Raw genomic sequence first — 71939 nt, 5'->3', positions numbered from 1 at the left:
AATTAACTTTCATGTTGGATGTGATTTCAACAATAACAAGTAAAAGCAGCAAAGGAAGCTGACATCTAACCTACATATAACATGCATTTTGAAGGTAAAACATAAATAGGTGATTCAGCACTGTTTTAAAAAAGTAAGTTATGTGTAAAAGTTTTGTTATTGTCTTTTTATATTTTGAACTTGTTGATCGTATTAAATTACATCTTAACTGTTCCTATTTCCAAGGAGTTAACGGCTTGGCTCTAAATCTGGATTAAATTATAGAGGCTGCTGATTTATCAGGAAGAGTGTAGCACACATGCTGTGCTGGCCTTAAATAATCCTTTTCTTTTACTCTGAAAGTGTCTTGGAGAAGATTTAAGATGAAAAGTTCAAGCAAAGTCCAAATCCTGTTGCTGTATAAACACCTTTTGTAACTTGTTATGTGTGCTCTCTCCTATTTCCTGTTTTGCTTTATTTCTGGCACTCTCTTTTTAACTTACTTGATCTCTCCCAATTCCAAATTTGTAAATACCAGCTTCCTTTTGCATTTTCTACCTTCAGTTCATCTTTCCCCTCTTTCTTCTCTCTGTTTCATAAATGTGTATTTTTTGGCCATTACCCTCCATATATTGCTGTCTGTCTCACACTCTCTCCCTTCCCTCTGTCCATCTCTGCAGGTGAACTTTACTTTTTAGCCACTGGAAAGGCGAGTTCCACAGCCAGAGCGGGAATCATTTATAAGATAGTGGACCCTTCAAGGTAGCACGTTTTTTAAGTCAAGCACACCTTGACTTTCATCATTCATTATTTTCATGATTATTATATTTATTGGCCATCTTGTAGGAGCACATCACATAAACCAAAATGTTTACAAGTCACTCTTCAGAGTATTCAGAGTGTTTTTGAAGAACAGTGCCCAGGATTTGAAAAGATCAAGATACTGAATTTAAACAACACAGAGCAATGATTTCAACCAGAGCCTTCTCAAAGAACAAACAAGATAAAATGACAGCTCAGTGTTGTTCTATTAGGACCCAGAGAATACAGGTGATATTGTTACCAATGTACCCGTCCAGCCAGGAAAAGACACAAAGTGTTTTCAGAAGATCTCCATAAAGATCTAAAGTATTGCATCATGCATGTGCTTTCCTAACTTTGCAGGCGAGCGCCACCAGGAAAATGCAGCATCAAGCCTTCGCCTGTTCAAGTAAAGGGAAAACTGATTCATTTCTACCCAAAAGAAGGTGACGAAAGTCTTCAGCTTCCCTTTTAGCCATTTTGTAACAAAACCTTTTTGGAGCGTTTTCTGCTCACCGTTAGCAAACAATAATGTGTATTGATTATCATTATTGTTCAAACTTTTTGATCACTCTGCAAAATTGAGTTAAGTTAAACAGTATAGAGATATATGTACAGGTTATTTTTTACACTTCTCATAACCTTTTATTTGTTCTGTTTATTTTCAGAGTTTACTATCAACAAGAAACCGACCACCACACCTGTACCCAGAACAACCACAACAACAAAAACAACCCCAAAGAGAAAATCAACATCCATAAAAATAATAAAACCGCCAATGCCAACAAGAAAAACAATACAAAAAACGTTAGTCCCACCACCAACAACAGCATCAACAACAAAAGCAGCAAGAAAGACACCAACAACAACAGCACCTACAGCAGAAACAACAAAGACAACATTACAGTCAACAAGAAATACACCAAGACCAGTGACAACAATGCCAACTGTCAAAGCAGCAACACCAACACCAACAACTCCAGCAACAACAGTAAATCCAACAACTGTCCAGGGGGGCATGGCAACCCCCACCAGAACCACACCCAAGGGTAGGCCTACTGGTGCACCTGTTTTCCCAGCCAGCTCCACCCATTACCAAAACACTACGTTATCTGAGTACACAACCGTTGAGTCAACTGTTAGAAAAACCATTGAACCCACCAGTAGACCAGTGCAGGACGTAGTGCGGGGAAAAGCCACAAATGTTAGACCTGCTGTTTTCATCTTCTGCACTCTATTATTGCTTAATTTGCTAACATACTAATAGCTACATTCTTCAAATCAAAGATTGTGCGCTATTTTCTTTTACCGTGAATAATATGACTTGGCATCTCTGAAACAACGACTCTACTTTTAAACTAAAGAGATCATAATAATCAAAGCAGCAGATAATTGTTTTAGGGGACTTCCTAGCTACACATATCACCTCCAGACTAATAACACAATTCAAGATGAATCACACAATACAAATTCTGAAATAATTGACAATGTTTGGCAGCTAAATCAAAGTCAGAGGACTGTACATATGGTCGCTTGGTCTGTATGAGAGTAGAATTTGAAAAAATTAATGATTTGAATGCAAAGTTTTCATAAATAGTGCAGAAGAAAAAAACACAAATAATCAGTCAAATACAAGCAGATATTGAAAAATAATTAATAAACATGTTCTTTAACAGCTCTAACTATTCAAATGATTTAAATCATTTCAAATGCTCTTGTTTTAAATTTACATTAAGTTTTCTTTGTGGCAAGCCAATCCATGCAATTTAGTTTTTGTGTCTAATCAATTTTGCACTTTATTTGTAACTTCTCTGCACTACAAATGTCAAATCAAAGAAAGCACATAACACAATATATTTACTCAATTTTCTTCGAATGAAATAAGACATTAATTGTGGGAATTCCATTTTTTGTGCCCAAATTGTTAGAATCTTTGTTTTAATTACTGTACAGCAACATTTTCTTTTTCTACAGTTGCTTCCTTTCTGAAGTCTGATAGAAAGCAAACTCCAATCGGAGTTGCTTGTACGAATCATAAATATGGTGAGGATAAGCCTTTTGTGCAAGCTTGTGTCAAACTCAGGTACAGGAGAGTTAGCCGTGCCAGCAGTGGCATTAGTTCCCAAACTTTACTTCCTGCCTGCGTTTAATTCTTTGGCTGGTACAAGAGTCTAAAGCAGGATTAATGGTGCGTCTTTCTCTTGGGTATTTGCACTACTTTGATTTAAGTCAAGCACTTTGGTGTTATTTATTTTGAATAAATGGTTCTGCATCAGCTCCAGTTTGGACATTCATGTTTGTGTCTCTGTGTTAATGTCTTCCCCTTGTCTGTTCTTAAGGATTGCTTATTTGACCTTTTTCGCAAAATCCGAGCTGTTTTAAACAAAGTTAGTTCCAAATGACCAAATGTGTGTACGAGTTAAAGAACTGTTTTCATTTTTAGAAATATGCTTTTGTCTTCTGTGTAGATGCCACTCTTAAAACGGTCTATAAGATATTAGATACCAACAAAAAATTTCAGTTAACACATTAGTCAGGTAACATCGGTAGCTAACACCATAAGCATTAACTTAGCATACAGACAGGTAGCCTGGCTCTGTCCAGAGGAAACAAATTCCTTCTAAAAATCTTGAAACAAGTGTTTTGGCTTTATTATAGTTATGTGATGTGATGTGATATTTCTTGGCCCTAATGACTTTTGGGACACTTTAAAACTTTGGTTTTTATTTGTAACATGTTATTTTAAATATAGAACCATTAGGTCAGTTTTATTACCTTTGGAAAGACCCAAGCCAGCTTTCTATTTTTTGTTTTCACCTGCTGTTAGGCTTTGTGCTACGCTAAGCTAACCTGCTGCCCGACTTAGCTTCAAATTTAACATATAGATACTTGAGTTGTCTAAACCTTTGCATCTAACACTTGCCAAGAAAACCGTTTTTTAGAGATATATTTAATCACATTTTAAACTACATATATTCAAATAAAGAGGGTGATTCTGTCTCTCCCTCAGGTTATCGAACAACCATCATGACTGCAGCCCTCTCTAAGATTGCTCAAACCCCAATCTTCACCACACCCCAAACCAGGAGACATGGGAAACCCCTTCAATACCCCCAGGGTACCACTTCCCAACCAGTAACCACACCACAACCCACTCCTCAGGCCACAGCACGGCTGCCATATTGGAGCCAGAGACCAAATGGGTCTCCCCAGAGACCACCAATCAACACATCGCTGCCTAAATCTCAGGAGGAGAGGCTGTGGATTGGAGTGAAGATGAAAGGAGTTGGGGATGGTAACCAGGTATTTAAGAGGCCACGAGGAAGAGATAGAGGTCGGGGTTACAAGAGAGGAAGAGGAAGAAGGCTATGGCTCGGCTCTGTGCGACTGGTGAGCGCTGACGGTTTATCAGATAGAGGAAGAGTTGAGATCTTTATACGTGGGGAGTGGGGGACAGTGTGTGATGACTTATTCAACACCAAGGCAGGTACTGTAGTGTGTCGACAGCTCGGATTCACGACTGCATTGGCAGTAATGAAAAGAGCAGCACTTGGGGAGGCAGATAGGAGCGTCAGGATCCTGTTGGATGATGTGGAGTGTGAGGGTGGGGAGGGATCGCTACTAGAGTGCAAGAGGTCCAGAGTCGGGAAACACAACTGCACACATGGGGAAGATGTAGGTGTGATCTGCGGCTAGCACAAAGGAGTTGACTTTTTTTCTTTTTTTTTTTTTAAATCTAGGAAGTCAATGAGAAGAGAATGATTATCACAAACAGAATGTGACAGGAATAAGTGTTTAATTATGGGAGGTTTATCACTTTGGATACATTTGAGGAAACACTATTTTTAATATTTTCATTCATTATACACATCTGTTCGAGCCTCTCCCATTGCTTATGACAAAGAATGTCTACAAGAATGTCTAGAATATATACAGTACATAGGGGTTTCAATGCATACAACAGACAGACAATTAAATTCAGTGAAAGTGCACATGGAAGCTTTTTCAAGCAGCTACAGTAATGTGAAGATTGACTTATACATTTGATTGTGTGATTGTTATCCGTTTCTTTAGTGTTTTTAAATGGCACACCAAACTCACTTCATAAATATTCCAAATCTAGATTCCTGTCTGTCTGCAAAGTTGTATATATTTTATGACAAAGGGATGTTTACTGTCATTGCTTTATCTGAAAATCAGCTTGTAAGACTTTTGTAAGACTATTTTGATCACATTTCTAGTGTTGAAATTTGACCCTGAGACAAACGGCTTTATTATTATATATTTGTTCCACTAGCTTACAGTATTATGTGTAATGTGTTACACAGAAAACAATCTTAAAAACATTGCAATTGAAACTGTTAATTGAAAAAAAAATCATTTAAAAAAACGTTTACCATGGCCTGAGTGAATCTTGGAGAAACTTAACTATGTATGTTCTGGCTGTGTGTATTCTGTTTACACTCATAAAATATAACCATGGTCCCAGGCAAAACAATGCACATCCTGTTAAAATAGTGTTGTGTTTTGAGAAAACATTTGTATTTTTGTATTGTGTCATTTCAGCAGTGTCTTCTTTATTAAAATATCATTTTAGCACTGCTTTTCTCAATGTTGTTTTGAAACCCCCCCCCCCCCCCAAAAAAAAACAACAAAAACAACAAAACATACTAAAGCGTTTCTAACATAAAATGTAGGGCATTCCTTCTGATGAATGTAAAAAACATGTTTCCCAGCATTATATAAAGATCTGAGGGAACAGGGTGCTCATATGTATAAAGTTGTTCTGCAAATGACTTACATCTTGTGTCTTCTTTAATCTTTTTTTATCTTTTATTTTTTTCATAATGTGCTTAAGAGCAATAGTTTGCTTTTTTAAGTTATCAGCACAAACTATGCTGTCACTGTAATTATGTGGCTCTATGATGGTAATGATGTAATTGGTCAGGCCTGCCCCCAGAAATAGTTCCCTGAAAGCTCGATTAAATGGGAACTCCCAGGTTCTAATTTAATCTTATGATTTTACATAAATGTAAATTTGGTCAGTAGTGTAGTGCTAGCCTCCTGGCTAACTTTAGCTCCATCTAACTGGCTCCTATCAGGCTTAGTGTAGGTCCTGGAATAGTTATACTTCTGCGACACACACAACTGGCAAAATAGTAAAGTTTACAGGGCTTGTTTATTTTCTGTAACATTACTATAAAAATCGCTTATTTCAAACAGGTTATAATTTATGGAAACAACTTATAAAATGTATCTTTTTGTTGCAAGGTGAGTATTTCAGTGTAGAAAATGAATTAATATTTTGAAATGACTTGTAATAAAAAAAATACTTAAAAAGGGGGAGCAAATTGTCTGCCTGTATTAAGGACCTTTTGAGAGAACGAGCATTGTTGGCATGTCAGGTATTCCACATCACCCTGCTATCTGAAAGAGAATTTGTTTAGGGGGTCAGAAGGTCAAGCTGAACTTTTGTCAAAATTCTTTAAATGTTCCAATGGAGAGAAAACAGAGACAATAGTTTTAATTGATAACAGTGAGGCCATGTGGAAGCCAGATAACTGCATTTCTTAATAATGTATTTTAAAATTGACCATAATCAAAAATAAAATACAATAAATAAATCCATAAAGAAAAGATGATTAAATGTTTAAAATCAGTGTAACCTGAGAAAACCCCTGGCAGTACATCATTCTGCACCTTAATGTAGCCCTGCAAGATTTACAAATCAATTTGAAGAATTCCACTTTTAAATTACAGGCAACAACACACATCTTAAAGTATTGCTGTATTATCTTATATGTATCTCTCATTTTCCCTCAGGACCAATAAAGTATCTATCTATTACAGATATAAAGAAAAGCCAACGCCTCTGATACATGATACTGTGATTTAATAATGCTATCAGATTAAACATTTCAAATAAAGGAAATAATGCATAGGCTTATATCAGACTCTGAAAAAGATGCATAACAGTACATTAAGCATAAATGCAACAAGGTGTAACATAAAGCTCAGTCAGACACGATGACATGAATGATTGAATGCACAGCTTATGTGTGTGTGTAAACATCATGTCTGTAGGTGTTTTTGTCGGTATAGATACATACTGTCATATACAGTATTGCTGCTAAGTGCAAGTCAGTTGAAGTCTTCCTATGAATTACAATTGACCTGAACTGCCTGCAGTAAAATATTGTTGTTTCAAGCTGTGTCTTATTTAAAAGCTAACTGTCAGTCAGGAAGGTCAGGAGGACTGAAACAGATGATAGCATTTAACTACCTCTCTGGTGAAATAATACAATACATGATTATCATAGATAAAACAACAACTTATATAAAATCTATGTTTCTTTTGTTCACAAATACTGTGAACAATTAGAGTCATATTTAGAGTCGCTCCAGACGAGAGAGAGGAAGTCCTGTATTGTTAAAAGGTGCTTAGAACCCTTCATCTGTGACTGTTAAAGAGATCGTTCGTTTGCATAACTAATACGAAATGATTACAATATGTTTTTCAGGACTGCCGCTTAATACAAAATAACTACTGTAGCTGTCATTCATAGTAAACTTGTGGACATGATCAATTTCTCAGGTATTGATGAAGATAATTTCAGGTTTATATGGATTTGTTATCACATGTTCTTTCTCAGAGAAGGGCTGTGCCAATTATCATGAATTAGACTGAACCTTTGTTTTTCTTCTTCATTAAATGGAGTATGAACCTTAATGAAAAGTCGATGCTGCCATCTACTGCACAGGTAGGCCAATCAGTAGGTTAGTGGTGTAAGTGTGCTTGCACAAGTTTAAGTAGAGCAGGTAAGGTTTAAAGTGGAGAAATAAACATTTAAAAATAAAAGGAGCTAACGTGTGTGACAGTCTGTTCCTGCTGTCTTTCCTTTACAATGAGGACGTGAGGCCTGCTCTTATGGATTGGGACCACCAGGCTTATAGGTGCTGTTAATTATTGAGGGCTTTGCCACAACCACTGCCACCTGAAGCACAAAGAAAAGAACAACCAGCAAAGAACACAAGAGACAGGGACTTCACGATCTTACAACACCATCACATCATAAAGAGTTAATAAATTAGAAAAAAATAGTGCATTTTTAATTTAGTTACTCTTTATGTTCCCAGCCATTTTGTTTAAGACAAATTGGCCACGTCTGTTCTATCCTGTGTTTAATTAAACCACCGGAAGGTTGTTTTGATTAGTTAACTATTTTTTATTAACACTGGGGAGAGCTTTAACCCTGTAAGATTTATTTTATACTGTTTAGATGTCTGGCCAGAATGTTATTGTTCTTGTTTAGTTTATTGCTTTATTTATTTATGTCAGTGTTTTGACATTATTTGCTTTTATATTGATGTAGGCATCTCTGTGTTTCTCACTCTCTCTGTATCCACTCTTATTAATTATTTACAAGTTTAATTTGGACTGTTTTCTGTGTCCCTGTGTGTATTTTCATAGTAATATTTCAAACTTGAGTCTTTAGTTTTTTACTGGGGTAATCGTCTCTCTGAGCAGGGGCAAGTGTGTGGGACTGATTGGCCCTGATTTAGACCAGGTGTGTCAAACTTATATACACCCTTGAGTTGCAGCGCTCTGTATTGACTCATTATCTCACCTTCAGAGGTAGTGAGAGGTTATTTCTGCTTTGTTGCTTGTTGTCTGCGTGTTCATAAACATGAACAAACAACTTTCTGGGAATTTGGGTCCTTTGCGTGAATATTAAGGCCTCCTGCCCAAATTTAGTTTCAAGTCAGCTGCTTAGCAGCAGTGGTTTTGTTACATATGTTTGGGGAATTATTTAAGCCCTTGACACCAAGTCTCCAAGTTTGGAAGTCTTTCTTCTGACTTCAGTGTGTTTAAGTGCTTTTAGTTAGGAAACTGGGAAAAAAGATCATTGACATTTTACTGTTGAAGTACATCCAAGCAGAAAGTTGGTGTGCAATATGTGAATTAAAAAGTATGTTGACCTTACATATATTTTGCCCCCCATTTGGTGACGATATTGGCGTCAAGTTGGGAAATTGAGCCTCTAATTCCAAGTTGTTAAAGTTGATCATACCATGTGTAAACTAATGGTGAATGTTGTGACCTTAATTTAAACTGTTACCCAACTGTAACTTGAGAAGCTTCTCCAAGGCAGAGGATGAGCCGTTGCTGATTGGCAAAATGTGTTCAGCAGAGGATGTAGATGCAGTGACCAACACTAACATGTTTATCTCTCTTGGTTAGCCTCTTTAAAGTAGCCTGAATGAATATAATGCCGTTATGTGCAAAGCATTATAAGCAGTCTTCTTGGAACCATCATAATACTGTATTTGGGTTAAACGTCAGCATAAATAGTATTGTTGATTAACATTCTGATTGAAATATATTTTAATGCCATCCGGTGTTGCAGTCCCACATATCAACACAGGGGCGCGCTATAAACCTGTCAGATTTATAACGCTTGGTAGATTTATGGATGACAACACACACATGCACCATTTTCATTGTGATGCACATGTATGCTGTATTTTGAAGGTATTATAATGATACTTCTGTTATAGTCAAAGAGCTTCATAGCTAAGCTGAATGCAGTGTGTAATGTTTACAGCTTGAGAAGGACTATTTCTGTCAGAATGTCTACGCTCTTATACAGGAGACAAATAACTAGGCATACATTAATATATTAAAGTTAGAGCATAGAGTGAAATGGAGAAACGGGGGATGCTGTGTTTCGGTGCCTTGCTCAAGGCATCTTGGCAGTGCCCAGGAAGTGGTCTGGCATCTCTCTAGGTTCCAGACCAATTTCAAGATTTAAGGATGTATGTGAGTGTAATTCACCCTTCACTCATTCATGCTGGCTTGATATTTCCGACATATTTTCAAGGATACACATTTCAATTAGACAAACATTTAACACAAATCAGTGTTCTTCTTTTGTGTACTTAACACATTATCATCATATGGAATAGCAAAAGACAAAGCAATTTTTTTTTTTTTTTACAATTAATCCTTTTCTCATTTCCTCAATGTAATAAGTGTTTGAAGTAACCCAATGTGTTCAATCTGCAAAAAAGTAAACAACGAAGGAAAAGACAGAGAAAAGAGTAGGAGGACTGAACCAGAAAAACTGAATTAAGCAGCCTGCAGATTTATAAGGGCTTTTGTAAAGATGCTCACATACACAAAGCATTCCACCATGCACATAGTATTCCTGCTTAAACGAACAGAGACACACATACACAAATACTTCCCTCTGGTGTCTTGTCTTTTGTTCTTAATTTAGCTCTCCTTCTCTCACACTGTCTCTTTATTTCAGTGTTAATCACACTATCTTTCCTCTATTTTACCCTTTCCTTCTATTTTTTGGGCTTGTTTTTTTTTTTTTTTTTTAAATAAGGGGAGGTGAGAGAGAGAAAATTAGAGGGAGAGATAAAGGAAAAGAAAGAAGCAAAAGCCTGACCTGCGTAATGATGCAGGAAACTTTGAAATGAGCAAAAATAAGTATTTGCTGCCTCGGTGTGTGAGTCTGCATGCAGCCAGGAAAAAAGCTGTGTCAGGATTTCCTCATTATTTGTCTGCCTGCTCTTTCTGTGCTTTTTCTCAAAGTGCCTTTTTAAAGTAGCACATCAAATCACAAAAAATAGACTCATGTGGCATATTCAGGACCGCTTCAATTAAATTCTACTGTGTGCCCCCCCTACCCCCTCTATTTGTACCATTGGTGAATGACTAATATTATATGCCAATAATCAATCTTTAAATCACAAAATTAAGGCAGAAATAATTACATCCTCATGGTAGCTCTGTCTGTATCATCCTGCTGTATACTGCGTCATGTTGAAACCCCAAAAGCAAGTCTTTACTTACAAGTACCTGACACTGCATGTGTTGGACATAAATTGTAAAAGCAGTTTTAAGAGAACGATAAGAGAAAATGCTTGAAGTGGATTTAATGACATGTATAACAATTTGCATTAAATGACAATTCAAAAGCAATGAAAGAACAAGGCAGGAGTCAGTTAAAGAGTTACCAACAGAAACTGGAGCTGGACTCAGTTTTACAGTAATAATAATGAAGTAATGTATTTTACATTGTTTAGATGTGAGGCCAGAACGTTATTGTTCTTGTTTAGTTTATTGCTTTATTTATTTATTTCAGTATTTTGACATTATTTGCTTTTATATTGATGTAGGCATCTCTGTGTTTCTCACTCTCTCTGTATCCACTCTTATTAATTATTTACAAGTTTAATTTGGACTGTTTTCTGTGTCCCCTGTGTGTATTTTCATAGTAATATTTCAAACTTGAGTCTTTAGTTTTTTACTGGGGTAATCGTCTCTCTGAGCAGGGGCAAGTGTGTGGGACTGATTGGCCCTGATTTAGACCAGGTGTGTCAAACTTATATACACCCTTGAGTTGCAGCGCTCTGTATTGACTCATTATCTCACCTTCAGAGGTAGTGAGAGGTTATTTCTGCTTTGTTGCTTGTTGTCTGCGTGTTCATAAACATGAACAAACAACTTTCTGGGAATTTGGGTCCTTTGCGTGAATATTAAGGCCTCCTGCCCAAATTTAGTTTCAAGTCAGCTGCTTAGCAGCAGTGGTTTTGTTACATATTTTTGGGGAATGATTTAAGTCAGAAGGGTGTTTTGGCTCCATACTTTTTTGTTCTCTCCCTGTATTGGTCTCACTAACTGCTGAAGCTAGCTCTCCAATCAGCTAAACAGTCTCAATAACTCCACGGTGAAGAAGGTTCGCAGACGTTTATTGAGGTCCTTTATATTTCTTATTTTTTGTGAAACTGAAACACAATACAAACAGAATGCCATTGTGAGCTAACAGTATTGAACCAAGAATGAAAATGCAAATATATTAGCTCAATAGCCTAATGCTAACGGCGTTAGCTTAGCCACGTAGCGATTAGCATGTATATAATATGCATTTAAACACTACTACAAACACAAGATATACAACGGTTAAAGTCAGTATATGTTGTCAACATAGTATACTCACAGACGTTGCTTGAGCAAGAGGCAAATGAAGAAACCCATGTACAGTAGGGAGCTAACGATCGCTAATAGCGGACATCGCGGACTTTTCTACTTCCGGTTTAAACAATAAAATGACAGGAAGTAACACTACTAACCAAGATACCTGCAATGAACATACCTGACCACAAGGTGGTGCTGACACAAAGAACAATTACTCAAACAAGCTTAAACTGGAGGCATAACACTCCTCGCCTGGGGTCGTTCAAGAGCCCACATACTTAACTACTAGAATCAGTCTTTGGAGACAGAAGCAGGACCACTTCTGTCACAGGACGTGAGAATGTCTTTTTGATGCCGTCCTTAATGACAGCCACTTCAACCTTTCGAACAAGTCCATCTCGTCCTAGTAATGTCTTTGTAACGACAGCCATAGGCCATTCGTTCCTTTTGACCTGATTGTCCTTCAAGAGAACGACGTCATCTTCTTGGATGTTTGACCTTTCCTCCTGCCATTTGTGACGAAGCTGCAGTGTTGTCAGGTACTCTCGCCTCCACCTGTTCCAAAAAGTGTCGGCGAGACTTTGCACTTGTTTCCATTGTCCTTTCAAAAGATCCGCTTCTCCAAAGCTGCCTGGTGGAGGAGGAGGTGTAGAGCCAGTTTTAAGAGTCAAGAGCATCGATGGTGTGAGAATGAGAGGTGATTCTGGATCAGATGACACTGATATAAGAGGCCTAGCATTCATGACTGCTGCCACCTCGGCCATGAGAGTGACCAGAACCTCGTGTGTCAGGTAGCATCCTTTCTGCTGGAGCAGCATACAGTCCAGAATACGGCGTGCAACGCCGATCATGCGTTCCCACGCACCACCCATATGGGACGCATGAGGGGGGTTGAATACCCAGGTACAACATTGGGCGTTGAGATATCTTTCCACTTCTTTGAAACCTGTACTGTCCATTCCAAGTTCTCGCGAGGCACCAACAAAATTTGTACCACAGTCTGATCTTATTTGTTTTGCAGGGCCCCTAGTTGCGAAAAACCTTCGTAAAGCATTGATGAAGCTGCTGGCGCTCATTGACTCGATGAGTTCAATATGGACTGCCCTTGAAGACATGCACGAGAACATCACAGCCCATCTTTTAGAGTTGGTGTGTCCTCCTCTTGTGCGACGTGAGACGACGTCCCATGGTCCAAAGACGTCTACACCTATATAGGTGAAGGGAGGTGCTACTTGAAGTCTTTCACCTGGTAGGTCTGCCATCAGCTGGCGTTCAGACTTTCCCCGTAGCTTCCTACAGGTCACACACTTGAAGAGCTGACTGCTGATAGAGCGCTTTGCTCCGACAAGCCAATAACCAGCGGCCCGAATGGCACCTTCAGTGAAATGTCTCCCCTGGTGTTTGACAGCTTCGTGGTGCTGACGGATAAGCAGCGTTGCCAGATGATGCCGGCCAGGTATAATAATAGGGTGAGTTTCGTTTGAACTCAGTTTTGACTCTCCTATACGGCCTCTTACTCTCAACAGTCCATCAGAGTCTATCACAGGGTTCAGTTTCCACAGGCAGCTGGAAGGTGAGATGTTTGAACCAGCGGCTATACGCTTGAGCTCTTCCACATAGCATGTGCTTTGGACGCTTTTCACAATGCACACTTTAGCCCTTGACAACTCTTCGACCGTAGGATAGCAGATGTGCCAACCATGACAGTTACTATGGACGGAGTGAGAGAACGAACGGGCTATGTGAATGAGTCGTGCCATTGCCGTGACAAGAGAGCTGAAGCTGGAGAAACGTTCGAAGCGCAGAGGGTGGACTCCACCTCTAGCAACATGTGTGAGACTTGCCATTACTTGTGGGCGTATTTCAGAGTCTGTGGTAGGACTAATGAGGTCGTAAGTCTCTTGAGGCTCTGATGTGTGCAAAGGTGCATCCTGAAGGAAGCTTGGTCCTGTGAGCCACCTTGAGCTGCCTAAGAGAGCTGCTGGTATGAACCTCGATCCAATGTCAGCTGGATTCAGATCTGTATGGACGTACCTCCACTGGTCGGGGTGTGATGATTGGTGGATGCGCTGGATTCTATTGTGGACGTAGACATAGAACCTCCTTGATTGGTTGTGGATGTAGCCTAGCACGACCTTGCTATCCGTATAGTACTGAATATCATCGAACTTCACGTCCATCTCGCTGACTACCAGCTCAGCAATCTCTACAGCGAGTACGGCAGCACACAGTTCCAGTCTAGGAATGGTTAAACTAGGCTGTGGGGCTAACTTCGCCTTTCCAAAGACGAAACCAACTTCAGTTTGTCCATTGTGGTTTGTCACCCTTATGTAGGCCACGGCTGCAATGGCCTTCATTGATGCGTCTGCAAACACGCACAGTATCCTTTTTTGTGCACCTGCGGTGGAGAATGATGTATATGGACGCGGTATCTGGAGCCCTTGCAGGTCTCTAAGGGACTCTTTCCATCTGGTCCACTCAATTTCCATGTCTTTGGGAAGTGGTGTGTCCCAGTCCTCTGCTTGGAAGGTGAGCTCTCTGAGTATAAGCCTACCATGAACAGAGACTGGTGCGACAAACCCGAGAGGGTCGTACAGACTGTTGACCATTGACAAGACCCCTCTGCGAGTAAAAGGCTTGTCGTCGTTTGCAATCTGAAACGTGAAAATGTCTGTACAGATGTTCCAGGACAACCCGAGGCTACGTTGGAGAGGCGGGTCATCAACGAAGAGGTCTAAATCCTCAATGTCTTTGGAGCGATCTTCAGGCGGAAATGCCTCAACGACCGCAGGTCGGTTAGATGCAACCTTATGCAACCTGAGGTTGGATGCTGCAAGCATCTTCTGTGCACGTTTAAGAACACTGATGGCTTGTTCCTCTGTGTCAAAGGACTTCAGTGCATCGTCGACGTAGAACTCACGCTCGACCAATGCCCTAGCGTCACTGCCGTGGTCTGCCTCGGCACTTTGAGCTGCTCTCCGTAAGCCATACGTGGCCACAGCAGGGGAGGGACTGTTCCCGAAGAGGTGGACCCGCATCCTATATTCCACAATATCACAGGTAAGATCATTATTTCTGTACCACAAGAAGCGGAGGAAATCTCTGTGGTCCTCCTTCACTACAAAACAGTGGAACATGTGTTCGATGTCAGCAGTGATGGCTACCCGTTCCTTTCTGAACCTCATCAACAAACCTAGCAAGCCGTTGTTAAGGTCGGGGCCCTTTAGTAGAATGTCGTTGAGTGACACACCTGCATGCGACGCACTTGAGTCGAAGACCACACGTATCTTGTTTGGCTTCCTGGGGTGGTAGACTCCAAACAGCGGTAAGTACCAGCACTCTTTTCCGGGTTGCAGAGGTGGAGCAACCTCTGCATGTCCTCGTTGGAGCATGTTTTCCATGAACTCAGTGAAATGAGCCTTCATCTGGGGCCGTTTCTCCAGCGTGCGACGGAGTGAGATGAGACGGTCATGTGCTTGTCTCCTGTTGTTGGGGAGTCGTTGCCTTGGAGACCGGAAAGGTAGAGGTGCGACCCAGCTGCCAGAGTGGTCTTGGTGGACCTCTGCATCCATGATCTGAAGAAACCTTACATCCTCCATCGACGGTGCAAGTTTGTGGTCATTATCAGTACGACTGAAGATGGTTCCACCCAGGTTGTCTCCAACTTGCGCTGTGCTGGTGTAGGTGGAGATTAGTGCTGGATGCTGCTGGTGCTTGGGTGTCTGACTAAGCATCTCCTTCACCCTGATCTGGCTGTTGCATGGCTGTAGGTGGCTTGTACGACCATTCTCTAGGATGAACGTTTTGTAGCTGCTCACCTGTGATGGTCTGTGGGCACCTCCAAGGCATACGTCCCCGATGACGACCCATCCTAGGTCCATCTTCTGGGCGAATGGTGCATTGTCCGGACCATTAATCTGTGTGCGGACTTTATGTGCCCTTAGGATGTCCCTGCCCAGTAGGAGGAGTATGTTCGCATCTGGATTGAGGGCAGGAATCTGATCAGCGATGTGTCTCAGGTGAGAGTGATAGCGAGCTGCGTTTGGGGTGGGTATCTCAGACCGGTTGTCTGGAATGTGGTTACACTCCAGGAGTGTAGGTAGAGGAAAGCTTAACTCTCTGTCTGCAGACTCAATGATGTAACCATAGGCTCTTCTCCCTGTTGTTTCTTTAAGCCCGGCGCATGTCTTTAACGTGTATGGGTAGGAGCAACCAGAAATTTTAAAGAGATCGAAGAACTCGGACCGTGCGAGGGAGCGGTTACTCTGTTCATCCAATATTGCGTACATTTTCTTGGACTCTTCTTTAGATCCAGCTGGAAACACATTGACAAGACATATTTTAGCGCATGCTCTTGCACTCAGTCCTTCACCACATACTTGCGTACACTTTGAGGTGACTTCTTGAGAATCTGTCTCATCCTCCTCCCCGCCGTGCTCTGTAGCAGGAAGGGATGGTTTGAACCTCCAAGTGGCTGGCCCTGGGTGCAGTGCTGATACATGGTTAATACTATCACATTCAGTGCATTTTATCATGGCTTGGCAATTCCTGGCAATATGATCAGCAGAGGAGCAACATCGGAAACAGATTGAATGCTCCTTTAAGAACTGTTTGCGTTCATCTAAGTTCTTACCTCGAAAGCTTCTGCATTTTTCCAAGGCATGAGGTTTTTTGTGCAAGGGGCAGTATTTATTTGGTTCAGCTGTTCTATTGTCCTTCCTAGCCTCAGGATTATCTACAAAAGCCACTTGTGTTTTGTGGACAGATATCTTTGTAGGTCTCTCCCACTTGCTTCTTCTTTCTGCTGGGAGTTGTGAAGCTGTGAAGAGGTTGAAGCTGGGGTCTGTGCGAGCCCTTGCCTCTCTGTAGATAAAGTCTGTAAACACACGAAAAGGGGGGAAACTGACCAAATGTTCTCGTTTATACCTGGACCCAAAGGATATCCACTTCTCCTGGATGTTGTGTGGCAGTTTCTCAAGTATTGGGTTAACTCCTCTAGAGGTGTCTAAATATGAGAGACCCGGGAGGGAGCCATCTTGCTTGGCTGCATCGAGCTCTAACAGCAGGTCTGCTATATCTCTGAGTCTCTGTGGGTCTTTCATGGTGATCTTAGGGAAGTTTTCTAACTTAGTGAAGAGGGCCTGTTCAATGGCTTCAGGTGACCCGTATGTTTCCTCAAGCCTCTCCCATGCCATTGTAAGTCCAGTGAGAGAGCTTCTGATGTTGACTGCCTTTATTCGTTTAACATGCTGTGACGACTCTTTTCCGAGATACTTGATTAATAGGTCGAGTTCCTCTGAAGCAGACAGATCTAGGCCGCTGACAGCATTCTGAAACGATGTCTTCCAAGCCCAGTAGTTAATAGGCTGGTCATCATACGTGGTAAGTCCTGACGTGACTAATTGGCTGCGGGCAAGGTATTTGGCCAGGTCGTTGGTGTTTTGAGAATGCACATAATCAGCTCTATATGATGTATCAACAGGCTGCTGCGCAGGAGTTGGAAACTGTTGATATGACGCTGCATCATGGCGTAGAGCATGAGGTGAGTGCTGAGGCACAGTGTAGACAGGATCTGCGTTATGTGCTGGCAGAGATGGAGATTTATACTCAATCACATTTCCAGTTGACAGCGTGCTTGAATGGGATGATGTAGGGTTAATAATGTCGTTTTTTATCTTGATGTGTGGACCACCTGAATGTGTGCCGGCCTGTTCTGCCACATAAGCTGCTGTGCGCTGGTGTTGGCTGCTGCGCAGGGTCTGATCTGGAGCTCTGCTGGATTGTGCTGTGTCTAGTACAAGAAGCCCGGCTTCCAGTGTATTTGCTTCTGCTATGGCAGCATCTCGCTCCTTTTCATCTTTTAGTGCTTCAAGAGTAGCTTGAATGCGTGCTTGTTCTACTTTGAGTTGAATCTCCCTCTGTGAGTGTGCAGCTCTGACCTGGGCCGCTTCAGCTTTGGCTTTAGCGACGGCAATAGCAAAGCCTACCTTTGAGCTGGATGTTGAAGAGGTTGAGTGCGATGCTGTAGAGCGATTGTCGTCATTAGCTTTACTGTCTGGCTCAGTCATTTTGATTTGATGTGTTTAAAACATCAACAGAAGAGTTAAGCTGGCGTAAAGGCTGTCTTGCTGCTTTGTTTGCCACTTAGCTCTTGGAATGGCGTGCTGTAGCTCCGTAGGATGGCTGTTATCTTCACCACCTCGTGCTGTATTGCCGTCTTTTCACTGTATTGGTCTCACTAACTGCTGAAGCTAGCTCTCCAATCAGCTAAACAGTCTCAATAACTCCACGGTGAAGAAGGTTCGCAGACGTTTATTGAGGTCCTTTATATTTCTTATTTTTTGTGAAACTGAAACACAATACAAACAGAATGCCATTGTGAGCTAACAGTATTGAACCAAGAATGAAAATGCAAATATATTAGCTCAATAGCCTAATGCTAACGGCGTTAGCTTAGCCACGTAGCGATTAGCATGTATATAATATGCATTTAAACACTACTACAAACACAAGATATACAACGGTTAAAGTCAGTATATGTTGTCAACATAGTATACTCACAGACGTTGCTTGAGCAAGAGGCAAATGAAGAAACCCATGTACAGTAGGGAGCTAACGATCGCTAATAGCGGACATCGCGGACTTTTCTACTTCCGGTTTAAACAATAAAATGACAGGAAGTAACACTACTAACCAAGATACCTGCAATGAACATACCTGACCACAAGGTGGTGCTGACACAAAGAACAATTACTCAAACAAGCTTAAACTGGAGGCATAACACTCCCCCCTTTCCAATCTCTTGCTTTGTGATTTTTGTGGTAGATAAGATAGATAGATAGATAGATAGATAGATTATTGATCCCGAGGGGAAATTCAAGGCATCCAGTAGCAGTATACAAGACATTAGTAACAATACACACCCGCTCTCCCCCTCCCCTCTGTATACAATAATCCCCAGACAAGGTTTAGAAGCCCTCCTGTGTTACTAAAAGTTAAAATAATTACAGAATAAAACCTGTGCAGTTAACATTAACATTAGAATTATGCTTGTATAGCATAAATGCTGATTTTAAAAGAGACCTGTAAACAGACATGTGGTTATCCTTCTTGGAGAACTATGATAAACTTTTGGGTCTGCACCTGTATCCCACTTCCCCCCCAATCCTGACACGAAGTTTGGAAGTAGTTCTTCTGACTTCAGTGTGTTCATGTGGTTTTGGCAAGGAAACTGGGACTGTTGTATCAACAGCACAAAAAAGCCTTGATGCTATGTGTGTGTTCCTTCCCTTCTGTGTCCATTCATTGGTCTAACTACCTGTGTTCATTTATGTAGTTACTCCTACTGACTTTGGTTTTTGGTGTTTTAGCTTTATTTTTCCACTTTGTTTAAATACAACCGTTTTCTGTTTGATTATGCTGTTGTTCCTTATGTACATTTTGTGACAACTTGTTTCAGTCATATGGCTCTCAAAGTTTCAAACACCAGGAAGCTTCTTTAATTAAACAAGATGAAAAGCCACTTCTCTGTTGAATGCATAAAATAAAACCAGAAACCACAAGCTGTCTACTGAGTGATTGCCTTAACACCAGAACACAATGCAAAACCTACACATGGGTTACATGTAGAAGAGGATAGGTTGACCAGAAAAACAGATGCTCTTCTGCCGATGGTGGTCTGAAATGATGTTCACTGTAACGCATTTAGGATACAAATGAAGACATGTTAAGTTAAAAGTTACTTCCGTCACAGTCGGTTAAGCCTAAAGAAAATCAAGACCTGGCAAGATTAGTTAAAATTAAGTTGAATTAGCATTCAAGCAGACTTTCAGATAAGCAGTCAAAAAGTAAAGTACAGTTAGCCAGTATGTTAAGATATTTCCCTGTCCTATTTGCAGGAGTGTGTAATGGAGTACACAGTTATGTTGAATTGATGTGACGTACTTGGCACTGAAGTGCATTTGGTATACAGCCCCTAAATAGATGAATGATTCAACAGACACCAGAGAGACAGAAATGTTACTGAGAAAGACGTGAGACATATTCTGTAGGCTTTGGAATGACAGTTCATATATCTGTGCAAATTTATCTTCCTGCCAGTCAACATAACGGATAATGGAGAGGCAACAGTGGGACATCATGAGATGTTTCTAGTGCCACAGTATACCTGTGTTTCTCCCAGATCATCCAGTCTTCTGTGTTAAAAAAAAACCAAACCAAAACCTTGGGGCAGAGCTAAATAAACTAAGATAATCCTTTACTCATCTTGCAAATTAAGAAATATACAGTGTTACAGCAGCAAAGCAGGATAGCAGAAAAAAATCAGTGCAAAATGAAATTTGATCCCCAAAAAAAGTATAAACAAATAGTTAAAAAGAGCTAGTAACTTCAAGATGTAATCTGTATAAACTGTATGAACAATATCATGCACACAGTGCATATAAGGTTGGACATGTTATTGCACAGTTGGTCCCATAAATTATTATTGCAATGAAAATAAAAATACAAATAAGATCAGGTGGCGATGACATCTTATAATATTATTATTGCACAAGGAATGAATCCTCCACTTTCTGGGTGTGTTTTGCGATCTACTGGGAGCAGGCTTGGTTAAACAGTCTGACTGCAGCAGGAAGGAAGGATCTGCAGTATCTCTCTTTCAGATTTTGAAAAAATCTGAAAATCTTTAATGTCCCCGAAGGGCAATTCGGTTTGCAGCAGGAGTCCAACACAGATTAAGACAAAACATCACGATGAAAGCATACAACCGACACAATATAAAAGCATACAACTGACAGTTCAACAGGATAAGATCAGTACTCTAATGCAATTGTCATCACGGATTCATGAAGCCTCCATAAGATCTCATATCTTGTTCAAAAATCTGATGGCAGTTGGGACAAAAGATTTCAGGTATCGGTTTGATTTAGCCTTGCATGTAAAAGCATACCTTCTCTTGGAGGGGAGAAGATGAAACTCTGCATAGAGGGGATGGAGAGGGTTAGCCAAAATGACATTTGCCCTCTGAGTGACTGTAATTTTAAAAACAGAGTAAGTCATTGAGACTCATGCCAATAGTTTTTTTGGCAGAGTTTGACAATGGTTTTTAACTTACTCTTATTTAAAACACTGAGGTTACAAAACCAACACGCCATACTGAATGTTAAAATTGATTCAATAAAAGAGGTGTAAACCATTTTAAGAAGTTTCTTGTCAACATTAAAAGATCTAAGTTTCCTAAGAAAAAACAGCTTCTGATTTGCCTTTCTACAAATGGCCTCTGTGTTAAAATCAAATGCCAGTTTTTTTTTTTAATCTATGATGGTGCCACTAACAACGGTCTGAGTTGGGACGAGTGGATTCTTGCCAAAGTCAACAATCAAGTCTTTTGTCTTCGCCACGTTAAGTTGCAAATAAGAATCACTACACCATCTAACAAAGTAGTCAAGAACAGAACCGTGCCCATTCTCATGTTCCTGCAAAAGGCTCCCAATTACAGAATCATCTGCAAATGTGATGATGTGGCTTGATTCAAATGAACTCTTACAGTCATTTGTGTAGAGAATGAACAGTAGTGGTGACAGGACGCACCCCTGAGGTTCTCTGCGGTCTTACTGTCTGAACAACCATATGCTGATCAACTAACTAGCATATACCAAAGCTGGGTATGTTTGAAAGTCTATCAGCAAGAACATGAGGTTGCATATAGTTAAAGGCTGAGGAAAAATCAGCAACGCATAGACGTGCATGCGTTTTTTCCCCCTCAAGATGCCGAACCACCAGATTTAGCAGTGTTGCTACATCTGGTGGTTCGGCATCTTGAGCCATCTCAGACACCACGGGTGGTGAAACCTGTCACTGAAGGAGCTGCCCAGTGCTGTTACAGTACCATGCAGGGGGTAGGAGATGTTTTCAATCAGGGATGATAGCTTTTTCTTCACCCTCCTGTCTCCCACCACTTCATCAGGGTCCAGGGGGCTGCCCAGGACAGAGCTGGCCTTTTTTACCAGTTTGTTCAGTCTGTTCCTGTCTGCAGCCGAGGTGCTGCTGCTCCAGTAGACTACTCCGTAAAGGATGTCTGAAGTAACCACAGAGTCATAAAAGGTCCTCAGGAGCGCTCCCTGTACTCTGAAGGACCTGAGTCTCCTCAGCAGGTGAAGTGTTCTCTGGCCTTTCTTGTGTTATCAGTCCAGTCCTTATTGTTCAGGTGAATGCCTAGGTACTTATAAGAGTCCACTATCTCAATTCCCTTTCCCTGTATGTTCACCGGTGTGGGGGAAGTGGGTCTCTGCCTGCAAAAGTCCACCACCGGCTCTTTGGTTTTAACGTTGAGCTGAAGACATTTCCACTGACATCTGCCCCACAGCACCATGAATCAAAATTCTTGCACATTTCATAAAATTCATCTCTATTAGCTACAACTGTAAATCCATCTGGCCCATTTGTGTAAACTTGTGGTTCTCTGAAATTTCTTTTGGAAATTCCATCAGTTTTTGCACTAATATTAGTTGAGACTAACAAAAATGAACTAAATGAAAACTAAAATTAACTAAACTTAGTAATTAAAATTTGATGGTCAAATGAAAAAGTTCAAGATCACTGATCTGGAATCAACCCCATTTTGGTCAACATGTAATCTCTGTGCTCTGTTACTCCTCTGGGCTGGCTCTACGGGACCCAGAAGTCACCTCGGACACCTAATAGATAGATAGATAGATAGATAGATACTTTATTGATCCCGAGGGAAATTCAATAATGCCTGTTTTTATAGCAGAAGTAAACGTATTTATAGACGGGTAAACCATTTTTTATTTTTATTAATTATTGTCCTTATAGGGACCATCATCCATAGGATCCTGAGACATGAATGAGTCACTGTCTTTATGGTCATGGAAATGGAAAACAGCAAATATGTAACAGGGTGCAAAAAACAATGAAGATCTCAAATCAGTTCCCTGAAATAAAATTAGAATAAAAAGTCTCCTTCCAATTGCTCATTGACACGCACACACTCGCGCACACACATACGCACACATTAGGGCATACACATACCCTCCCCACCTGGCTGTCAGCACAGATGGTGGCACTGGGTGATGCTAGAGGCCAAAAGGACAGCTCTTACCAGCTACTCATTCACACTGCTAAACACACAAGTGCAAAGAAAACACACACACACACACACACACACACACACACACACACACACACACACACACACACACACACACACACACACACAGGACAACATGATAGACATTTAGTTTAGACAAATGTTCAATATGGCAACAGAAACATCCAAACACACAAAATGCACAGTGACACACAACACTTTTTTCTTTCTGTGGTCACACAAATATAATGGAGCTGATGTTTCATTTATCTGTGCAATGACTCGGTCAGTATTGTCAAACTGAATTTCCATTTCAAATGAGAAGGGTTCTCTTCTCACTGTTTGTGTGCGCGTGTGTGTGTGGGGGGTGTGCCATGTGTACAGGCACTACACATATTCTTTGTTCAATCTTTAATTATTATGTAAAAGGGTTTTCACAAAGGGAAATAAAAGCTGCAACATTGATGCTTTCGATGTGTGATACGTCTGCACTGTGCATGGTGCTCAGGTATGCATGCATAACGAAAACCTTGCTGTAGGTTTGTTTTTCAGCTTGATGTGTTTTTGTTTCCGACAGCCAGATGGAAAAAGTATGTGCATGTGAGTGTGTTTTCCTCATGTGCACGCATACGAGAAAATATGAATGTAATGTGTGTGTATTATTCATGTGGCAGGGTTATGAATGGTCTTTGCATGTCCTGGGAGCTTTTACACTCCACAAGCCTAGCTACTCAGATCTGGAAGCTTCTCCCAGTAAGTGAAGGGTGGGGGGGGGGGGGAAGAGTGAGGAAGAAGAAAAAGAGAGACGAAGGTGATCAAAAAATGGGAACAGAGATCTTGGGTTGGGGTGGGGTTCAGGGAAGAGAGGGAAAGATGGAGGGAGAGTGTCGGAGACAGAATCCGAAAAAGACAAATATAGAGAGAATGAGTGGAGGGGGTCGGAGAGGGAGCGAGGAAAATGAGACAAACATTGAGGGAGAGACAGAAAAAGGAGGGGTAGGAGGAGGGAGGGAAGAGGGATGCTGCATTTTAGTGATAGCACAGACAGAGGCTGCAAGAGCAGACAGATGGATGGAGAACATGGATGACAGGTAGAAATTAAGAGGAAGGAAAGCAGCAGGATTACCGTACAGGTAAACCATATGAAACTGTATACTTATTTAAATTAAATAAATATATTTTTAACTCTATTATTTTTTTGGAAGGGGCCTTTTCTCCCATGATAGCTGCATCAACGATTTTCTATGTCAGAGGAGCAGTCAAACTGTTCATTTGTCCACCCATAAACCCCACATTAGCATGTCCATCCTTCTTTCATCTAACGCTCCATCCGTCCATTCTGCCTCCTTTCATTCCTCTCCCTGATTTCACAAGCTCCTCCTTTCACTTCACTCCATATCCATCTCACAATCATCTATCCATTCCACCCACACAGACACTCACAGAGGTTTTTTTTTTTCTTTTTCCCCACAACCTCCCCCTTCTTCTTCATCCTTCTCCTCCTCCCTTCATATCTCCTCTACTGTCACTTCTACAAATCCTGAGGGCATTTTTTTTTTCATTTATTCATCTCCACAGTCATATCCTTCTCTGTCCCTCACAGAGAGTCTCCTATTCTTGTTTTTGTTTTAAAGGAGCATTTGCCACTGCTTCGACTTTCTTTGGCACGTTTTCCCAGACTGTGACAATCGAAAAAAAACAAAAAAACAAATGACGGTAAAAGAAGAGTTACAAAAAGGGAAATACCAATGATCACAGCAGGAGAAAAGATTCTTCTTCTGTCATGAAAGGAGAGAAGAAACCACCTGTAGGCTGGCATGAGGACAAAGAGCATATGCAATAATACATTAAAAGGGATGTTTCCCTCTGTCTCTCTGCTTGACTGTCCATCCACAGGTCCTCCTTCAGGTTGTCTCTGCAGGGTGCTGAGGCGTCATTCTTGCAGCTGCATCAGATCCTGATGTGCTGTTAAAGAGACAGAAGAGACAAAAAAAATAATCTGTGGAACATTCGCAAGCTTCTGGAAGGACAAAAGGGAGGAGAGAGCGAGAGCAGTATGACTCAGAGCAGAGCAGCGAGAAGAGTGTGTGTTCTGCATGCAAGAGGAGAGGTAGAGGAACAATGAGAGAGAAGAGGGGGAGGAATTAAGAGGACTTTAGTCGAACTGAGCAGTTATCTGACGAACGAAGAAGAGGATGAGGAGCAGAAGCAGCCACACTGTGTGAAATGTACTGGACGGTTTTGCTCATGATGGTTAAGGAAAGATGTTCTGCAGGCTGGACAGTGGGTGGAAAAGAATGAAGGACATGAGGACATCGTTTATGGAAGAAAAAAAACACTTGAAGAGCTGCATGGAATAAAGTCCCGAGTGACTGCATCGCCACAGGGAATGCATACAAGAAATTAAGCTTTAAGAAGGTTGACCACAGAAAATTGTGGCAGAAATTGAGGTTAAGCAGTGAGAACATTAATGTAAGGAACAAATCAGGAAAAGGCATAGCAACATTTGACATCACAGCAACGGGCTAAAAGCTTAAAAAAAAAAAGAACGAAACATCACAAGGAAACTCTGCAGACCGAAGGAACATGTCCTCGACGCACAACGACAGGGACATGGAAACTTTAAGTGTGACAGCAACACAGCAAGACGTTCCTGTTAAATATTGATGCTGACAAGTCACTTTGGAAAGAGCCCGCTCCTTGCACCACAGAGGGGAGAAACACGGCTGATTTTTATTCGTAGGGATTTTTTTTGCAAAGAAATAGACAAGCTGTAAAGTGCGTCGGATGACAGCCGAGTGTGGTCAAGTTGAAATGTTGCTCCACATTAAGAGAAGACCGACAAATTAGGCAAGACGCTGCCTGCCTCCTGGAGGTTTTTCTCTCCTTGGCCAGCTGTGCAATTTCTTGGGGAAAGTGGAATGAGTATAGAGGGAAGAACTGGACATGCATCGGATGTGGAAAGGAGCAAACTAACATTTGAGAGATTGCTGAGATCACATGAAGACGAGGACGAGTTCTTCTTTTTCAGAAGAAAAACCTTGACTGATGAATGAAGAAATCTATTTGGATGGATTTTTTTATACCGGCTTTGACATTGCAGCCAGATGAGAAAAGACAGCCATTCATTAACACCTCTGATCTTAGACTGATTAAAAGTCTATAATATATCTTAAAATAAGATTTTTTCGAGGAGGAGATTCCTATCATGGCTTAAGGAAATGTAACAAGAAGAAGGATGCTTTAAAGGAAAGGATGTACATAACAGCTTTTGTCTCCATGACTCATTAAACCTAAATGGTTGATTCTCCAACTTAATGAAATCAGCCTTCCTTTGGATTGATTTGAATTCCAGATTTCACACCACAATATCGAGGAAGACGCACTGTCTCCATTCAGCTGCAGATAGACCAACTGCATGTGTGTATGTGTGTGTGTTTGAGGTAGAGTGGGGGGTGTAAGGACTGTCGAGGAGCTCGTCTGTTTGCTTGTGTTTCTGTAGAGGTGTGTGATGGTGTTTGTGTGTTTGCCAAGCTTTGAACCCAGCTGTGTCGGAGTGCGTTTTTCAAAGTTTCACTTGCAGCTGTGTGAGTGTGTGCGTGTGTACCGGTGTCTGGATTCTGCCCACCAGTGACAGAGCTGGACCTGAACAGCAGCGGTGAGAGGGGGGACAGGGAGCGGGCGGAGGAGAGGGAGGAAAAGAAAAGGGAGGGGAATGGAACCAGTTGGAAGAAGAAACTGACAACTTGCTGGGATAACGAGAAAAAAGATCTGAGCTACTGGCTGGCCCCCTGGTGCAATGTGTGGTGAGTACATGATTCTGCATGTGTGCTTGCGGCTGCCATATGTGTCACTGTGTGTGCACATGTGTGTACATTGGATACAAGCATCATCGTCCCTCAGGAGGTTCACCAAGGTCAAAGGTGAAATGTCAATGAAAGGACTCAGGAATTCAGGAGTATAAAAATAAAGCAGATTATTCTGAATGGGTCCAGTGTTTCTATAATGTTTTTTACCCACTGATTCACACTATTTAATATATGTCATATAGGGTGCCCAGTTGGTCACATGACAATGATACTGGCACCTGTATCTAACTAAAACAAGCCCATAAACGGAGACATGTTCACCCAAAACATACAGGAAATAGTTGTATCATGCTATAGAACAGCATGCATAATCAAGTATAGCTCAGTGTCTGCTCCCATAATTCTTGCATTCATGTCCTCACATCAACTGATGGTTTCTCAATAACATGATGCCTATCAAACAAACTATTGAATTTATATGCGGAACAGATTTATACTGACAACCAAAACGTTGTGGTAACATTGTGGTAACATCTGACATATCAGTGTTTGTGCACATACTCTTCTGTTGTCATGACACACAATCCTTAAACTATATTTTGTTTTAGCATTCTGGTCCATTTTATTCAAATTATCTCTGGGAAAAGTGCACTTTTCTAGTGTAGTGTTCTACGTCAGCAAACAGACACACTGTTTCCTTCACACTGATGCACTGACTCTCCACTTTTGCTGTCATGAATACAGCACATATATGGAGCCACTCTGCCTTACAGTTCTGCCCCCCCCCCCCCCCCCCCCCTTCTCTCTTTCCCTTCCTGGTTTTTCCTCACGCTCAGGCACATGTACACACACCATGAAAACACACATGTACAAGCATCGAAGAAGCCAAGCTGTGGCTGAGGAGAAGTGACAGTCGCTTCATGGCCGCTGGCCTCGTATTCCAGCAGCGCTGGCCAGCTGAGCTCATATAATGAGGCTGTGCAAGGGTCTAGTGTCATACGGATCTGGTTCCCACACCGCCGCTGTGCTCTTCAGCTCTGTGTGGTTCACAGTGTGTAAGAAAGAGAGAATGCTCGTAACATGAATGCATCAGAGGCATGCATGTTTTTTTTATATTTTCAACCTGCCTTTTGGCGAACAGACAGTTGGAGATTATTTCTTTATTGTGTTTCCAAACAAAAGATTGTGTGTAATTGATTGCTGCAAACACTGAACAGTGTCCGGTACAACAAAAGCTGTAAGATTATTGATTGAGACTTTCTGTGCAGTCAATAACACTACCAATCAATTGCCTTAGTCAATACCTGCAATTTCTCCCTTCCCTGGTCATTACTGTTGAACAATAGTCCATTGGGCCACATAGAACTCAATTTGTTGAAATCATCCTTGACATTATGAGTATATTGTTTAAGATTCCTTTGATCGAATGGCTTGGAGTATAAGTAGGGCTCATTACAGTCTGTCAAACATGAAAACTCAAGCGACAATGATTTAAATTAAATTTCACAAAGAAACTTCAGAAAAAAGCTCTGTCCTTTTCTTTTCTCTCTCCTCCTGACCATATGTTGAAAATACATCAAAACAACGTGATGTAATCTAGAATTGTAACCCCATACTGTAGGATTCATTTTCACCTTTGTCTCACAGGTGTTGCATTTGTTGGACCAATTCATCAACCCCAACTCAAACTGTCACAGACTGTCACAACTGAACCAAACGCACAACTCAGGAGACAATTGGCAGATTTTAAAGTCTGTTTAATCACAGGCAGGGTCGCTACACAAAAATCCAAAACCCCAGGCAGAGGTATCCAAAAACGAGAGGTTAAAGACTCGGGCACTTAACAGGACACGGGTCAGACCAAAAAGGCTATTAGAAGAACAGAAATGCTGGAACGCAGTCACAAGGTACAAAAACTCTGGCACAGAGAAAGGGAAACACAGAGACTATGAAAGGAGGTGGAGACAATAGGACACAGGTGAGACACATCAGGTAATCAGTATTGGGGAGAGACTGGGGGGAGGGGCAGGAAGGACGAGATACTGGGTGCTTTCGGATTGTCCCTCCTAGCTCCTTTTACTCACCTTAGCCCCGGAAGCATTGAAGTGGCAGCCATGATGGGGAGCGATTTGAATTCTCTAAAAGTTACGGAAAGGTGGGCGAATGCTTCCTTTATAATCTCCTTTAGCATAGGAAACACTGGACCATCCTTTACAAAAGGAGCCCACAATTCCCTGTTAGAGGGATTCGAGCGTCTGACTGTTCACGTATATGAACGGTCTGTTGGAGGAGAAAGGCAGAGAAAATCAGCATTTCGTTTCGATATCGATTTGAGAAGTAATTATTTTCTGCCTTTTGTATTCGTTTTCTTCATTTATTTTTATTGTATGTGTATGAATAGGCTATGGTGAATATTGCTTTTAGACATTATTGTGTCATGTTTTGTGGAGTAAAGTAAAACACAGACATGAGGAAAACAGAGTAAAATGTATTACTTAAACCGGAGCTGTGAGACATCACCTGATTTCCTAAAAGGTTTTTTTTCTCTGAGTTTGGAATTCATGCTAATTGTCCCAGAAGAATAGGAAAAATGTATGTCCATACCCAAAAACATATAGACTGTATATTGTGAATATCTCCTAAACTGCGATGCGACTTGTTTGTGGGGAAGCATTGCTGGCAGGCGGGATGCTTACAGCTTTGCAGTGGCAATTCTGTTTATTAAAACATAGACATTGATAATTTACATGGAAACCATCATTACAACTTAATTAGATTAATCAGATGTACGTTAATCAGTCATGATTGACATATGACACGTTTTACAATGACACATTTTACATTCTATTAGTTCCATAATTGTCCAAAGACAAGATCTTTTTGATTTTTGATGAATGCCAGGTTGAGTCAAATAATTTAAGATGTGAAGACATGTCAGAGTTTATAATAATACCCTAAAAGGACCTGTTGTGAAGAGGGTGAGCAATGAAACATTGTCAGTAGACCAAAGCATAACAATATACAACCATACACCTAAGAAAATGACGAATATGAAACTCTGTAAACATTCCTCAGTTTCCCATTAACAGCATTAGAGTCAATGCCAGTCAGTTGAAGTAAAAAGTTTCAGGACTTTCAGTTCTGGAGCTGACCTCCCCACACTGCAGCAGGAGCCACACACTTGGGTAAATGGAGTATGTATTTATTTACATTGTATTTGTTCTTTTAATAAAAGGGAGTCAGGATACAGAGAAAATGTGAGCTATGAGCATAAGCTCGATTATTCTCAATGTTTTAGTTGTCTGTTACAAAATGAATGAGGGATGTATGCACATATAGGAAAAACTTATATTAGGGCACACATGGATGATGTGCAAGTGTGTGTTTGTGTGTGTGTGTGTGTGGGGGGGGGGGGGGGGGGGGGGGGGGGTGATTATGTATGTGTGTGCATGCCTATTTGCCTGTCTATAATTACATAATCTGAAGACAGTCTAGCCTACCATTCCCTAATGGCTCTCTCACTCTTTTTTTAAATTCCCATTCTTGTCATTCTCTTCCTCCCTCATTTCTTCTATTTTTTTTACTTTAAATATCTCATTCTGTAATGGTGTTCTTTATTTCTTTAATCTCTTGGTTTAGTTCAATTGCTAGAACTCCTGCAGTATTCAAATCATTCACCATGCACCCACCCATCCATTCATCCATACATATAGTCAGATAGCTGGCCACCAAACTTCCTCTTCCTTATCTTTGTAAAACCTCAAAAAGATATGGTGTGATGATACACTCAGCTGACACGACAATATTGTAATAATGAGAACATTACCATCATTTAATACTATTTTAACAATAACTATGATAACTAAATAAACATCTGACTGCTGTCTTTTGGTTCTCTACACCCTGACTTAACTAAGGCTAATATAATATAGCCAGTGCAAGCAATTGATTGATAAAAAGAAAATGTGTAGTCCTATTTATTGATCTGTCAAAGGTATTTGACACAGTTGATCACAGCTTATTGATCAATGTCCTCCATCATATTGGCGTGTCACAGCAAGCATCATCCTGGTTTGCCATTTATCCATGAGCCAGAATGCAATGCAGGCCGATGGCAGGATTCACTTCATCCGATCTGGAGGTCTCAGTGGTCATGCCCGAAGGATAGGGTTTAGGAAATAGTTGGGGAGAAAGAAGAAAAGCGATGAAATCTCAAGTATCACTGAGGCAGGGTCTCTGTGTCTGACTCTTTTACACTCCTTGAATCTTTTTGTGTCAACCCAAATTGACAACTCCATCAACAACTCAGTTCAACTTTAAGTAGAACTGTTTTTCTAAATGGAAAACATGGAACTTGGTATTGTCTAATTATACAGTACAATGTTTGACCTTGATCCAGCTTGCCACCTCATCTTTATCATAAACATTTCTGGGTGTGTGTGTGTTCACTTACTGACTGTTAGTCTGACAAAACAAACAGTGAGTGTTTGTTAGTAAATAAGGCTTATTTGTTTTATGTGAACACTTGGGCTCTGTAATGAATTTTGTTTGTCTTAATTTACAATAGTGGTGTCCAACAGGCTGTTCCTAATGTGAAGTTTCTGATTGATGTTATATGCAGTCACCAGCTGATTCATGCATGATCAATACAGACACGATCAAGCAGTCTTTGAAAGTCTTGAAAGACAAGCCTTAATTGTCTTCCAATTTGTACTGCAGATCTCAAGAACACATACATAAACTAATTAAACCCTGTATTCTTTTCTTTGAGACTTTGCACAGAAATAAAGCACAGGAACATATCAATAGATCACGGCTCAGCTGTGATCTATTTCAAACTTTATTTAAAAGACAAGTCTACTCTAGACTGTATAAATTAAGCCATAGCCACTCCGATGCCAACCAGTTTCTAAACTATAAATATCCAGGCTTGAGTTAGGCATCCATGTTTATTTCTTGGAGCCAGAAGTGACCATATTTGGATGACTGGTTGGTGCTGGAGGAGTTGATGGTTAACAATCCCAAGACAGTCAATATTAAACAGACCCATCCATGGCTGTTTCATTAGCTAATGTATAGTGACCTAGTTTCCCACTGAATTAGAAAATATTTTGGTAGTCTGTTTATGTCTCAGTCTAAAGGAACTATGGGGGCTTGAGGAGCCTTGCAGACTTGCTTCTCATTCAAACACTGATAAAGCTAAGAAGCCAGGTTAAATTATCAATACAATAACATTAGAATTTTACTCATCAAAAATCTTTAAGGCAAACTTCTTCATTCAGCTAGTAAGTGCCACTCTTCAGAAATCCCTGTTTGCCTGATTTTTTGCATGGAAAATACAACAAAAAGGCCCCAACAACACTAACATGGCCAATGATAAGCAGCAATCACCTGTCACTTAAAGTGACCACACACCAACTCTGCATAACTTTAAGGCTTAATATTACTAAAACAGATGATTTATCAGAGAAAACGTTTTTGCTTTTTTTACAAGGCTATAAACATGTTCATTTCTGTTTTTAAAATAATTAATGTAATATAGGGCCTATTGAGGATTTATGTTTTTTGGAACAAGCCAAAAATGAGCGCTCAAAAAAGTTCAGTGATTTTGCACTTTTGCATTGGCTTCACTTTTCAAAACTGATGATTTGCACATGACATCAACCTTTTAGCACCACTTTATTAGCATCACATGTGTATCTCTTCGTTCAAATGTATGACAGCTTTGCACAGCAAAGGTCCTGTTAATCTGTGTAATGCAGAGTCCTTTAAGTCAACTTTAACCACATACATAGATAATGGGCAGCTATTTCAAGAGCAATAGAAAATGTTTATATTCACAGGAAAGATATCAATTATTAAATGTTGCAATAAATTCGTCTTTGGTATAATTTTAAATATGCATTTCACTGGCTCATATTTCCATCCCAGATATTTCTGCAAGATTACCTTGGGAGGGAGTCAGCATAACCTCCTAGACTTTCCGAGGAATGTACACTGCACTGCAGATGGACCATCCATGGGGAATTCATATCACACCCCACATAAATTAATTTGACAGTGAAATAAGCAGAGCAGCTATCTGTACCAATTATGATGAATATTATGCATGAGTTTCAGGGGGCAGACTGGCTTGCATTGCTCAGTGAGCGGGGAAGCCGTTGGTGAATTCCCCAGTGCAGCTCTGCACTGCACACCAGTGTGTCCTCAATGTTAGCTATAAAACAAGATCAGTTGTTATTATGCAGCTTTTGCAACAAGCAGCCTCCTTCTTGAACTTATTGAAAATGCCTTGATGAATGACATGATCCATAATTAGAGTGGTCAATGATAAGGGTAACAAAAAGGTCCCTATCACACAACAAAGACACAACATTCAGAATTGTGGTGGAGTTTTAATTAGATGCTATCAAATATTAATTCAAATGACTGAACGCTTGAGCTATTGCGGTTCATTAAGAGATTGTTTTTTTTGAAGGGTGGGGAAGAAGGAGTAGAAGAAAAAAAGATTGTGTTCTTAAAATATCTTGGAAGGCTGCAGTTGTTTGTCTTAACTCCATGCGTAAAAAATATATAACGCATGTGTATTAAATCATGCTTGTTCTTAATATGCAGTGTGGCGCTGCAAGCAAGAACCTGACATCTTTTCTTCCCTTTTTAATAAGGATACACATTCATTCATGTCTGGAAACATTTTCATTTCAATGCATAACAGAGGATTCAAAACACATGCAGTCATCAAACAAAGAAAAACAAAGACATGGCCATGTCCAAAAGCTACCTCCTCAGAATGCCGTCAGTGCTCTCAGAAGTTCAGGCCAAATCTATATTTGAAATATGCAAATAGAACCTCATGAGGTACAGAATATTATGAAGTGTTTCGGTGCTCATTGTGATTATGTGTTCATTGGGAATTTGGGGCAGCTGGCTAAACTAGCAATTAAAGATAAGTTCACTGCTACTCTGCTTATCCAATATATAGGCTATTTTCTGGGAAATTTTGCTTGAGCTCATCTTTAAATGTAAGTGGCATAGTTCAACCCATGTAACTGTCGACTTATCTACAGATATCTACAAGGATGAGTGCATTTCATGAAAAAAACAGGTCATTGTGCAAAAGCATAGTATTTCTTGTGTATTATTTTTTTTTTCTCATTCTTCTCTCCTTTACTCTTAGCTACCTTTTTCCATGTGCTTTAAGGCCCTAAGTTTTGAGGTGTGCCATGCATTCCCTCTAATTGGGTTGGAAATAATCATGTTACACTGTTGAATGGTTAGGCTGCATCAAAGATAGTGCTATGTCCCTGTTCTTACTTTACACACACACACACACACACACACACACACACACACACACACACACACACACACACACACACACACACACACACACACACACACACACACACACACACACACACACACACACACACACACACACACACACACACACACACACACACACACACACACACACACACACACAGACAGAGAGTTACCCCTGGGCTGCCAGAACAGCTGCTGGATGTTGAAGTAGTTTACCCAGTGCACCAACAAAGTAAATAGCCAGAACAACAACAAAGAGCAAACAAAGGAAAAGAGGCAGGAGGAGAGAATTTTGGAGAATTTGTCTCAACCAAAAATCATCCAGACTTTCATTCTTTCAAGCGATGTTGAAATTATCTGTGACAAAACGTTATGTTTAGTTTAACATTTTATCGTGTTTTAGTTGAACTAATACAGTAACATTGGCTAACTTTACTGACCAGTGGACCTAATTGTGGACAGTCCAGTGTAGTGGAAATCTCACATCCTGTGCAATGCCCATGAGGCATTCTCTTTCCCATGCATGCACACACGCATGCACACACATTGATCCCAACCAAGCACTGGTGCTCTGTGACAGATGAAAAGTAATACAGAACAGAGTGAGACTAAAGAAGTTAGTCCACAGTCAGTACTCATTGAATACTGTATGCAGTACTGTAATTTTCTGGTGAGAGTAGATTTCTTACTTATTCTCATTTTGGAAAGTCTGGGAGATGGATGCTACAGTGTGCCTGCTCAAATTTGGCTGTACTCTTTGCCCAGCCTCCCTCACTGTTAGACCATGGGTGACCACATGGTCAACCAAAGTGGCTCGGATCTTATCAGAGATTATGGTCCTTGGCCATCCTCTTCCTAATCTTCCTCCTCCTCTCACTCTCACTCCTTTGGCTCTGTTTCCAATGTTGGCATCCATTGCTCCAAAACAGAAGAGCTCACCTGTTGCCCTTCTATGCTAAACCTTTGATTGCTAATTTTAAAACTGTGTGACAGATGTTTGCCCATGTGATGAGTCAATGTGCATTGTTGGGCAATTGTGTGTGTGTTCCTTGTGAAAAGTGAAAAGTGTGTTAAATGCAGAGAGTCACCATTACAAACCCTATATTTCACACTCTTCATAGGTGCTCGATTAATTTGTTGTTTGTAGTTAAAGGGCGTCATTCAGTTGAACAATTTCTAGCTATATTCTCCATTTGTCTCTCACCCTTCTGTAATATGAAATTAGATGTCCCCTGTAATGCTGGATGTCTCACTCTGTTTTTCCTTCTCTGTATCCAGGCGTCGCACCCTGTGGGGGTGGGGTTTTGTGATGGTAACCATGGTCCCCGGCAGCCGCTATGTCTGCAGCTCTCATGCGAGAGAGGAGGACAACTCGAACGACCGCGAGGAACGAATTCTAGCCGTGCTGGGCATCATTGGAACCATCCTCAATCTTTTAGTGGTCATAGTTGTCTACATCTACACATCCGTCACTTAATTTTTTTTTTTTTTTTGCAAGATTTGAACAAGAGACACTGGGGTCCGACTTACACAACACTGCCATCTTCCTCTTTAAGTATTCATATACTTAGCAGGATGTTCTGAGGATCATTGGCAGTGTGTTGAGCTGGATGGTAGCCATAATTATCTACACCTGCATCATTACTTATCCCTTCCAACAGCTCTGCTCGTAAGGTTAAGGACTGCTGCAAAGCAATGAGAAGGAGGTGGATGAATCTGTCCTCCTCAATTTTATGCTAAATCATCTGACTTACTTGAGCAATTTTGCACTCTCTTCAGTCTGGTATACCAATATAACTCAGTGTCACATAAACCCTGACATAAGCAGAGCATTTCAGTGACTTGTGAGGCAGAAGAAGTTGACATTTCAGGGGTCTTTGAATGGATAGTGACCATTTTTGATTGTGCATCTTCCAATGATATGTTGAAGTTGATGGTTTCTGTTTTATAGCAATCAATCACTGCCTGTTTAAGCTATGATAGTGGTTTTACAACAAGGCACCTTTGTATTGACTTGACCAAACAGTAGAGGAATGAAACCCTACAAAGGCCAAATGTTTTATGTGTAATCATTGGAGAAACCCTTAGGCCTATCTACCCAAAATAAATGAAGAACTCCCCCTAGTTGCTAAATATCATTTTCTGTATTTTGTAGAGATTCTGCAATAGTTTCTCATGGACCTAATGTGTCCATACCTTAGCACACCAGAGGAGCGATTCCTGGCTGTGCTAGGAGTCATTGGCATAGCACTCAACCTCCTGCTGCTTGTTTTTGTCTATATATACACCTCCACCTGATACAGTGAAGAGGTTACTAAAAGCAGCTGTACAATAATCTTGTGCACATAGTGTGTTCTTTAACAATATCTGTATGGATCCAAAGCACACCCTTGTTCTTCAATGGGTTGTGGATTATATGATATTCTAGGCATGTTTGTGCCTAAAATATGGTATATATTGAAATATTGATATATTGAAAATCTCAGGAAATAATTTAAAAGGCACAAGCATTGAAGCCAAGAATTCACAAAGAAGATATTTGCCTACAGCGTTATACATATTCTAAATATACCTAACACAATGCATCTAATTGGTATACATTTGTGTCCTAAAGGTTAATGTTTTTGTAGATACAGTGCTAATTCACATGTGCATGATAAGATGCTTACTTGATTTTATATTACATTAATATTTATCACGCTTTGACCAAAATACCCGATGTAAAGACTGACATTTTTAGTGTACGGTATTTCGCCTTGTTTTATATGTTTTTTTTTAAATGTGGAAAACAACCAGACATAGAGTTGGAACGAATTGATCTTTTAGTCTGTGCAGCAGCTTTCCACAACATGACAGATCCCCCGGTGGAAGGTCGGTACCAGAGAATGGTCTATTTTCTGGTGTCATGTTTCTGTGATTGGATCTGTAAGATAGGCACAGAGCAGCAACACAGAGGGCAGTATGTTGAACTTAGAAAAAGTAACACAAATCAACACAGTGTTCTTTCAAGGTGCAACACAAGAATCAGGCTGAAGCAGTACGGGTTTTTCGAAAGAGGAGGATGTAAAACACGTTCACAAGGCATCAGAATCTGTCTGGAAACTGGTAAAGGCATAAAAGACTCCTTGGGATTTGGGAACAGCCTTTCCACTGGAGTGTTATGTCACTGTGGATTTAATTTCAGATTAAAGAACTGTACTTCTAATGGAGGAGCGAGCCTAAATGCAGCTGACACACAAGCAGAGAGGACTGGCCTGAATCTACACTTTATCCTTGTCATTCTCTTCTCCACTAACAAGCTAACACCAGAGAAAACATAGTACTGAGACAGCATTAGCCTGTGTGCTGGTATTTCATGTGGAATAATTATTTTATATAAACGCATACATACACGGGTTGAAACAGACTTTCTTTTAAAACACCAGTCAGACGAACAAGGGGAATTACTCATCAAAAATGACTCAAAATACTGGCTGTTCACTTAATCTATGGCTATTTTACATGATGAATACTAAGAATTATTCTTGAGATTTTGATAATAATTGTATTATGTAGATTCCTTGTCAAACTGTGTGTTTAACGTTAGTTTTGTATCAGTTTCTTGTGAGTGTTTTGTTGGAACAGGTTTGCTAAACCAAAAGTCTCGATCACTACATTGGAAAATGAAACTTAAGACATAGCTACAGTTGTGGTTATGACATTCTATATTTATAAAGAGAAGGTTTAAATAAGTATATTCATGACATCCATAGTGCTTGATGCAGTAACAAAAGGAATGTTTAGCTTTCACGAACAAAAATAGGATCCTGGGTTGATTTCCAAAACAGCAAAAAGGACCATTTCAGAAAATAAAACTTCTTTCTAACACGGACAGATTCAAAGTGCTCCGTTACACACGTAAAGTCTGGTTACCTGTAAGGAATTAGCAACTTTTGAAATGATTCTCCAAGTCAATCTCACTTGCACAAAGACACTTGCAAGATGTTTTGCTTATTTACCTGAGGACTCAGTGACAATTTTCAGCTACCCCTTTCCCTTACTTAAAATATAATCTTGAGACCCATCAACTATTGATATAGCCCTCTGGGAGTACTGGCCAAATCATCTGCCAAACCCTGGGGCTTTCTCTGTAGCCAGCAGTCAGTGAAAAAGAAATTCTACAGTTTTGGTTATGGGAAGCATTCAGCCTTATGTGCTCTTCAAAAGAGTTTTTCTGTGCGATAGACACTAGTCAGACTTCACATGGAAATTAAACGCTCCCAATAAATAAACCACTATCAATGTACAGAGTTTACCTGAAACACAGTGTGCTGTTACATTGACCTAAATTTAGCTATTGTCCAATAACATCCAGGTTTCTGGATATCAAGTAGGGATTTCAGGGCGAATACTTTTTTTCCCCTTCTTTGATCATTGTTTACAGTCCGACAAGCCGCTTGAGTTAACAGAATTAGGAACAATATTGTTAGCTTGCTTTTATGCAATTGTCTGTTTATTGAGATAAGTAAAAACTGGCCAAGATGGGTTCCGTTTTTTATGCTCAACACAAAGATAAAAATACACATCCAAGCACACACTTGCAACTGAATCTTCCTTTGTGAGATTAATTTAACCCCTCGAAATTTAAACATTAGCATGTTACGATTGATGTGAAATGACACTAGACTAGGCTAAATCCATTTTAAGCTAGCACAAAAAGAGTGTGAACAACATTTAAATCTGCTGTCAAACTGCCACAGCTGTTCCCAACAGACTTTTTTATACACTCTGATATACTTAAAGAAGTGGATATATTTATAGTTCACTTTGCAATACTTCTAAAGGATCACAAAATAATGAACAAGAAACTCTTTAGCTCAGGTTTAGATGCTAGCAAAGGTTTTCAGGTACCTAATTTTTGAAGCTTTAGCTGTGACTTAATATGAAGGGTCAACAATGAAATCCCCTATGCTTCAAAGAAAACCAGAACAATCTTGGGTTACCCTTTAAATGGGTTGTATTCACTATAACTAAGCACACTTTCACAAAGGATTTATAACTGTTACTTGACTCAACTAATGGTTTAACAATGGCATATAGTAACCTGTAAGCATGTATGACAATACTACCTACTGGAGAAACTGTATTGCAACAACACCAAAATCATTTAGGAAAGCCTAAGAGTCTTTCTAACATCCTTAGGAGAAGTACCAATATAAGAATACATGTGTTTTCAAAGAACAGAAGTAAAACTAATATTTTAGGACTGAAAGAGCCAGAAGATGTTTTTGTATCAGTATTTACTCTTATAAACCCAAGAGAACAGCAAGAAGCTGACGCTTTAAAAATGAACAATGGATCAATGGTATGCTACCAATGCCAATGACAGACCACTTTGAAAATCTAAGATAAATTTGATGCATTTTTGAATGCTAGCTTTTTAATCATTCAATGAGTCACTTGCTGTATGCTTACACATGCACAATAGTGTGTTATGGAAATAGCCAAGCCAAAAAAAACAAAAAAAAACGGGTGCAAGTTTCACAACATGTTCTCCTTTACCTACGGGAAAATTTTACCGGCAGGGAAATGCATGCATGAATATATTTTGTTAGTTTCACTATAAAATATATATACTACTTTACTTTGGGCAGCAAATGGTTTTCTGTGCAGAAATGAGTCAACTGCCAAATAAGAAGGCTTGAGATATTATCTATTTTACATTTTATCCCCTTACATTTTATACTATCTGTGACATGCTGGTTTTTAAGACAAACATAAATGACAATAACAGGTATGGAAACGATAAATAAAACCATGAATGTTGTAAAAATGAAGATTTACAGTTACTGCCCCATTGACTATGAAGGCTTAAATACGCAAGTGATCGTTCTGTAAATGGAAAGAAATGAACATTAAGTCCATTTCCCATGAAGCTGCTATAGAAAAATGTTTTTTAATGATCTTTGAGAGTTACCGTTGAAATAATACTGTCAGATCTGGTACAGTTTTATGTAATGTTTATATATAATGATATGATTATAGTAATGTCAATGAAAATAAACATGTTTAAAGAGCTTTTTTGTATTTTTTGGCTTAATTGCAGGATCTTACCCCCAGACAGTCCACATTTTAATAGTTATATTTCACTCTCATCATATCCTGATGTTTGTATTGTTATCTTGGGTGTCTCACTTAGACTTTTAATAATTTGTCCCAACATGTACAGATGAAGAACATTTTGAGAAGTAAACAGTGCCTTAAATGACTATAGGTGATGGTAAGATTCAATGGTGCAGAAACTTTTCATGTTGAAGGAATTCAGGTTAGAATTAAGTTAGCACAAAATTGAAATAATTGCATTTTTTTTAAACAACGTCCTCGTCCCTTTATGCTTCTGTTACAGTCACAGTTAGAGTCTCGGCCACCTGGGGAATGTTTTCTGAATTACTATCCCAACAATAAAAAAAAATCTGATCTGTAAAAACTCCCTGATTTTCTTTGGAATTTTAATTTTATAATTACAAACTTGGTTTTTATATGTAAATATATGTTCATGAAGCATTTTTGCAGTTGCATGGTATGTTTTGTTATTTAATTGTCCTTACATACACATGAGGAATGTTTTATCATAATTAAGAAGAACGTAAAGTTACCTGCACGTTATTTTCTACTCTTGCCATTTTATAGAGAACTACACGAGTGATTATGGATAATGTGTTCAGGTCTCATTGTTATGCTTGTTTCAGTAAGTTTTACTTTTGCCTTTAGTCATAATGAAGCAGGTAACAAGATAGCCAAGCAAAAAGTAAAACAAACTCCTTACATGGCTCTAAGGACCATGTTTGAAGCAACTTAGAATAATGCCTCAGATTTAAATCTATTTGTATATTTGCACTTCTACTTTTTGGAGTCAACTTGAATGCTTGGTGTTGCTGTTCACTTTAGCTCCTCTGGGAGTTTTTCCGCCTCTTTATCCTTCTGGCTCCTCAATGGGATGCATGCTAATGTTGTTTTTGATGCACTAGCGGTATGAAAACAAGGTCATCAACCACGGAGCAGGCATCTTTTAAAAGTAGCAAAAGTAGCGATGCTTTGGCAGACCTGTGCTGTTGTGAGCAGCCAAGTTCATCCAGCGAGATAAACTAGCTGTGTCCTCAGGCGCCCCATGAGACAGTAAATGACCTGACTAATCTGGGTGGCTGCCCCGAGTGTACAGGCATTCACACACGAACATTCACACACATCGCAATAATCTGACTCCAGCTCAAATGTATCATCTAATATAAGACTTAATAATCTATAGTGCCTCTGTCCTCTCTCCCTTACCCTATCCTTGTTCCACAAACATTTATTATCTCTCCTTCTCGGTGCTGTGGTCCGTTGTTTCTGTGCACTCATTTTAGTCTTCAGTTAGTTTGCCAGCTCAAGCATAAACCCCATCCACCGCTCTGAGCCCCCGAGCCACTGTCACAGAAACAGGGAAAGATGTTTTATGTAAACAGTAAAATAATGTCCTTGTGCCTGTTGATTGAAACATTTTTTTTTCAAAAGTTCACCCAGCCTTGAAATAAATCTACGTTTTTTTTTAGAAAATTCTGTTGATGTATTCTGAGTTACATCAGATAGACCTCAGCTATTTCCCTGAAATAATCTTCTTTATCAATCCCAAACCTGCGTAAGTGCTCTCAAACTCAGTCCCTATTTACTGATTGTAACATCATTAAATGATATCATTATTGTTGGATAACTATAATTCTTGTACAATTTTTTTTCCAAGAAAAACCAAGAGGGCAGCTTTCTATTTACTTCATCAATATTAATCTGTTTTACTGCTACTATAAAATCCATGTTTTTCACCAGCCAATGGCAAATACATTCCTTGTTACATACCAAAAAAATGAAAAGCTTAACTGCTTCTTATTGACACACTTTCTGTAAGTAAGTTCTGTTATAATACGTGACCATCATATTCATCACTATATTGTGAGGTTGAAACATATATAATATTTAGACACACTGTTAAAAGGTTACTCCTTGGGCGCCAGGGATTATCTGACCATAGCCTGATCCATAATCGTAATAATTGTCACGGTGAGACAAATTAAATTTACCATACTCTCATCTATTTTGATACTTCCAAGTCTGTGATTTTGTCAAAGCAAATAACACCTCCTTTCCCAATATTCCTCCTATATCAATTATCGATACAATCTTGGCCATTACGACAAATCAGAAAGGCTTCATCTCCAAAATCTACACTCTAATATCCCAGCTCAGAGGAACTCTTTTTTTTTGACGTAGTAAAGTCATAGAGGACGATGTTTGGCGCAAGGTTTTATGTCAAGTGAATGACAGCACATCTTGCTCCAGACTTTATCTGATACAACTTAAGGTTGTCCATTGTTCCTATTTTACAAACTATATACTCTCCAAAATGTATGAGAGTATATCAGATACCTGTCACCATGTCACGTCTCCAGCAAACATGACATATTTTGGTCCTGTCCCTGCTTGTATGGCTACTGGACAAACATTTTCAAACGTCTTACCACAGCTCTAAACAGGTTGCTGATACCAGGCCCAGAAATAGCTATCTTTGGAGTAGTACCAGTTCACCAAATAATCGGTAGGAAAATAAAAGGCTGTATTTCCTTCGCTCACAGAACAATTTTATTGGAATGGAAGTCTCCACTACCTCCCAAAGCTCCGCACTAGTTAACGGACCTCGTGATGTTCTTAAATCTGAAGAAAATTAAATGTAATTTAAGGGGATTATCTGAAAAAAAAAAAAAAAACACTGTCTGGGGCCCTGTGATCAACTATATAACCAAATTTAAGACACTACTGGACAATTGAGACTCTCACTATGCACTATACTAAAATAAATGAGTACTTCGTAAGAAGGAAGGGAGGGACACCAATTGCAAAATCGTTGTTTTTTTGTTGAGTTTGTCATGACCCGGCTCAGGAGGTCACAACAAATGAAGGGAGACACACTAGATTCAAAGTACAAATAATTATTTTATTAACCAAAAAATAACCAGTCAAATCAGATTATACCAGCTCAGATTTCTTTTCAAAAGGTGAACAAAGTCACAAACACCAAAACAGCCAGGTACCTGTGGAGTAGAGAAGAGTGTGAAATTTCAGAAGAATAAATATGCCATCTGACATGTTGGGGCCCACACAAACTTAGCTTTAGCCTTCAACAAATCAGTCAGGGATGCCACTACCGTGGAAAAGTTCTTGCAGAAAGCACGATAGTAGCCAACCAGACCCAAGAACTGCATGAGTTCTTTTTTTGTAGCAGGCGCCGGATACTGCATGACAGCCTTGACTTTTGCATCCACCGGACGAACTCGCCCCTGCCCAACCACCCTACCAAGGTATGTCACTGTTGCCCTGGCAAACTCGCACTTAGCCAGGTTGACAGTGAGACATGCCTCAGCCAATCGTTCCAACAGAGCACCAACACGTCGTATGTGCTCATCCCAAGTGTCACTAAACACAACAACATCGTCAAGGTACACCGCACAACCATCAAGACCTCCCACAACAAGGTTCATGAGGCGCTGAAAAGTGGCAGGTGCATTGCGCAGACCGAAACTCATGACAGTGTACTCATACAAACCAAAAGGCGTCACAAATGCTGAGATTTCCTGTGCTCGTGCAGACAAAGGAATCTGCCAGTATCCCTTTAACAAGTCAAACTTGCTGACGAACTTAGCCGAACCAACCAGATCAATGCAGTCCTCTATCCACGGCAAAGGATATGAATCAGCCCTTGTGACGCCTTTTTGGAGTTTTTGTATGCTTTTTGCTTGCTTGTTTTTTTTGTATTTCTTTTTTACATTTTTTCCTCCTAGGTCTGGTTTTGTTATTGTAATCTGTGTGTTTGTGTGTATGTGTGAGTGCATGGATGGGAAGGGTTGTGTGTGTGAGTTGAGATCAAGTAAAAAAATTGTTTCCTTCAGGATCATTGTATGTCATTACTTTTTTTATTTATTTTTTTTACAGTGAAAAGAAAAAAATAAATCCTTACCACCTGCCCCCACTTTCCCACACTTACTGCAGTCAGCAAATTGATTAGGCTAAGTGAAGTCACCTGTGTCTAATTGTTCAGAGTGCAGCTTTCAGTTTGTGAAGTGTTTTTGTTTCTACATAAAGAAAAAAAAAGTCTTGTTTCTACTGTTTGTTGATGTTCTGCTTCAGCTCCCCACTTCAAATAGTATTATATTATGTTACTGTCTATTAATTTATTGATGTTTAAGTGGGGATTTTGTTCTTGTGCTTCCCTTTTATTCCTGAAATGGTTTGCTCCAGTTAGGGGGTGGGGCCAAGAGAAGTATAAAAGTAGATTCAGCCAGAGTCTGTGGGGAAATTTTTGTTTGTGGGAGCTTGCTTTCAGCCTGTGATCTCTTTTAGTTCATTAAGTCTGGTTGCTTTGAAGCATATTTTCCAGGACTGCTGTTTTGTTCTTTCATGCACTTTTGGTGAAAAGATCCACCACTTCGTCAGCAATTCTTCCACAAGAACATCTTGTAATCAACATCAGTGACAAGCAGCCACACTTTATCCCACTTTCATACCCCCCCCCCCCCCCCCCCCCCCCCCCACACACACACACACACACTTAAAGAGATATTTTAATTATACATAGATGTAAGAAATTAATCTTCAGCTCAAAAGCTCTTTCTTCTGACAAAGACCACAGGTTGTCATGTCTCTAGACAAATTATTTTTATTTGCATCCACTGAGAGTTCCTGACCAAAACCACTGATCTAGCAGATAAGCTACCTGGTTGGTTTGTCTCTGATGAGGAGACTTTGAGGATGGACAGTTTTTATGTTTTGATCTTTTTTTTTTTTTTTTTTTAACAGATTTGTCAGCATGACTTTTTACAACGTTTTTTTTTTCACAAGCCTGTATAAACTATGAGTTGAACTGAGAAATTTGAGTCCTGCTTGTCCGTCCCTTCTGCTCACAAGTAGAGGCCTATTAGGTCAGGTTCTCTTTTGCAAGGACTACACTACTCGTACTGGATGACAAATGGCCTGAAAGAGCTTAACTACAAAGACCCAAATTAATGCTTCACCTGTGCCCCACAGCTTTGCCTGTAATGACTCCTCAGCGGCTCGCTGTTATAAAGGTTCTCCAAAGGCTAACACTCTGTCTGCTTTAAGCATGATGGATGAGAACCATCACTGCACTGTATGTGTGTTTCTCCTCTATTTACAGTTCAATTATTTGAAGCCGAACAATTAATGACTCAAAAGGGAAACTATCACTGAAGGAGAAGATTGAGTATGTTTAGAATGACATTAGCTGGTAGTTAGAGGAACAATTACAAATGTGTAATTTGACCTTCTCTGTGTAGGGCTTCTTATTGTGTTCACACACATGGATGCAAAATGACAAATCTTATCCATCACAATTGAGGAAACCATCATCTGAATTACATCATCACAACTTTTTAGAGGCCTCTTGATTCTTCAGTAACATTAAACACATTACAATGCTCAGAGGCAGCTACCTATGACCTGACACAGGAAAAAAAGGTGAGCCCAAACAGTGTCTTGGCCCTGTTTGTGTCGTACAGAGACACACACTATTCTTTCATTCTCTCATTTATCACAGACTCTGGATTTCTGAGAGCTGATGATAAAGAAGACTGTGTGCACAACGACCTACAGGTCATCATCCTTGTGAATAGTTGGATTTGTCAGAGGCAAGAAACACTGTTTCTTTTAAAGCTGCATTAAATATTATTTCAGTCTTTCTCTTATGTAATCGTTTGTAACTTTCACTGAAAGGTCTGAAGAACCAATGGCGCCATCAGGTGATTGAATCAAGTCAGCACACTTAAAGTTAGTTTGCAGGGAGTGAATAGAAAAGTTTTATATTTGTTTTATATTTTTAACCACTAAATATAATTTGAGAAAATTCTTCACGTGTTGAATTCTCTCTATCTCATCAAGACAAAACATGCCTTTTTTGCTTATAAAAAAAAAAAATGAAAACATCTCTGGATGTATCTTATCTCTGTATTTAATCACTTCATCACACATTGGGGTAAGGAAATGATTTCTTGAGAAACATTTACAAGTCTGCCTCATGGCTCTATAACAGAGGACCAGAAAAAGTGATGATAGAAAAAGATATGCCTTCAAAAATCGGTGTGTAAGGTAACACAGTAACTCACAACATGCTATGGCAGGATTTAGTTTCTTAATGCTTTCCTGCTTTTTTTCACAGCTGCAAGGAAAGATGCATGCACATAGTGCGTGGCCATTGTGCATAGGAGTTGTTTGTAAACAATGCTGCAAAGATGTCCTGTTTTAATGAATCGTACTCCTTCTTGAGGAGAATAAATCCATTAGGATTCTAACCATCAATGATGCATGTTTATTTAAGTGCATGTACGCGTTTGCATTTTCAAGGTGCAGATGTAGAATTATTTAGATTATTGATGGTAATGTCAGGCAGTATTTGACAGCTGGTGATGATGTCAATTTTCTCTGAAACCGCCTTCAGGTCATCCAGGATTAGCCGGATGCTGTGGGAAGCATTGATGATGGCGCTCTGTGAGGTAGTCAGCTGGGCTGTTGCGCTCTGCACCTTTTTAACAAAAACATAACGTCACAATTATTGTGCACACCAAACTACTGTTATGAAGACATTCAAATCACTTCTCGTTATCTACAACATGACAACTTTACAGAGTACAGATATTACATTTTTGATGTCCAGGAAAATACTAGCTTCGGTTTAGGTATAATCTAACAGTTTATTCTATTCTAAACAGCCGTCTTGTAAAAATCATAAAATACATTTGGTGCTCTCAGTATTTGAGCCACAGAGGCAGCTGTGGCTCAGTTCGTAGAGTCGGTCGTCTCTCAACTGGAAGGTTGGGGGCTCGATCCTGCAGCAACATGTCTGACGTCTCCTTGGGCAACACACGTAAGTCGTGTACATGTGTATGAATGGGATTGGTTATTTGGTCACTTTACAAATAAGCCTCTGCCATTACTGTGTGTACGGGAAGGTTTAAAGCGCTTCGAGTAGTGAGAAGACGATAAAGCGCTATACAGGCTCAGGTCCATTTACTCTATTGTATTTTTGCAATATAGAGAGAAAAACTTTGAATGCCAAAATTAGATTATTAATTATGAGTTTCCTGAGTTAAACATCTCAGCATACCTCTTTACTAGCACTGCCATAAATCTGCCGAAGTGTCTGTCCAACGTCAGAATACAGCCGGCTGTTTGATTCCTGCAGCTTCTGTTGTAAAAGTGTGTCGCCTGGAAAGCAAAACAGATTTACTCCAAGTATAATAATTCACACATAACAGATTTTTCTTCCTCCATTGTTTTATTTGCCCCTCCGAAATGATCCATTCATAAATAAATAATGATTTACTGAATGTATGATGTTAATAAGGCAAAGTAGTATTTCAGAACTTTTATTCTCATGTGATCGGTGGGCTACTGTTTAACCACATGTACAAACTGTACAAATCCAGAACTCTCAACCACCTCTTAAATGCATTGGCTTTATTCACTTGAAGGCTCTTGCTCCATTACTGTATATTCACTCATTCAGCCAGATGATCATTTTGGTGATTAAGTTAATAAGACGCCACAAAAAGCCAGTAAATGTACCTCAAAAATTAGAGTATATAGTTACACAAAAACAAATATTTATCACCCTTATAAGCAGGATCCTCACCATGCGACCTGTGTGTGGGGCTCGGTCTGTCCTCCACTATGGACTGAATGTCTGGATGGTCTCGAACTACGATAAGAGGAGGGAGGTCTCTCCTGAGTATATGAGAGCTCTCCTGGCTCAGAGCAGAGACTCTGTCTGGCTGCTCCTCCTCATCCTCACTATCTGTTTCTGATGCCTCCCCGGGAACCTGACAGCATCAAAGACAAAGAGGGTTGTAGATATAATGAGAGGGGGGGATGCAGGCAGGGACACAAACAGATTCCCACAGTTGCATGACTGTATTACAACCTTGGCTCCAACTGTGGCAGTCTGAGGAGCAGCCATGGAGGTGATGTAGACCTCATCATCAGAGTCCGTCTCAGAGGCCTCGCCCTGCACCACAATCTGATACCTGCTGGACATGACTGACAACAAAACACACACACACAAACAAACACAAATAAACACACACACACACACACACAACGGAATATCATTAGCTGCAGAAAACAAAGTATAATTGGCTGTAGCTAAGCAAAGTCGACTGATCCAAAGACTAGAAACCTAAGATGCCTGAACAGTAAGTTAACTCTGCATGAATTTATTATGTTAGCAACTTCCACAATATTTAAGTATTAAACCGAAAACTGTCAAACCTTATCCGTGATGTCTGAAACAAATCACATGAGCAATGAGAGGCTGGTTTGTCTTACAGCAACCAATCAGATCTACGAAATTAGGTCACGTGGTGAGGATAGTGCACAGCTGTTCGCTTAAAATAAACTCCGGCGTACACCGAAGTTGCACCTTTTCTTGTTTTCTCATGATCATACAGTCTTGTTGGTGTTGCATGAGCGCAGGCCTACATGAATCCAGCGGGATAACCTGACATTCATATCGAGTGCTACCCAGGAAGTTTACGTGTTTCCTGTGTTTACGTCTATTTCCACTCTTATTTATCGGGTAGAGTAGATTTAACAGCATACTTAGTTGCATTTATAAACTGCAAACTACAATACCACATGCATTGTTTTGTTCTTGTTTTGTTTCATATGTCGAGCAAATGCGGCCACGATAACGATGCGAGCTAAAAATATTAGCTGTCCAGCGCTATGTGTGTAGCTAATGCTAAGCTGCTGATTTTCTCATCTGTTAGACACTTGAAGTTAAACTGTACATTTAATGACATGCTGTTAAACTCGGGTGTTATTATCCTGGCTTTAAAATCACATTTTCATTTTCTTCATGCAGTAATGGCAGACGAGGCCCTGTTTGACTTTCTCCATATGGAGATGGTTTCCCATGTCTACAGAGAGCAGCAATCCAGTAAAGGAGAGATGGACAACAAGGTGTGTTTAAATAGTCCTGATATCCCACAAACACCGGATTTATGGTTTTGACACTCATCTAGCATCTCTTTAACAAATGCTAGCTCCTTGCTGTCTGAGTGCAGCCCAACCGTGCATAGCATTTATTATAACAGTAAGAATAATTTATATAGTCACCTCTAACAACAACTGTTTACAAAGTGCTTTAAAGATAAAATGCAAATACATCAACATTTAGAGAAAGAAGGAACATAGATTAACAGATCGACTAAACAGGGAGTAGGAAAATAAAAATTAAATATAAGCAGATAACAGAAATACAAGAGATACAACAGGCAGGTATGAGGCAGTAAATACACTGATGGAAAATTGGTTTAAAATCAACCAGGACAGAGTTCAAATAAAGGAAACTGACTCTATAGCACAAACATTTTACAGGAGATGCAGCACACTAATCATTCAACTCTTAAACATTTCTGTATGAAGCCTGTTCTTGTGCACTAAATTATCTGCCCTGGTGTCTTTTCTTCAGGACAGAGCGGCGTGTGTTTCTGTCCTTGAAAGCATGGGCTTCAGGGTGGGACAAGGACTCATTGAGAGGTAGACAGCATACATGAACAGTTTGCGCAACATGCATGTGCTGTGCATCCTTTTTCAATGGGAAGCATTGATACAGAGTTTTCTTTGTCTAGGTTGACTAGAGACTCGCCTAGCTTCAAGGATGAGTTGGATGTCATGAAGTTTATCTGTAAAGACTTCTGGACGAAGGTGTTCAGGAGGCAGATTGACAATCTCCGAACAAACCATCAGGTAAATCAAGAATGAGCGGTACTAAAAGGGTTTTCCTTGTGTAGAGATTGTTAATGTTCTCCTCTGACTTGGTTTCAGTATTCTTCACAACACATTTGAATTATTATTTTTTTGTGACTTGTTGTGAAAGATTTTTTATTTTTTTTTGTAACAGCAGATCAATATGGCAAAGATGAACATAACATATGGCAGGGTTGACTAAAACTCAATACAGAACATACAATGATGCTAATCCCCTTTAATTAACTGAAACTGTGAAAATAAAAATGCTCAAATCCACATTCAGTGTTGAAATGTGTTGCAGTGGTTATTAATTATCTTCTGTCCTCTGTTACAGGGCACATATGTTTTGCAAGACAACAAGTTTTCCCTGCTTACTCAGCTGTCCAGTGGGAAACAGTACCTGGATCAGGCTCCTAAGGTTAGTATACTCGGCTGATTTTGACTTTTGACCTGGGTGATCTGATCACCGCTGGACAGCTATATATACTGGTATCAAATCAGCAAGAAGACGTACAGGCGTAAACAGGAAATACAGACACTCCTGCCAATGGAGCCGTATAATCTCAAAAGATTGGCATTCACTGAAAAAGACAGCGAGTTTGAGGAATTCACTATAGACTACATATTCCGAATGACAGCTTAGGAAAGCGAAGGTCATCTTATTGTAATTAGGTTACCTGGTATTACTTTGTGGGTGTCATTGCAGTACCTTGCTTTCTCGTGTGGGGTGGTGAGAGGAGCTCTGTCTAACCTTGGTCTTGACAGCGTTGTGACAGCAGAGGTCTCTATTATGCCGTCCTGTAAGTACAATCAAATCCTACATTGGTGTTTTCGTTGTTGTAAATAATGAGGTGATATAGCATTCTTGTAGGCTAGTCAGATAGCTAAAGTGCCGTCACTCATGTGAGCAATAAGACATCAAGTAAAAAAACTAAATGAGGTTCAAACCCTTGTTTCACTACTTCTTCTTTTTGTCTCTCCAGGTAAGTTCCAGGTAGTGGTCCAGAAGTTGTGACGTGCTCCTCTCTGCTGCCATGGTGCTAAGGAACAGGGTCCTGTAGGGTTCTATTTACTGTAGCTAGGATAGTAATTCCTGTCCTACCTCAGAAGGACTCAAACAACAACTAGGTCCAACAGGTTATTCTGACAACCAGGTAGTATGACGAACAGGGCAAAAAGGTTTAGCTGAGGCTCGAAGTGTTCTGAAACATAACACTTTTTTTGGCTTCTTTTTTTTTTGTTCCTTTATTTAAGTTGACTCGAGTCTGATTGAAATAATTGACAAGGTTATTGACTTTAGTTTTCACTTGATAAGGGGAGCCTGGCGCTGACTGAGCCCACTTGGCCTGTGACTGTGAACACACTAATGTGAATGTACAGTAAATCACACAGTAACTTTGTGTTCTTTGTAAAGTATTGCAATGTTGCGTCCTCAAATTGAGAGGGCAGTGAAAAAAATAAAATGTTTGTTATGGATAATATTTCAGGACTATCAACTGCCATACCTTTTTTTTAAATTATTTTTTTTATAAGCATTCTCCAAAACAATCGGGAATCTCTAAAAGTAGTTACGCTTGGTACATAGAACCATTAGTCAACAATATATTTTTTTGCAGACAAACCTGCAGCCAGCTCCTGTTGCTTTCCCTTCCTCTGTGGCTGTTTGCCTTTTAAGAGCTGGGTGTCCATGCATGCTGTTGCTCCTTTACATTTCAGGCAGAATGAGTCAACAATTTATGAATTTAGAGTGACATCTACTTTGTAAATCTGCTACCTCCGTTTTACATTCTGAAGCTGACTATTCAAACTTGGATTATAGGCTATTATTTAATGTAACAGCATTGCATGTTCTTTGTACAGCAGTGACATTTAAAAATGATAGTTTTTAATTTTTCCTGAGTTACAGCAAGCTGCCAATGTTAGACTGAAACCCTCCTACATGGATGGATTGTTACGTTTGTTTAGCGTGTCCTGTGATTTCTCCTCAAATATGAGAGTACATTTCACTTCATTTTATTTATTTCTCCAAGCTAAACATTTTCTTCCAGTAAACACAGTGAACTATCCACCTCTTGGGTTGAAACTGTTGCCTCTTTGTGCCACTAGAGGGACACATCGAGCTGTCATTATTTCCATGGTTTGTAGCTCTGACAGTTTGCAGGTCAAGTCTTGTCTTGTTGTCTGTCCATCAAACATGTCCTGTACTTGAGACAAAATGACTGAACGTTGCCATAAGAAACACTCCTCGAGTATTTATGGTGATTTTGCAACAAAAGAAATCTTAACTAACTTTTTCAAAATGTATTATTTTGTCACCTTATATTATGTATCAATCTCTTATAGCGTAACATGTTTACAAATCCCTTTTTATATTCTGTTTTAGAAATATTCATAAATCCATTTCCCATCAATTAAAGTAAGAAAAAAGTATCATGTTATTGTGTTTTAAGAATAGTGTGAATCAACGACTCCGTCACACTTTTTCTTTGTTATAAAGAACAAAACATTGAAGCCTTTTAAGAAAACAAGGAAGTTGTCATTTTCTTTCTGTAACTTTTTTTTTCTTTCTCCTTGACTGTGTGTAACTGCAGGTCCCTTTCCCATCATCCCTGCTTAAGTTATTAATATTTCTTTCATGTTTTTGATCCATATCATGAGTTTGGTATTAAGAGGTTACTATTGTATGCGAGTGGATTGCACTTCCTGTATATTCAGTATCCAACTTCTGCTCAAGCAAGCTAATCTAAAAAATCAGTTTGCAAGAAAAAACATTGTCATTGTGAGTCTGAATTTCCAGCAAGATTATCCAGGTCCTATTTGTCATCAGATCTGGTGACATAGTTAAATCCTCTGGATTTTCATTATATTTATACTTTGACATGGCACTACATGGACAATACTTGCAGCTGGTGCATTGTGGAGCTCACACTGCCTTTTATTTCAGATGTTTATAAAGTGCCCTGTATTTCCAGCCTCCCATTGGTATGAGTGTAATAGTTTACAGAATAAAGCTTGATTATGTGATTTGTGAACACATAGATTTATTTCAAATGTACTCGTTACTGTCAATACAGAGTTTTCATTTTAACATGCACAAGAAACCAAACTTTGTGTTTCATTTCATATTGACTTAATAGTTGTCATGGATGTCAACATGAAAACAGAATTGTATTACAGGGCAGTTTAAGTTTAGTTTTAGCATAGGGCCAAATGAAGCTGAAGTAGAAAAGTAATGCAGACCACATTTGATACACAATTGTGGAAAATTGATAAAAGATTTACTTGAAGGCATAACAACATCCAGGCTCAACAGCAGACAATGCTTTGTATTTAAGTGTCCCTCCATAACTTGTTTGTAGTAGAACAAAACATTTTTCTTATCAGAGCATGTATTTATTGCATATGCCTTGACAAGCTTAGCTTTTAAATAGATGTGGAAAACATACAATATAAATAAAAAAAATTGTCACGTGAAGAAACTCTTTTTCTAACCACAATGAAACACTCGCCAACTTTACCTAGGCTCAGAAACACCAACATGAAGACAAAATACGTAAATACTTTCAAAGAGGTAATTTGTTTTGGTCAGTTGGGCTGTTTGTTTTTTCACATCAAGATTTTCCTCTTTATGAGTTTTAATTGGTCTTTGAAAAGGGTTGTTAAAGGTTCTCTGTTGCTCTCGAGGAAACATTTTAAAGCGGAGGAAAACAACCCTGATTACGTCATCATGGAAAGTTTAGGATTAAATGTCTTAGAAGCTTGACCCATGCTATGGAATAAAAGTCCGATTTCATTGCCTTTTTCTTTCTTTTCTTTTGATCTTCAATACATTTTCTGCAAGTCCTCCAACTTCATTGAAGTGCATAACTTGTTTGCTGGAGTGCCCTTTCAATGCGAGCCTTACTGTTTTTGAGTAATGTCCTCACTGCAATAGGAAGGCCCTCAAGACAAGAGTTTTTGAAAGAGCTTAAGAGTTGAAGAAACACTTGATGCTTGCTGATCTGCATAGTGCATTTTAGGTGACAGACAAGTTTTGTTTTTACTTGCTATTAAACCAATAATGCTGAGAAGGAAGAAAATAGCCAGGGAAATTCAGCAAGGTGTCTGCCTACATGAGCAGCACCTGACTATGGCTCACTGTTTTGCCCATTTGTTGCAACCCATTAAACACTTTGCTCAAATCCTTTCTGGGAAGGAGGAAAACAAGCAGAAGGAAGGATTAGAGAGAAAGCCTGGGAGGGGGCAGAATTGTAATAGTGGGTGAAGGAGAAAATAATTGGCAAGAAGAAAATTGGACAGAGAGAATGTAAAGCCCCTACAGGAGACTGGATGGAAATGAGACATGTATTAAAGGACGAGAGGGAGAGGAGGGGGGCAGAGAGGTAGTGTGCGGTGATGAAGAAGTTGCAATAGTAAGGGGAAGGTGTGTGTGTGTGTGTGTGTGTGTGGGGGGGGAGACTTTCTTGTACCTGAATGGTTCACAAACATTAGGGAGTTCAGGGAAGGGGTCCAGGAGCAGTAGGATTGAGTAATGAAGGCGGATAGTTCAGCAGCAGATGTTTTGTGCTGCTCTGCACGGCTTCGCTCCCCTTCCTCTTGCTCTCCTCATGCATCACAATATCACCCATACACTCACAAAGGGGAACAGTGAATAGAGGGTGGGAGGAGGAGGGCAGTTCAGGAGGCGAGAAGAAAAAAGGGGAAGGGGTTGTGTTGTGTGTAAGTAAAATGTGCATTCATCCTCTCAAATTGATGACTTACTAAATTTAGTAACACTGTCCACATAGACCTGCTGAAGTCCTTTGAACTGTGAGAAGAAGGTGACTAATGTTTGGGGGTTAGGTTTTTCTCAGTGCTGTTAGCATTTTCTAATCACTTACATTTTGAAATCACCAAGTACAATTTGAGTTCATTGTTGAATACTTATGAAGCACTCATTAATTTAAAATCATACAAAATAATAATGTACGACTTGCTGCAACTTTTGAACAGGCCAATGTACAACCAAAGCTGAAGTGTAGAACTCCCCAAACTATACATAGCTAGAAGCAAAGTTAGCCAACAAAAATGTATCATTTAATGGATTTTACTGGTATTTTGTTAGTTGGAGAAAAGCTGGCTAACTGCTAAGAAGTTTTGTTTACTGTCTCACTTGAGTTTGTTTGGCAAGAAATTTGTTTAGCTGACAATGAAGGACGCTGTCTATGTAAGTCAAGTAGTAGTGTGCTACGAGCTAGCAGTAGCGTATTAATCATTAAGCTGATAAAACTAGCCTAAAATTGTGTAGTTAGTGCAGCTACATTTACTGCTAGCTGGCTAACTAGTTTAATTCAGTTAGAGAATGATAAACTCTATGTCTGTTAAATATTTTAACAAGCTTTTATGTTGAAGTCTTTACTGGCATTTTATTTGTCTTTAATCAAAAGTGATTTATTAGTGTATAGTAAATGAATCAAGTCTCCTGCCTAAAAAGGTTTGATATTTGAAGAACATCAAATGACACACTTTTTTTCCCTTCTTCTCAGAGCTTCTTTTCTGCTCTAACAACTTCGCCTTTTTATTCCTGCCCACTCATTCAGCTTCCTCCACACACACACACACACACACACACACACACACACACACACACACACACACACACACACACACACACACACACACACACACACACACACACACACACACACACACACACACACACACACACACACACACACACACACACACACACACACACACACAACCTGTGTCAGTCAGGGCCATATGTTGACCCATGGTGGACCTGAATACGGCCATCTGCCTGCCTTTCCTACGTCCCACAGGGCAAGAGTGTGGGAGAATGTCTATCAGACACAAAACAGCACCCACCCACACACACAAACCATGCAAGCACACACATGCCTTCAAACCCTTTGCGGCCACTAATCACTCCAAGGCAGCCCATCTCATGTTAATCCTGACAAGATAATGGCTCTTGTGCTGGTGTATATGTATGGCAGAGAGATTCCTCAGGGGTCAACCATGAGGCTGCATTTTAAGCCCTTTTTTTCCTCTTCTGACTCTAACAATTACTTTAAAATGTGTAAGAAAATAAAGTGTCACTGTACTTTCAGCCAATCAATTTTAAATACCCAATAGTTCTACCCAATCTACTTTTGTCATGTACAAGTCTAATAATCAGAATGTGGCTCTGTACATGATTTAATGAGCACACATTAACATGCATTACTCACCAGTTACAGTAGATAAGAGTGCTATTCAGTACTGCCCACATGGTAGAAAGTGGAGAAGTAGGGGGAGATGCAATTAAAGGAAAGGAAATGGGAACAAAGTGAGAAAGAAGGATGTAATGAGTGAAGGCAGTGAAGGAGAAGGGAAATGGGTGGGAGCAGAGGATTGGTCAGATTAAACCCTAAACAAAAGACTTCTTATCTCCACATGAAATCTCAATTGCATGACTACACACTCACTCACACACAGACCAGTGTCTTGCTCTTTTACACCAGACTTGTTATGGCAGAAATCACTTATTAGTCCATACTTATATCCATTTTTTGCAAAAGTTAAATGTCAATGAAAACATTAATCATACCCCATTTTTTTTGTATGTACCTCTTCGCCAACATTACTTTACTTGAGCTAGAAAGTGTAGTTTAAGAAGATGCTGTTTGCATTTACTCAAACATTTATAGACTTTCCTTCTCCATTAATTCTATATCTTAAAAAAAAAATCTGACTGCTCACAAGCCAAATTAAGGAGGAAAAGAAAACTGAATTGTTCTCACTTATGAATCATTCAGCACATCTGGTTTATGAGCACATTCTTCAAGCGGAGGCTGCACCACAGAGCCGGGGTATGATTCATTTCCTGGGCTGTTGTGCAATTTCATCTGGAAATATGAAGAACCTTTTTGTATTTTAGTCTGTTTTACTTAGAAATGTACGTTTCTGAGCCCTGGACTCCTTTTAGAATAATATCAAGCTTTAAAAAAAACATGCTTTGTTTTAAGGCACATATAAGCTATTTTCCATTATTCAATGGAGTTGTCCAGTTAAGTAGTAGAGCTGCTGCAGGTTAAAAAGAAGAGATTGAGTCTCATGATCACTCTGTCTACTCCCCCTAGTTTTAAGTAAACTTCAGTGAACTGAAATAGTTATTTTCCTACTGCTTTAGATACAGAACATAATCTACAGTGAAAGCCATGCATTACTTTCCTTTGTTCCTGCTTCCTTCTTTCATTGCACCTTGCATTGATAGTGCCACAAATGTTCAAACGGCGATACAAATATTACAACCAACATAATATACAACCAGGCAAGGCAAAAAAACAACTCATGGGAACATGCACGCGTCCCGTAACTTCCGTGCTGTTGCAAAATTTCAGAGCAAACATGGTAATGTAGATCTCACCTGAGACCACAAGAAGGCGATTAACCACGATCAACGAGAAAAGTGGGTAAAAAAAAAACAACTTTATTTCCAGTACAAAAAAGCAAAAGAAGTAAATATATTAAACTTGATACAAGCATTGTCAACTCAAAGTCCTCTATAAATACGTTAAAATAAATTAAAGAAAAATTAATTTACTAAAGATCACCTTTACCACTAAACAGGCCTCAAACATGTTGAAGAAAAGGCAATTTTAAATAGACCAATAACAGTACAGCATCTGTTTTTCTAACCAACTACATCAAAAACACACAAAAACAGCGAAGTAAAATTTCTATAACACTAAGCATACTTGCACTAACCCTCCAGAATGCTGGACCTAGCTCAGTTAAGGCAACAGACCTGGGTGCTGTGTCCAGGACGCTACACATTCATGAAAGTACAAAGCCGTAACAGGAAGAAGTAATACTGAATGAGGAGGAGAGATAGTGGGCTCACAAAAAAAAAAACATTTAACAAAAAAACTGTAACACCTGTGCTACCTGCAATTAGAGGAAAGACAATCCCACTTCTCAGAAGATTTATCCAAGTTTTTTTTTTAATATATATATATATAAATAATCTGAAATAGAAATTAGCGCTGCAATGAAAATATTTCCTGGTACGCCAAGTGCCTCTGGCTAAATTTAGGGGATATCAGTGTAACAGAATACTATGCATGTCATTTGAGGTGTTATCTTTGACTAACAGTACTTGTGTTTTTTTCCATGGGTGCTGTTTTTGCTGCCTGGCACTTTTTAAATTTTAAAGCTCACATATTCAGATGGAAAAAAAGTCACAGTTAAAATCACTTCATCAAACATTGGATCATGCCTGGTTTTGTTCCTCCTCTTGCAGGAAAGGCTATATTTGGTCATTTGGCACTTGGTCATTTACTGGTCATAATCAATAATGCAACAGAGATCGAAAGAATTGCAACAGTAGCAATCCGAACAACAGAGAAACCTGAACTCAATAAGACTCGCACCGCTCCTCACATCTCTCCAAACAAACCATCAAATGTGTCAACGCTGTAACAGGACCTGTTAAATAACGCTACAGGCACTTCTGTTTAAAGAAAAAAAAAATAACATTCAGGTTGGAGGCCAGTGATCGAAACAGAACCTCAGACTGTACAGTTATAAAGGGAAAAAAAGAGAGAAAAAAACCCAAAACAATCTCACCAGCTTATAAACAATACTGTGTAAACAGTCATGGAAAACATAGGTCACATTGTGTTTGTACCGCAATAATCAAAGCTCTTAAGCTACAAACATATCTTTGGCTTTGTCACATTCTTAAGATCACACAGAAGGTCTGGAGAAAGGGGGGGGGGGGAAGGTGTGAACAGGCAATCACACTGATTACAACACCTTTGTTGAAATTTGCTGTCTCAGCATACTCTTTAAATGAAGCTTTCGAACGCTTCCTGCACTGACGTGTTTTGGTGGCTATGCACATTTAAGTTTCGCCAACACAGATTCCCTTGCGCCTTATGACGGTGCTGTTTCAACCATATAAATCTGATGGGTCAATTGAAATGTGCTTTCTGAGTCAGTCAGTAAGTCTCTGTTCATTTCGCTCCAACCAGGTGTAAAGAATGTCTGCAGGTTAATCCAGTGAAGGCATGTGTGAGATATGTTAGCATATTATGGGTACAGTGTTGGTTAGCGTTGTGCGTGTTTGATATGGATATATAAGGGTGTGTGTTTTCTGCATATTTAGTGTAAGCAGGGCGTGGAATATGCAGCTCTATGTAAGATGTTTTATACGTTTAGTCTAAAGGTGGAGCCTCGAGGGAACCTAAGGCACCGAAAGCTGACTGAATACCGCCAGACGTTTGCCGTTAGCATCGTTAATGCCACTGCAGGACTCGGAGCCACTGAGCGAGCTCGCTGAGCTGCTTCCGTCCTGGTCCTGGTCTGATAGAGAGGTGTAAGATAGGGATCGGGTGCCAAGCGGCCCTGGAAAGACGCCGATAGAGCCGGGACTCTGCCTCAGGGAAGGTGAGGTGGTCGGGGAGAGCCCGCATGGAGAACAGCCAGAGTCTGGGGAAGGTAGGAACAGAGAGCAGGTATCTGCTGTAATGGCCGTGCCTCCTGGGGGCTGGTATTGTGGGCCAGGGGAGGCCTGAAAGGCTGAGTCCATCTTTAGGAAGGCATGAGAGAGGAGGTCAGTGACATCAGCACAAGACGGGGGAGAGGCCGATGGAGCGCGTGTGAAAGAGGCAGTGGCAGGTGAAAGCTGAGCAGTAAGGGCAGGCAGGTGAGGAGCTGAAGGAAACCCAGCAAAGCTGAAACTCTGTCTGACCAAAGGCGGTCTGTTTGGCCTGGAGGAGGAAGGTTGCTGTGAGGGAATGCTCGAGGACGAGGAAGAAGACGAGGAGGAGGAACGAGAATAGGAGTGTTTCCTTTCTTCCTCATTGTTGTGGACAAAGTGGCAGCGCATCCCGTATGGGCAGAAGCCAATGGTGTGAAATGTACGACATGGCTCAGTTTTGTATTTGGGGTGCCTGCTAAGATCCCGCAGCTCATCTAGCCCATGGGCAAACTGGCATTTTCCGCCATACTTGCACAAGCCGCTCTCAGTGAAAGATCGACACAGTTCAGTCTTATAGCGGGAGGAGGAGTTACTGTTCATGGTGGTAGGGTTGAGGTCACTTTGGAATTGCTTTATGTCAGTCCCGGGCCAGCCTTGACTTGCTGTTGCAGGGCTGCTGGTTTCCACCATGCTGATGGAGCGCTGAGCAAAGAAGCCTGACTTTCCCAATTGGCTGGAGTTATCGAGCTGGGAGGGCAGACAGCTTTTTGACTGCTGTCGCCACAGGTTGGAGGCCAGAAGTGCTCTGTCTGCAAGATCAGTGGGGAGGCAGGAGAGAGACGAGAGAGAAAGCGATGTGTTGCTGCTTGGCTGACCGATGTAATCTGGTGTCCTCATTGCCAGACTGAGGGATGGTAGAGGTCCACTCTGCTCCCTGATGTCAAGATTCAACAGATGCTGCAAAAGAACAGATAACAAAATACATTAGCCAACACATTTTACAACGTGTCAATTTGAAAATCTGGTAATGCATAAATGAATGTACAAAGAGGGCGAAAAAAACAAACAAACAACATAGCTGCTTTTTGATTTGGTTTGTAATTTTAGCAGTGGGACTCAACTGAGGTGCTGTTTAAATGCACTAGCCCAGAGGATTTGCAGACCCTCGGTCGACTGCAGTATTTCACATTTAATAGTATTTTTTTTTAAAAAGTATCACACTATTTAAAACTGCAAAGTAAAAGGTGGAGAACGGGCTTACATTTGTCATGCAGTACATTAATGTACCTCCCACACTGTGAAAAGGGTCATGACAAACAGTGCAGTCACACTTCAACTTAAACAACTCTCCATGTTATTTACAGTGCGCAAACTTCATTGCTTTCTTTCTGAAAAGTTTGCTTCACGATGCTTGTTTACATTTTCATTCCTCGTTCACCGTAAATAAGCTGCAGATGTATACTATTAGCTGTAACTTTGCATGTACAAAGTTAAAAAAAAAAAAGTCGTATCGATTGATGCAAACACAAAGGCTCTACTTAGTAATCACAATCAATAGACACATACAGCTAACTAAAATACAAGTTAGCTCTCAATGTAGGTTTAAAAATCAAACTAAAGTATCCTCTGAACAACTCTTTACAATAATGGAGCCAACAGCCTGCGGTTAGCATTGCAGCTAGCAAGTTAGCTAACTTTTGATCCACCCCTCGCTGAACTTTTTCACGCTTTTACCTTGCACATCATCTCTTCCAGGTCACAAAACTGGCTGAGGGGGTAAGAAGGCATTCTGCTGAGTTATACCCCAAAAAAAGCTTCGTCTGATCTCGTCTGCCCCCGCAGTGATAGACGTGGGCCAACTCGCTGGCATGAGTTGGTCCGAAGTTTCTAGTTGTCTGTGCGGTGTTCAACACAAGCCTAAGACCCAGACCACGTGTGGCTTTAAAACGTAACAGCGCTTCTACTGCTAGCCACTCCCACGCCTCTGAGCCTGCCCGGAGACACTTGTTTTCTGTACCACCATGAGTGGCAGCTCGATGAGAAGTCAAGAGTAGTGATGCTAAATGATATCATATTTAAGTCCATACACCTGGCATACGTAAAGACACGCTTGTTTGTTCCTGAAGAAGAAGCCTGGGTCTTGGTGTCGTGCTGATTTTAAGTGTGTGCACTAAAGTTAGCTTCAGGGGAACGCGACAGCTTTTACCATAAAGTTTTTGTTTTTCATTTGGGCGAATACGAGAACCTAATTAGATTATTTAAAAAACACAAGCTGAATAGAGTAGGTTATATTTCACCCTTTTTATTATTACAATCTATGCTCTAACATTATGTTTTAACATGTTCTCAATAGCTAGCACAGGCAAACAGAGTATGACCATAGTCTGACATAGTACTATTGTATTTATTTTATGAGATCATGCTGACAAAAGAGTATGGTTTTTTTTGTCAGCAACTATAGTTTTGTCATCTAGTGTCTTCGTTGTTTTTTCTTAAACCATGCTCTCAGCAATTTGCACAAAAACACAGGCATGGCAATCACCATTAGTCTTGCAAGATTTAAATGTTGTCACTAAAATAAATTAATCATGAATATTACATGTATTTGGGGTTATAAATATTATTTGCAATGTAATAATGTCTGCATGTGTATGTTTAATAAACTGTCTTCTATAGAGCTGCAGCATGGATATGTTTTATGTTTAAAATGATAGAGGCTAAACTAGATCATAAAGTCTTGTTTTTTTTTTAATGGAGCAGATGGAGGAGGTGTCATTTGTAAATCACAGGAAAGAAACGTTTTAAAAAGCCTAAAAAATGGACTGAAGATAGACAAACACCCACAAAAAGGCGATAACAAGTATAAGAAAATGAAGATGGGCAGGAAAGTGAAGACGTGAACACATGAGGAGGACAGAGTGTATGAAGACAGCCCGGCCCTATGAGACAGACGAGGAGTGAAGTGTTTTATTTCCAGGGTAAATGTAGATGTGTGAAAGATTCCACAGCAGTACACACACGGCTGGTTGTCAGCTTGATCTTTGTGAAGACTAAACTAAATTATCCTTTACTAAAACTCATCAAAACCCACGTTATAATCCGTAACTCTAGCATGGAAGGACATGTAAAAAGTAGGCACTGACAAAAAAGGCCCCGATTCTCCATGTGGTACAAATCAGCATTTTGTCCTCACAGAGGTAAAACTTTAAGATCACACACACCCACACTTTCGTCTGCCAGGAGTAAAGTTGTCACACCTCTGGGTTGTAAATAGGATCGCACCAGTCGGCCCAGTAACCTGAAGAGTAGCAGACAGTTTGCTGCAACTGCAGGGAGAGAAACACTTTTCACTTTGTTCTGTCAAGTTTGGTGCTTGTCGCCAGTGTATGGGTCTGATTCCAGCTGTACGATTAGATTTACTGTAACAACTGTGTGCACTTAAAGACATTGTTTTAACTTTTGGAGAAGAATTAGTGAATCAGAGCGCATTGATGATTCAGCCTAAAAACATCATGATGGTTATCTAGACTGTGAGTTGCCTGAGTAGCCTGAGTTAAATAGTTAAAAAAATGTTCAGTACTACAAAAGCTCTCAAAAAATGCAGACATTTGTGTCCATAAATAGCCTATAAGTTTTAAAATGCGGAGCCTCCACTTTGAGTTTGAGATTTCTTGAAAGCAGCTCACAGCCCTGAGCCACTTTAGAAAATGAGTTCAGCTGAAAACAAAGCCTGCTGAAAAGCTTTGTTTTGTTCCAGCCAAGTTGTCACCGTTAAGTGTGTGCATTTATGTGTGTACACATGCTTGTGTCTGTTTAACAGAGGCTCTCACCCCCCCCCCCCCGAGCTGTGATGACATAATGCTATCCAGTTGAGAGTTCTCACCTGGCATCAGAATGCACACTAATGCACCTTGAGTGACCTTTTGTTAACAGATTTCCAATGCCGCCGCCAATGTAAATGGTGGCATTGGATACGGTGGCTTAATGGTAGGGCGTTGTTGTTCCGACGAGGCTACCAGAATCATAACAGAGGTGAAACAGTGCCTCTGTGATGTCATAGCTGGTGTGTAGTGATAGTTTGTGTCCATGTTTGTGAGTGTTTGTGCATGTGAAGATTGCACTGTTTACTTAGAAGTTTTGCGTCTCTCACTTCCCGACGTGCATTGCGCAGCTTCAGACTTTTCACTTATGGCTATTGGTGATCCTAGAGTGAGGAAAGAACAGAGGGGAGAGGGAGGGAATGACCTGCAAAAAACATTAAATGTTCGGATATCCTTTTTTCACGGATGTGTGTTGAAGTACTTAGTATAGCCCTTTACATGTTTTTGCATAACAAAGCTCTGCAATCGTAACGCCTTTGTAGGCCCATTGCACACTACATCTGCAACGGCATAAAATTGTACATTGCGTTACAGTGCCAGAGGCCAATGTTGTTTGTGTAAACAAACAACAGGGCCTGGAGGCACTCTCGAATGCAGCAGCTCACGGCTCTCCCTCGTGGGGCTTTTTTTTTGTATGTGGTTGCCTTAAGGTGACACGTTTCTCATATTGTTGTAGAATGTCTATAATGACAATAAAATAAATATTTATTTTCTATTCTAAAATGTGTAAAATTGGCACAAATATTCTGAACTGAATTGGCATTATGTTTGAAAGTATCTTGTTTTTGGGGTTTATTAAAATATCAGATAAGTGCATTGACTCGCCGATACCACTTTTCAGGCATGTGGTACATTTTCACAACACCTCAAATTGTATTTAGAGGGTCCCAGTGTGCAAGTGGTTTACTCTTGTAATGGACTGCACTCGCTTCTGTAAAGTTTTATTTAATTCCAAGGGCCAACAAGGACTAATGATATTTTGATTGACCTTTTGGTGCTAACATAGACACTGTCCTAATTAGTTCTTCGTCCTAAGGGTTTGGCTCAACAAGTTTGTTTGTTTTACACTGAGATGAAGACCACCACTGTGAACAACAAGTCATTAGCAAGATGTCAACAACCTGGCTGCCTTGAGGAAAAGCTGTTAATTTGCTAAAGTAAACAAGTGATATCTTTAAACAAGCTATTTGGTCAGCAAGTAGAGTTTACTTCTTAAAACAAATCCCTTTTGGGTGAGTTAGGGATTACTGAGAGTAAGGAGCGAGTGAGGGACAGGGGTGGTTTCTGGAGAAAAGGGGGAGGGGGGGCAAGAACGGAGAAAGGAGGAGAGAGATTTGAAAGAGATTTTTTGCTTCTGGTTGAGTCCAGCTGGGCTAGAGGGCCTTAGGAGCACAATGAGCTCAATGAGCTGCACAACCAACTTAAAAAACGAATGGCCCGCCGCCTTCTGAGACTTTACCCCACACACATACACACACACACACACACACACACACACACACACACATAGAGCAGACATTACAGAGGGTTTTGAATGGCTGAGAGGAGGAGGAGATGGATGAAGGGGTATTATTGGGGGGCTGTTTAGAAGAATCAGGGGAAATGAGATAGACGGAGGGAGAGGTATTGCAGGACTGGAGGAGGACATCTGAGGCGAGTTTCTTTAACACTGGATCTGCAACAATCTCTACACAGGTTTGCAATTAACCTGCCAGATGCACAAACGTGCACAGTAGTGGTTTCTTTCTTTCGCCACATAATCATCCTGTTTTGAAATAATTAGCCACGTCATTAGGAAAGCATTTGCAGGTTCAACATCTGGTTGATATTAGAGGAGATTTACAGAGGTGACATTGCTCAGGGGAGGTTGACAAAAAAAACCTGGCTTGGTTGTGATGAATAGAAGATGTTTTGTGAAGAAATTAGATGGAATAATGAAGATGATTTATTTATTTTTTCTGAGAAATTTTTAATGTCGTATTCACACAGCTGGGATAGACTTATGGTGGACAGCTCAAAGACCTTCTGATTCAGGTTTTCCACACTTAGACACATAGATAATTTAACAATTTGCTGTCATGATGCCACCATTGATTAGCAACTGGAAAAACAAAGGCTTGTCAAAATCCAGTTGGTATTGATATACAGTTGGGGTGAAAATATCTCGATGCTTGCTGCAAAGTGTGCTTGCCAACGATATTGTTAGCAATGGGAAAGCTAGCATTAGCCCAGGATTTTGGGCGTGCTCCCCACACCCAGAGTTTACTATCTTAGGGAAAGAATGAGCGTGAAAGACTCACACACTTCAACACTCAGCCTATTGAAACGTGTGTGATTAAGTGAAGTCATTCCTCTACACAGGTTTCTCCAGATAAGAGGCTACTATAGCCAGTTACATATTAAGGAGAGGAGAGGTAGGAGGGGGTCTGTAAGGCCTGATGAACATCTGCTCCTCTTTCCCTCCCCCTAACCTGCCCCTCTCCCTCACCGCTTTCATTCTAACACATTGTACCCCCTGCCCCTCTTACTGTGGGTTTGTGTGCACGCGTTTGTTTTTTTTTACAAAGAGTCTTCACGATTCACAGGAATGGTTTTCAATTCAGATAGAGAACTCCCCCAATTGCAGACTGTACAGTCACCTTTAATATGATTATCATGGAATGTAATTTGTAATGTTGCCAAGCAAGCACCAAATTGTTCAATACCTCATGCCTTTTTTTTATGTTGAAAAAAAGTTAACTATAGACTTTAATAAAGTGCCCCCCTGAAAGCATTTTTATTTATTTGTCATGCTGGTATTTTGAAATAGCTCACTCCAACATGAAAAGAAACATAGGCTTCATTTATATTAAAAACTCTAATGTACCCTAACCCTAACCCTGTAGCACACTATGTCAAACCTTAAGCATAAAGGCGTAGCAGCTACCTCATGAATAAACATGATTATCAAAGTGACTGCACTAGAATGTGTACTTGTGCATAATACATAACAACTCTAGCTTGTTTCCGTTTTATAATACACACAAAAAAAAACACATGCACATGTGCAAACATCCATAAATGCTGCACAGTAGGATTCTACTCACAGGGCAAAGGCCAAAACCTAACCTTTGACCTCTGACATCAGCCTCTCCTCCTCTCCTGCCTCCTGGAATTCACTCCTGTGGATTCAATTAGAAAGTCAGAGAGAGAGAGTGCAGGAGAGAGGGGCGTAGGAGGTTTAAAAACAAGATAACAGTCACAAATGTCTGTACAGGGTTTGGAAGAGACTCTGATGATTCAGAGTGGACAGGGTGATGAAGAGGGTTCAAACATTTGACACATGTTTTCAGCTGTGTTCACAGGAAGTCAAAAATAAGTGGATCCTACAAAGCTTTTGTACTTTATCTTTGGCCAGTTTTAGCCTCTATAATAAGTCAAGTTTTTTCTTATTCTTTATTTTATTTGAATCTTAATATGTTGCTTTCTGTTTCTTTAATGGCTTTTCTTAAAGCCTTTTGTGTCTTGTGTGAAATTCTTAGTGTTCCTGTGTTGACATATATACACTGATTCTTCCTTGTCTTGCTTTCATAGTTCAGAAAATCATGTGCGGATTCCGATCTTGAACACTTTTTGGAAAAAGGTCTTTTTCTGTTTTAACATGACATTATCTCTGAAGGAAAACAAGGAGCATCAAGATGCTTTGGGTTTTTTTCTGTTTTACTAATCGTGCTGCAGAAGAACTTTTCAAGCCTATAAATAGTCCTACATTTTCAACCACATCTCAGGGATGAATTTAAAAAAACAGACTGTCCGGCTGACCGTACCACCCAGTGATAAAGCCCTCACCAGATGGTAAATGATGTTTTAACAGCATATTACAAGTCATCGTTTGGGAATGTGAAGTTTAAAAATAACGCTTTTCTTTAACAACTTTCTTTTGTATTTTCCACCAGATTAATACTCAAGCAAGTCTGACTGTAAAGTTAACCATATGGTTAACTGTTATTTTCTCTGGCCCAGTATGATCGCAAGTAGTCCTAGATCAGGTTCATGTGTTGAGCTCATATTGTAAGAGCAGAGAGGAAACAACAGGAGAGGAACTGAACCTTTACATACTTTGTTGCTGGGTTCTTCCAGGGATTTGCTTCATTCTGCTGCCCTCTGCTGGACTAAAATATGATTACAAATCAGAATGTTCACCAATCATTGACAATTGATTTTTCCAGAGACGGCTGGTATAAATGGACTAGCAGAGTACAAGCCCTCTCCAAAGTAAAGATAAGAAAATTATTCTTTATTCTTTCAACACATTTCGGTCAAAAGGAACCTATTGAGCAACTGAGCCTAATATTTACAAGACAAACTATAGGACATCTAAATTGGCTTTACAGTCAATCACTATAGCAGCTCTTCCATTCACTTCCCGAGAGTAAATGAGTGACATGAATCATGGCACTCCTTAATTTGCCAATCCTTTAAGCTCATTTATTCAGCCCACGTGCCACCAACTTTTGGCTAATGATACAATTATTGTGTTGCACATACTCGTAGATGTTAAAACTAACTCAACATCTCTTAATTCAAGAAACACTCAACACTGTTCATAGCAGTAAGTAAGACAATAAGACCAGTCAGTAAGATCAGTAAGATAAGGCCTATCATTTAACATGTTAGAATTTCTGCAATCACAATGCCTCTATTTGCACATCAGTGGCATTTCCACTATATGTTAGCATCAAGCAAACCATGACATACATCATTATCCATCTGTAAGAAATGTTAATATTGTACAGCTGCTTGTAGATTTATCAAATATTTTAGGAGCAGAATGTGTCATGGGACAGCTTTTGATGCATTTTAATTATAACACTGAATGTGTGGACTTAAACACTTTAATCTAAATACCAAAACCAAGTTCTGCCATGAGCAGAGCTGGAGCTAACACACTGTCAGAGCTAAGCAGCGAAAAGAAAAGGACTAATGGTTTTAGTTGACAGGATAAAAAGACATAAAAATACTACATTATACCGATTAACCATCAGGGGGAGCTGTTGTACCATTACATGTTAGCACTGCTGGACTTCATAGTGTGCATAGATTCATACCGCTGATTTAGTGTATTTGTAAAGACATAAAGGTCATCACCATCTTTAACCAAAGGCTCTGTGCATATGTTTATTTGTGTCTGGGGATAATAAAAACCAACTAGTCCATTTAATTTTACGCAAAGACAACATGGCGCTGAGCCAATGCTGCCGAGAAAAGACTGGTAGGCTACGTGACGGAACTTACACAACACTTGTCCCATGTGTGTTTCTGTGTCTGTTAAGCAACAGTTCCTGGAGATCCTTCCCAACCCAAATCAAAACAAACAGACATATTTGTACTAATAACACAGAGCTGGTTTATTACTTTATGTGTCCGTGAGTGTCATGTGCAACCAGGAGAAACAACAAAGCCTTAGATAAGATTTTTTTTTTTTGCTTCAGGAAACAGGAAAACTGTATTTCTCACCTCATATGGTCTTTGATCAATAGCTGCTACATTTATTAGTTGTCCCAGGATGAGAAGGAACATAGAGAAGAGTAGAGGGAGATGTAGGAATAGTGGGAGACAAGAAGTAACAATAAATAATTAAGCTTGTTTGGGTTTGTTCAGCATTTAAGGCAGCCAAGTAATGAGGGAATTAAAGTACACATGATGCATTTGTGACAGAATTAGACAGAATGAATTCAAATATTGTAGCCTACCTTAGATTTCAACATGAGTTTTAAGTCTGAAAATAAAAATAAAAGCCTTCCTGAGACAGATCTTACTAAACCAAGGTGCCAAAACATAATCTGAACTAATTAAAATAAATCTGCTCTGGCAAATCTCGGATGGGATTTGAGGGATTTTTTTTATAATCACTTCAGACCTAGAGAGGAACAAGAGCATGAATTTAAAAAGAGTGCGGATGATGTCAGGTGTTTGGATACCTAAGCACAACCAAATAGAAGTGATGTCATACAGAACCGTGTTTTCATTTATTTAAGCTTTTAAAGAGGAATGACAACTTACATATAAGTCTGATACTCTGCATGGACAGTACCAAAGTCCAAGTTTGTATTATGTATAGTGGCTGAAAGAGAACAGAGATGCTGGATGTTTAAGATTCTGTATAGCTCTAAGATTCAGTCAGATGTTTGGCAAATTCCTCAGTATCTTTGTTGATATATACTCTTATAATGATATAATGAGGGGTGCGTGTTCCCTTTTTAGATCACACATAATGACTGACATGGCTGTGGTTTCTCTCAATCTTCAGGGATGTAGTCATAGATGTGTTGAATCCCAGAGGGTGCTGTTTTTTTTATGTACAAAAGCAAAATATTTCAAACAGATCAAGAATACAACAACATCTGGATGTTTAAATGTTTCCTTTATGTAAAGCTGAAGGCAGCACAGAGCAATTTTTGCAGGTCTCGTTAACGGTCCAAACAAGAGGTCTTTCTAATGTTTATTTCTGTTGTCTGAAGCAAACTCATCAGTAAATCACAAGGAACAATAGCAACGTGCTTACTGTAACAGATTTGAGCTCCTTTTACAGCTTTGTGGTCAACTGGTGAGACATGTTCACCATAATGTGTAAAACAGCTTGTTTGTATGTTTTTATTTACATTTTTGCTTAATGCTTGGAAACTTTTACTCTGTAGTTCATAATAGTGTTTTGGTGGCTGTAGGAAGCGTGTTGTCATGGGGCTTTTTCCTTTGCATCCGCCAGTGTCTATCTCATCAGTGTTTTTAGTTAGTTTGACCCCTTGAAATAAGGAGCAGGTCGGCAAATTCATTTTACTGTTGAAATGCCAATAGTATTTTGTTAACATCCTCCTCTAAAGTCAAGCTTGTGTTTGTGTAAAAAAAACAAAAAAAACACAAGAGAGACAACAGTTTATCTGTTAACACACATCATACAGGAACAATGCTTACCCTGAGGATGTTAGCGGCATCATTGTTTTTGGGTGTTGAGTGATTCCCGGTCTGTACATTCTCACTTTTTGCTCATCCCACTGTATCCAGGCAACAGCTCCAAATATTGATCAGAGTGTTTGATTGGAAGAATACTGATGGATCTGGTGCTTCATATCGCATGACGTCTTTCACATACTTTTATTTATATGTTGGTATCCAGGAAACGTGTAGAGGAAAACATTTCTTTGAGTGTGTTCCTGTGTGTGCCCGTGCGTGTTTGTGTATGTGAGGAAAAGGGTATGAAAGGGCCCGCATGGTAAACGGCTCCAACAGATAATACAAGAATACATAACCTTGAAAATGTTTAATAGCCGATAGTGAGTACCCACACAGGGCGTAGCATGGTGGGGCCCCATCGTGAATGTGTTTGTGTCATTTAATAAGTGGGTTTGTGTGTGTGTGTGTGAGTGTGATGGGAAATGTCATTGCCACACTGTTTCCTGTGCCAACTTTCCCCAGTATTTTCTATGTTTTGCACCAGGCTATGTGTCGGCGTATTTTGTCGTTATTTAATGATGATACTGTCCTTATGAAAGCCCTTGTGATGTCGTTGGATTCAAAGGGTTAACCACATTTCTGGCTCAAAGATTCAAAATGACGCAATGTTGAATCCAGTTTCCAACCTTTGAACCTGGAGGGAAGAAACAAAGACTCATACTATTAATTTATATTTATACTATATATTCTCTCTCTTTTTTTCTTTTTTTTTAAACACTTTGTCTCAGTCCTCCCCCTGAGCCTTCACTAAAACTCCCTACTACCAGTAGTTTACTTAGAAAATATATAAATTCTAATATTGTGCAATTATTTGAAAAAGGTAACTTTTTTGAATTAAATAAGTTTAATACGTTTGTGCTATTCAGCTAACAATGGAGCTTGTAACTTTTGTGACTGAGAAACAAAGGAGGGAGGATGACGGTGGTGTTGGTGGTGGTAATTTTGTAGTTTTAGAGGCACCATGTTTACTCTGGCCTAACTCTAGAAACAGATGGCAGGTAGCTGCTAGGCTATTAGGAAGTGTTTTGCTGTCTTTATTATAATTTAAGATCTATCTGCTTTACTATATTTTAGTCTTTACTTGGCTATGGAATTTGTTATTTTTCAATAAAAAACAATACACAGTGCATGTGTTGTTCAGTTAGCGACTCGGCACCTACACTTACCACTCATGAGTTAGATGAGGGAATCAACTCAGTGCAGAGGCAGGTATGTGTGTGTGTGACTGATTATCCCTGATTAAGACCAGGTGTGTGAAGTCTATTTGTATCCCTGGGTTCTGGTGCTCTGGGCTGACTTATTATCCCACCATCAGGGGTAGTGAGAGGTTCTGTCTTTAGCTCTTGTTGTGTGGAGGTGTGCAAGTCTGCAGAAGCAACTCAAGAACTTGTCTACCTGAAGTCATCAGTATTTCTCTTTTTTTTTGTCTCAGAGTGTAGTTTGTTGGTGCTGGGTGTTTTTGCAAAACCTTTTTTGAGTTTCTCTTTGAGGGCAGGCCTCGTGTCATTGTGTTTTACTGGGGTTTCATTAGTCTCCCTGAGAGAGGTGCTCTGCATTTTGTTAATCCTTCACATACCCCTCAGACATCCCTAGGCCCACAATTGTGCCCTTCCTCGCCGTCGTGATAAAAGCAGGAATAGGCAGAAATAATTGTTTTTGATAACTGCATGCTAAGAAAAGAAACACTAAACATTCAATACTTGAAGAAGTACACACAAATTAGTTTTTAAAAACCTTTAAGTGATGATAGAAA

General features: G+C 39.8%; 4 protein-coding genes and 1 long non-coding RNA gene across 6 annotated transcripts in view; 3 read left to right on the top strand and 2 right to left on the bottom strand.

Annotated features, from left to right (window-relative positions):
- Nucleotides 1-5164, top strand: part of LOC306831018 (HHIP-like protein 1) — an 18635-nt gene extending 13471 nt beyond the window's left edge. Inside the window, exons 11-14 of the mRNA XM_079354835.1 lie at nucleotides 660-741; nucleotides 1144-1226; nucleotides 1449-1829; nucleotides 3791-5164. Coding sequence (XP_079210961.1) covers nucleotides 660-741; nucleotides 1144-1226; nucleotides 1449-1829; nucleotides 3791-4476 — 1232 coding nt within the window. The 3' untranslated portion in view covers nucleotides 4477-5164. The remainder of the gene's footprint in view (nucleotides 1-659; nucleotides 742-1143; nucleotides 1227-1448; nucleotides 1830-3790) is intronic.
- Nucleotides 5165-23908: 18744 nt separating this feature from the next.
- Nucleotides 23909-36350, top strand: LOC306830839. Its single transcript, XR_013780020.1, has 3 exons — nucleotides 23909-24013; nucleotides 24777-26686; nucleotides 35294-36350. It is a non-coding gene; the product is annotated as an uncharacterized lncRNA (long non-coding RNA).
- Nucleotides 36351-46380: 10030 nt separating this feature from the next.
- bloc1s3 (biogenesis of lysosomal organelles complex-1, subunit 3) lies at nucleotides 46381-48452 on the bottom strand. 2 transcript variants are annotated; one of them, XM_079353979.1, is made up of 5 exons: nucleotides 48362-48452; nucleotides 48015-48130; nucleotides 47727-47913; nucleotides 47199-47299; nucleotides 46381-46616 (listed from the first exon to the last, which is right to left on the bottom strand). In XM_079353979.1, the coding sequence occupies exons 2-5, from the start codon at nucleotides 48126-48128 to the stop codon at nucleotides 46434-46436; spliced, it is 585 nt and encodes a 194-aa protein (XP_079210105.1). In that variant the 5' UTR covers nucleotides 48129-48130; nucleotides 48362-48452; the 3' UTR covers nucleotides 46381-46433. The 2 variants fall into 2 exon arrangements, with proteins under 2 accessions (XP_079210105.1, XP_079210106.1); XM_079353980.1 differs by lacking the exon at nucleotides 48362-48452 and adding an exon at nucleotides 48270-48355.
- A 53-nt stretch (nucleotides 48453-48505) lies between these two features.
- Nucleotides 48506-52870, top strand: trappc6bl (trafficking protein particle complex subunit 6B, like). The gene is made up of 7 exons (XM_079353981.1): nucleotides 48506-48668; nucleotides 48957-49054; nucleotides 49566-49633; nucleotides 49726-49843; nucleotides 50181-50264; nucleotides 50553-50646; nucleotides 50830-52870. The coding sequence occupies exons 2-7, from the start codon at nucleotides 48959-48961 to the stop codon at nucleotides 50859-50861; spliced, it is 492 nt and encodes a 163-aa protein (XP_079210107.1). The 5' UTR covers nucleotides 48506-48668; nucleotides 48957-48958; the 3' UTR covers nucleotides 50862-52870.
- A 4974-nt stretch (nucleotides 52871-57844) lies between these two features.
- On the bottom strand, nucleotides 57845-61461 carry LOC306831023 (mRNA decay activator protein ZFP36L1). Its single transcript, XM_079354845.1, has 2 exons — nucleotides 61050-61461; nucleotides 57845-60272 (listed from the first exon to the last, which is right to left on the bottom strand). Exons 1-2 carry the CDS (start codon nucleotides 61101-61103, stop codon nucleotides 59079-59081), a joined length of 1248 nt encoding a protein of 415 aa, XP_079210971.1. The 5' UTR covers nucleotides 61104-61461; the 3' UTR covers nucleotides 57845-59078.
- Nucleotides 61462-71939: the final 10478 nt, after the last annotated feature.

The sequence above is a fragment of the Symphodus melops genome (genome assembly GCF_947650265.1).
Source record: "Symphodus melops genome assembly, chromosome: 10".
Classification (NCBI taxonomy): Eukaryota; Metazoa; Chordata; class Actinopteri; order Labriformes; family Labridae; genus Symphodus; species Symphodus melops.
Note: the sequence above shows the minus strand (reverse complement) of the source record. Positions and strands in the feature narration are given on the sequence as shown.

Bases quoted from the DNA above. Each gene is read 5' to 3' on its own strand.
- trappc6bl (XM_079353981.1), top strand. From the start codon at position 48,959: ATGGCAGACGAGGCCCTGTTTGACTTTCTCCATATGGAGATGGTTTCC. The intron at 49,055-49,565 runs GTGTGTTTAAAT...TCTTTTCTTCAG, and splicing joins AAGGAGAGATGGACAACAAG to GACAGAGCGGCGTGTGTTTC. The intron at 50,265-50,552 runs GTTAGTATACTC...GTGTCATTGCAG, and splicing joins ACCTGGATCAGGCTCCTAAG to TACCTTGCTTTCTCGTGTGG.
- bloc1s3 (XM_079353979.1), bottom strand. From the start codon at position 48,128: ATGTCCAGCAGGTATCAGATTGTGGTGCAGGGCGAGGCCTCTGAGACG. The intron at 47,300-47,726 runs GTGAGGATCCTG...TTTGCTTTCCAG, and splicing joins CCCCACACACAGGTCGCATG to GCGACACACTTTTACAACAG. The intron at 46,617-47,198 runs GTATGCTGAGAT...TTTGTTAAAAAG, and splicing joins ATGGCAGTGCTAGTAAAGAG to GTGCAGAGCGCAACAGCCCA.
- LOC306831023 (XM_079354845.1), bottom strand. From the start codon at position 61,103: ATGCCTTCTTACCCCCTCAGCCAGTTTTGTGACCTGGAAGAGATGATG. The intron at 60,273-61,049 runs GTAAAAGCGTGA...GTTCTTTTGCAG, and splicing joins TGGAAGAGATGATGTGCAAG to CATCTGTTGAATCTTGACAT.